This window comes from Aegilops tauschii, chromosome 7 (assembly GCF_002575655.3).
Source record: "Aegilops tauschii subsp. strangulata cultivar AL8/78 chromosome 7, Aet v6.0, whole genome shotgun sequence".
NCBI lineage: Eukaryota > Viridiplantae > Streptophyta > Magnoliopsida > Poales > Poaceae > Aegilops > Aegilops tauschii.
This window is the reverse complement of record NC_053041.3, coordinates 622323839-622394995: the sequence shown is the minus strand read 5'-3', so window position 1 is coordinate 622394995 and position 71157 is coordinate 622323839. Positions and strand designations below refer to the sequence as shown.

Here is a 71157-nt window from a genome sequence, read left to right as displayed (position 1 = left end):
GCCTTCCCCTAGGCCCAAATAATGGTGAAGTGTTATGTAGTCGACGTTCACATAACACCACTAGAGGATAGACAACATACATCTCATCAAAATATCGAACGAATACCAAATTCACATGACTAATAATAGCAAGATTTCTCCCATGTCCTCAGGAACAAACGTAACTACTCACAAAGCATATTCATGTTCATAATCAGAGGGGTATTAATATGCATAAAGGATCTGAAGATATGATCTTCCACCAAATAAACCAACTAGCATCAACTACAAGGAGTAATCAACACTACTAGCAACCTACTAGTACCAATCCCAGACTATGAGACAAGAATTGGATACAAGATATGAACTAGGGTTTTGAGAGGAGATGGTGCTGGTGAAGATGTTGATGGATATTGCCCTCTCCCGATGAGAGGAGCGTTGGTGATGACGATGGCGATGATTTCCCCCTCCCGGAGGGAAGTGTCCCCGGCAGAACAGCTCTACCGAAGCCCTAGATTGGTTCCGCCAAGGTTCCGCCTCGTGGCGGCGGAGTCTCGTCCCGAAAGGATGCTTATGATTTTTCCCTGGACGAAACACTTCATATAGCAGAAGATGGCCACCGGAGAGCCAACAGGGGGCCCACGAGGCAGGGGGCGCGCCCTGGTTAGGGCGCGCCCCCCACCCTCGTGGGCAGGTGGTGGCCCCCTGACGTATTTCTTCCACTCAGTATTTTTTATTATTTCCAAAAATAACTTTCGTGGAGTTTCAGGACTTTTGGAGTTGCGCAGAATAGGTCTCTAATATTTGCTCCTTTTCCAGCCCAGAATTCCAGCTGCCGGCATTCTCCCTCCTTATGTAAACCGTGTAAAATAAGAGAGAATAGGCATAATTATTGTGACATAACGTGTAATAACAGCCCATAATGCAATAAATATCGATATAAAAGCATGATGCAAAATGGACGTATCACACCCTCGTGGGGCCCATGTTGCTCCACCGACGTACTTCTTCCTCCTATATATACCTACGTACCCCCAAACCAACAGAGGCATCCATGAAAACCTAATTACACCGCCGCAACCTTCTGTACCCGTGAGATCCCATCTTGGGGCCTTTTCCGGCGTCCTGCCGGAGGGGGCATTGATCACGGAGAGCTTCTACATCAACACCATAGCCTCTCCGATGATGTGTGAGTAGTTTACCTCAGACCTTTGAGTCCATAGTTATTAGCTAGATGGCTTCTTCTCCCTCTTTGGATCTCAATACAAAGTTCTCCGCGATGCTCGTGGAGATCTATTCGATGTAATCTTCTTTTGCGGTGTGTTTGTTGAGACCGATGAATTGTGGGTTTATGATCAAGTTTATCTATGAACAATATTTGAATCTTCTCTGAATTATTTTATGTATGATTGGATATCTTTGCAAGTCTCTTTGAATTATCAGTTTGGTTTGGCCTACTAGATTGATCTTTCTTGCAATGGGAGAAGTGTTTAGCTTTGGGTTCAATCTTGCGGTGTCCCTTCCCAGTGACAGCAGGGGCAGCAAGGCACGTATTGTATTGTTGCCATCGAGGATGAAAAGATGGGGTTTATATCATATTGCATGAGTTTATCCCTCTACATCATGTCATCTTACTTAAAGCATTACTCTGTTCTTTTGAACTTAATACTCTAGATGCATGATGGATAGTGGTCGATGTGTGGAGTAATAGTAGTAGATGCAGGTAGGAGTCGGTCTACTTGTCTCGGACATGATGCCTATATACATGATCATACCTAGATATTCTCATAACTATGCTCAATTCTATCAATTGCTCAACAGTAATTTGTTCACCCACGGTAATACTTATGCTCTTGAGAGAAGCCACTAGTGAAACCTATGGCCCCCGGGTCTATTTTGCATCATATTAATCTTCCAACACTTAGCCATTTTTATTGCCTTTTATTTTACTTTGCATCTTTATTATAAAAATACCAAAAATATTATCTTATCATATCTATCAGATCTCACTTTCGCAAGTGACCGTGAAGGGATTGACAACCCCTTTATTGCGTTGGTTGCGAGGTTTTTATTTGTTTGTGTAGGTGCGAGCGACTTGAGCGTGGCCTCCTACTGGATTGATACCTTGGTTCTCAAAAACTGAGGGAAATACTTGCGCTGCTTTACTGCATCACCCTTTCCTCTTCAAGGGAAAGCCAACGCAGTGCTCAAGAGATAGCAATGCCCAATATGTAAGCTGCTTCACTGAGGTCTTTCTTTGAAAAACTCCTTTCAAACACTCCTTTATGCTTTCCAGAAAATTCTACATCATTTCCGATCAACAATATGGCATCCACATATAATATCAGAAATGCTACAGAGCTCCCACTCACTTTCTTGTAAATACAGGCATCTCCAAAAGTCTGTATAAACATATGCTTTGATCACACTATCAAAGCATATATTCCAACTCCGAGATGCTTGAACCAGTCCATAGATGGATCACTGGAGCTTGCACACTTTGTTAGCAACTTTAGGATTGACAAAACCTTCTGGTTGCTGCATCATATACAACATTTCTTTAAGAGATCCATTAAGGAATGCAGTTTTGACATCCATTTGCCAGATTTCATAAAATGTGGCAATTGCTAACATGATTCGGACAGACTTTAAGCATCGCTACGAGTGAGAAAATCTCATTGTAGTCAACATCTTGAACTTGTCGAAAACCTTTTTGAAACAAGTCGAGCTTTGTAGATAGTAACACTACCATCAGCGTCTGTCTTCCTGTTGAAGATCCATTTATTCTTAATGGCTTGCCGATCATCGGGCAAGTCCACCAAAGTCCATACTTTGTTCTCATACATGGATCCCATCTCAGAATTCATGGCCTCAAGCCATTTCGCGGAATCTGGGCTTATTATAGCTTCCTCATAGTTCGTAGGTTCGTCATGGTCTAGTAACATGACTTCCAGAATAGGATTACCGAACCACTCTGGTGCGGATTGTACTCTGGTTGACCTACAAGTTTCGGTAGTAACTTGATCTGAAGTTTCATGATCATCATCATTAACTTCCTCACTAATTGGTGTAGGCATCACTGGAACTGATTTCTATGATGAACTACTTTCAAATTCGGGAGAAGGTACAATTACCTCATCAAGTTCTACTTTCCTCCCAGTCACTTCTTTCGAGAGAAACTCCTTCTCTAGAAAGGATCCATTCTTAGCAACGAATATCTTGCCTTCGGATCTGTGATAGAAGGTGTACCCAACAGTCTCCTTTGGGTATCCTATGAAGACCCATTTCTCCGATTTGGGTTCGAGCTTATCAGGTTGAAGCTTTTTCACATAAGCATTGCAGACCCAAACTTTAAGAAACGACAGCTTAGGTTTATTGCCAAACCACAGTTCATACGGTGTTGTCTCAACGGATTTAGATGGTGCCCTATTTAACATGAATGCAGCTATCTCTAATGCATAACCAGGGCTAAGTATGTTGACGCTTTAGAAGCGACAAAGAAGATGTTGAATCATATAGTTCATTCATGAACTTAGTATAGTTCCAAGATGGCTTTTGACAATGGGACACTACTGCAGGTAGTTGCTCCATAACTCAGGCTAAGTATGTTGACGCTTTAGAAGCGACAAAGAAGATGTTGAATCATATAGTTCATTCATGAACTTAGTATAGTTCCAAGATGGCTTTTGACAATGGGACACTACTGCAGGTAGTTGCTCCATAACTCAGTCTGAGGAATCCAGGTTCGACCTGTGATTCACATACATACAAAGCCAAGTCCACACAAAATATGAATTTTGTGAAAACGTGAAAACGCGAGGACATGCAAAGATACACACGGAACTGAAGTCATCAGATCCGTTGGACATTAGGCTATACCACAAGCGAAGCATAGTTACACCGGTGTGCCACAGGTGTGAAGTGCATTAGCATAAGCTAGATTATTGACTCTAGTGCAAGTGGGAGTCTGTAGGAGATATGCCCTAGAGGCAATAATAAATGATATTATTTATCTCCGAGTTCATAATTATGTTTATGTTCCATGCTATAACTGCTATGGTTCTCGAGTCTGCAATAACCACGAGGCTCGGAGGAAGACTCATATGCACGTGTGGAATAATAAACGGTAAAATGTATTCCTAGTCTGGCCTCTAAGACTAGCTCAAGTGTTGCATGATGGTTATGTTTTCCTGATCATGGGCATGTCTATGTCAGCAACCTTGAGGGCATAATGTTAAGAGAACATTTGTGTTGAATCGACCCGGCATGATGTTATGCTATAAGATTCATTCGTCACAAGTTTATTGGTACATAACACAGAGATGGTTAACGTTTGCATGATTCCTTAGACCATGAGAGTATCGAGTTTCTTCATGCTTGCTTCATGAACTTTGGGGTTTGTTAAACGTCATCCGTAAATGGGTGGCTATTACGGCGGCTTACGGGTTCATGGAAAAGTGTGTCAAGTAACTTGATAGCTCAAGATTGGGATTTGCTCCTCCGACGATGGAGAGATATCTCTGGGCCCTCTCGGTGTTACGGTATCCATCATCGTCTGGCCAGACACTTTGTGATTTGATCACGGGGATGCCGGAACACGATAACGAGAAAAGAGAACAATACCGGTAACGAGGTAACTAGCATAGTGGACAAGTTGTTGATCCACGGGAATGCCAACATGTCTCACCTCGGGTATTTGTAACATATCGCGAAGCAACAGGAATAGCACACGACAACTGGAGGTTCACTCGAATATTTATTCGTGTGGGTATAGGGGTCAATATGGGTGTCCACGGCTCCGATGTTGATCATTGATCGGAAGGGGTTCCGGGTCATGTCTATACTTCACCGAACCTATAGGGTCACACGCTTAAGGGTCATCTATCTGCTGAATACTAGACAGGGAGTCTGAGAGAAAATCACCGAAAAAGTTTCGGACACCGAAAAGTTTCGGACAGCGGAATCGTACCGCAGAGAGAGGTCATCGGATAAGTTTCGATGATACCGAAAAGTTGTTTCGGGATACACCATTAAGTCAAATTGGTTTCGGCACATGCCTGATAATTCTTGGAGGATGCCAGAATCATTCTGGAAGCTTTTTGGAATTTTCTGAGATAAAAACCGGAAATGTTCCGGAGCTGCCGGAGCCACTTCAGATGCGTTTCGCAGATGAAAATCACTAAAACCGGAATTGTTTCGGAACGTGTTGAAAATCATTTTAGTGGGTACTGGAAATGTTCTTAGCCCACATAAATATTTTCAGTTCGATCAGACGCTGAAAAATGTCGTCGTGAATAGTGAAAATCAGCTTTATGGTTACTTTATGGAAAGCCACCTTTTGGGGCTTTGCTCCAAAAGATCTTGGGGATGACATGGATGGATAGGAGCCATTTTTTGGGCCCCTCATGGGGGTGTGGCCGGCCACATGGGGTATCCCCCCTTGGGGACCCTCTTGTTCCTTGGTTTCACTCCTAGGTCCTTGTGGAAGGACTTCATTCATGTGCATTTTGGGTTTTTTGTGAAACTACCCTACCCCCTTGGGATTTCCTATAAATAGAGGTGGAGGGGCAGCCCTCCACACTCATCCCTTGCTCTCATACACATGCCATGCATTATATGGCTTCTTCTCTCCCTCCCACGAAAAGAGTTTCGTAGAGCCGTAAGGCTGTCTTGGTTCCGGCAGGAACTAGTTCTGGACGGCGAAGCCCTGCCGGATAGATGACACCGTATGTGTGCAACTCTGTAGAGAGATCGTAGTTTCGGTCTTAGTTCGTGAGTGCCTCCCGAAGGGCTGTCCGTGTGACCGTCCGAGTTTCGAAGGTCCTCCCGAAGGGCTGTCCGAGTGACCGTTCGAGTTTCGAAGGTCCTCCCGAAGGGCTGTCCGCGACACCGTCCGGGGGGGCTGTTCGACCGCCTCCTGGAGGGCTGTCTGAGGAGCAGATGAGGGTATACATCCTCGCGGTTGGGAGGTTGTAAATCCTAGCTGCGGGGATCTGCACCGCCGATCGTCATCGACTCTACTTCCCGCTGCGCTACGAGTCGGTAACGAAAAAGATCAAACCATGTATGCAGTCTCCATAGTGGTCCTGGGCTGGTGCGTAGGTCGGAAATTTTTTGTTTTCTGCTGCGTTACCCTATATGGTGTTCCAGGTGGCGTGAGTTGTGAAACTATTCCACATTGTTCCAAATGAAGACCAAACTCATAACTCAAATATTCACCTCCACGATCAGATCGTAGAAACCTTATTTTCTTGTTACGATGATTTTCCACTTCACTCTGAAATTCTTTGAACTTCTCAAATGTTTCAGACTTGTGTTTCATTAAGTAGATATACCCATATCTGCTCAAATCATCTGTGAAGGTCAGAAAATAACGATACCTGCCGCAAGCCTCAACACTCATCGGGCCGTATACATCAGTATGTATTATTTCCAATAAATCAGTTGCTCGCTCCATTGTTTCGGAGAATGGAGTCTTAGCCATCTTGCCCATGAGGCATGGTTCGCAAGCATCAAGTGATTCCAAAAGTCCATCAACATGGAGTTTCTTCATGCGCTTTACACCAATAAGACCTAAATGGTAGTGCCACATATAAGTTGCACTATCATTATTAACTTTGCATCTTTTGGCTTCAATATTATGAATATGTGTATTACTACGATCGAGATTCAATAAACCATTTATATTGAGTGTATGACCATAGAAGGTTTTATTCATGTAAATAGAGCAACAATTATTCTTTGACTTAAATGAATAACCGTATTGCAATAAACATGATCCAATCATATTCATGCTCAACGCAAACACCAAATAACATTTATTTTAGGTTCAACACTAATCCCGAAGGTAAAGGGAGTGTGCGGTGGTGATCTTATCAACCTTGGAATCACTTCCAAGTTTCAACTCACATCATCACCTCGCCCTTAACTAGTCTCTGTTTATTTTGCAACTCCCGTTTTGAGTTACTACTCTTAGCAACTGAACCAGTATCTAATACTGACGGGTTGCTATAAACACTAGTAAAGTACACATCAATAACATGTATATCAAATATACCTTTGTTCACTTTGCCATCCTTCTTATCCGCCAAGTATCTAGGGCAGTTCCACTTCCGGTGACTATTTCCTTTGCAGTAGAAGCACTCAGTTTCAGGCTTGGGTCTAGCTTTAGGCTTCTTCATGGGAGTGGCAACTTTCTTGTCATTCTTGTGAAGTTTCCCTTTCTTTCCCTTGCCCTTTTACTTGAAACTAGTGGTCTTGTCAACCATCAACACTTGATGCTTTTCTTGATTTCTACCTTTGCCGATTTCAGCATCGCGAAGAGCTTGGGGAATCGTTTTTGTCATCCCTTGCATATTATAGTTCATCACGAAGTTCCAGTAACTTTGGTGATAGTGACTAGAGAACTCTGTCAATCACTATCTTATCTGGAAGATTAACTCCCACTTGATTCAAGCGATTGTAGTACTCAGACATTCTGAGCACACGCTCACTGGTTGAGCTATTCTCCTCCATCTTGTAGGCAAAGTACTTTTCAGAGGTCTCATACCTCTCGACTCGGGCATGAGTCTAAAATACCAATTTCAGCTCCTGGAACATCTCATATGCTCCATGACATTTCAAAACATTTTTTAAGTCCCGGTTCTAAGCCGAAAAGCATGGTGCACTAAACTATCAAGTAGTCATCATACCGAGCTTTGCCAAACGTTCATAACGTATGCATCTTCTCCTGCAATAGGTCCGTCACCTAGCGGTGCATCAAGGACATAATTCTTCTGCGCAGCAATGAGGATAATCCTCAGATCACGAACCTAGTCTGCATCATTGCTACTATCATCTTTCAACTTATTTTTCTCTAGGAACATATCAAAAATAAACGGGGAAGCTATACGCGAGCTTATTGATCTACAACATGGATATGCAAATACTATTAGGACTAAGTTCATGATAAATTAAAGTTCAATTAATCATATTACTTAAGAACTCCCACTTAGATAGACATCCCTCTAATCATCTAAGTGATCACGTGATCCATATCAACTAAACCATGTCCAATCGTCACATGAGATGGAGTAGTTTCCAATGATGAACATCACTATGTTGATCATATCTACTATATGATTCACGCTCGACCTTTCGGTCTCAGTGTTCCGAGGCCATATCTGCATATGCTAGGCTCGTCAAGTTTAACCCGAGTATTCTGTGTGTGCAAAACTGGCTTGCACCCGTTGTATGTGAACGTAGAGCTTATCACACCCGATCATCACATGGTGTCTGGCACGACGAACTGTAGCAACGGTGCATACTCAGGGAGAACACTTGTACCTTGAAATTTAGTGAGAGATCATCTTATAATGCTACCGCCGTACTAAGCAAAATAAAATGCATAAAAAGATAAACATCACATGCAATCAAATAAGTGATATGATATGGCCATCATCATCTTGTGCCTTTGATCTCCATCTCCAAAGCACCGTCATGATCACCATCGTCATCGGCTTGACACCTTGATCTCCATCGAAGCATCGTTGTCGTCTCGCCAACTATTGCTTCTACGACTATCGCTACCTCTTAGTGATAAAGTAAAGCAATTACATGGCGATTGCATTTCATACAATAAAGCGACAACCATATGGCCCCTGCCAGTTGCCGATAACTATTACAAAACATGATCATCTCATACAATAATTTATATATCATCACGTCTTGGCCATATCACATCACAGCAAGCCCTGCAAAAACAAGTTAGACGTCCTCTACTTTGTTGTTGCAAGTTTTACGTGGCTGCTACGGGCTTCTAGCAAGAACCGTTCTTACCTACGCATCAAAACCACAGCGATTTTTCGTCAAGTGTGTTGTTTTAACCTTCAACAAGGACCGGGCGTAGTCAAACTCGATTCAACTGAAGTTGGAGAAACAGACACCCGCTAGCCACCTGTGTGCGAAGCACGTCGGTAGAACCAGTCTCATGAACACGGTCATGTAATGTCGGTCCGGGCCGCTTCATCCAACAATACCGCCGAACCAAAGTAAGACATGCTGGTAAGCAGTATGACTATTATCGCCCACAACTCATTGTGTTCTACTCGTGCATATAACATCTACGCATAGACCTGGCTCGGATGCCACTGTTGGGGAACGTAGTATTTCAAAAAATTTGCCTACGATCACGCAAGATCTATCTAGGAGAAGCATAGCAACGAGTGGGGAGAGTGTGTCCACGTACCCTCGTAGACCGAAAGCGGAATCGTTTAGTAACGCGGTTGATGTAGTCGAACGTCTTCGCGATCCAACCGATCAAGTACCGAACGCACGGCACCTCCGCGATCGGCACACGTTCAGCTCGGTGATGTCCCTCGAACTCTAGATCCAGCTGAGGCCGAGGGAGAGTTCCGTCAGCACAACGGCGTGGTGATGGTGATGATGAAGTTACCGGCGCAGGGCTTCACCTAAGCACTACGACGATATGACCGAGGTGTGAAACTGTGGAGGGGGGCACCGCACACGGCTAAGAGATTGTCTGTTGTGCCTTTGGGTGCCCCATTCCCCACGTATATAAAGGAGGGAGGGAGGAGGAGGCCGGCCAGGAGGAGGCGCGCCCAAGGGGGGAGTCCTACCTCCAAGTAGGATCCCCCCCCTTCCTACTTCCACAAGGACAAGGAGGGAAGGAGAGGGAGAAGAGAAGGAAAGGGGGCCGGGCCCCCTAGCCCTAGTCCAATTCGGTTTGGTCTAGGGGGCGCACGCACACCTTGGCCTGCCTCCTCTCTTCCACCACTAGGCCCATGAGGCCCAATAGCTTCCCAGGGGGTTCCGGTAACCCCCGATACTCCGAAACTTATCTGAAACGACCCGAACCATTCCGGTGTCCGAATGTAACCTTCCAATATATGAATCTTTATGTCTCAACCATTCCGAGACTCCTCGTCACGTCCGTGATCTCATCCGGGACTCCGAACAACCTTCGGTCATCAAATCACATAAACTCATAATACAAATCGTCATCGAGCGTTAAGCGTGCGGACCCTAAGGGTTCGAGAACTCTGTAGACATGACCAAGACACATCTCCGGTCAATAACCAATAGCAGAACCTGGATGCTCATATTGGCTCCTACATATTCTACGAAGATCTTTATTGGTCAAACCGCGTAACAACATACGTTGTTCCCTTTGTCATCGGTATGTTACTTGCCCGAGATTCGATCGTCGATATCATCATACCTAGTTCAATCTCGTTACCGGCAAGTCTATTTACTCGTTCCGTAATGCATCATCCCGCAACTAACTCATTAGTCACATTGCTTGCAAGGCTTATAGTGATGAGCATTACCGAGAGGGCCCAGAGATACCTCTCCGATATACGGAGTGACAAATCCTAATCTTGATCTATGCCAACTCAACAAACACCATTGGAGACACCTGTAGAGCATCTTTATAATCACCCAGTTACGTTGTGACATTTGATAGCACACAAAGTGTTCCTCCGGTATTCGGGAGTTGCATAATCTCATAGTCAGAGAAATATGTATAAGTCATGAAGAAAGCAATAGCAATAAAGCTATACGATCATTATGCTAAGCTAACGGATGGGTCTTGTCCATCACATCATTCTCCTAATGATGTGATCCCGTTCATCAAATGACAACACATGTCTATGGTATGGAAACTTAACCATCTTGGATTAACGAGCTAGTCTAGTAGAGGCATATTAGGGACACTTTGTTTTGTCTATGTATTCACACATGTATTAAGTTTCCGGTTAATACAATTCTAGCATGAATAATAAACATTTATCATGATATAAGGAAACATAAATAACAACTTTATTATTGCCTCTAGGGCATATTTCCTTCACAATATGGGCATATAGGTCCTGCTATTGTTTATTGATCGGAGAGGTTTCTCGGTCATGTCTGCATGTTCCCGAACACGTAGGGTCGCACGCTTAACGTTCGGTAGCACTAGGGTAGTATTGAGATATTAATAGTGGAAAATCCGAAGGTCGCTCGGAGTCCTAGATGGGATCCGGGATGTCACGAGGAGCTCCGGAATGGTCCGGAGGTAAAGATTTATATATGAAAAGTTGTTGTCGGGGTTCCGGGAAAAAGTCTAGTTTTTTCGGTATTCTACCGGGAAGCACTGGAAGGTTCCAGAGGGTTCCGGAGGGGTCCGAAAGTCCTCGGAGGGTTCCACCACGTCCCATACATTAGCATGTAGGGGGCGCCCTGGCCTTAATGGGCCAAGGGCACCAGCCCCTACAAGGCCCATGTGCATGGGGGAGGGGAAACCCTAAGGGGGAGGGCCTCCACTTGGCTTGGAGGGCACTCCTCCCCCCTTGGCCGCCGCCCCCTACCTTGGGAGGGGGGCTAGGGCTGCCATGCCCCTCCCTCACCCCTATATATAGTGGGGAGGCACGGGGGCAGCCAACCCTTCCGTGCTTGCCCCGTCTCCCTCCCGTTACTCCTCCACGTTCCGTGAGCGCTTGGCAAAGCCCTGCCGGAGTTCCGCCGGCACCACCACCACCACGCCGTCGTGTTGGTTCAGATCTCATCTACCTCCTCTACCGCACTTGCTGGATTAAGAAGGAGAGGACGCTGCCGAGCCGTACGTGTGCTAAACTCGGAGGTGTCGAACGTGCGGTACTTGGATCGGATTGGATCGCGACGCGAGTACGACTAGGCCAACCACGATCTCTAGATCGTTAACGCTTTCGGTCTACAAGGTTATGTAGACACCACTCCCCTTTTGTCAAGAAACTGAGAAGACGGAAGAGAGTTGGTGTTGTCAGTGTGGTGAGCCTATGCGGCAACCACAAGGCTGAAGTCTGCTTTGATCGTTGTTCAAGATTTGAGCCTTGGCTCCGGTTTTGATAGCTCTATATCAGTGAGTTTAGTCCAGTAACTATTTTAAGTATCTTTACTGTGCATAGTTGCATACATTTTATTCATGGATTAGTCTTGGTAATATTAACATTTGAAAAGCAATTTTTGTGTGACCATTTTTTCATCTTAGTATCTCCATCTACCAGCAAAAGGCAACGTGCACAAACCTGTATTTAACATGCAACATGAGATAGTGTGCATCGAAACTATGCTTATGTTTGTGACATCGAAAAGGTGTGGTAGCTCCCGGGACTCCCGGCACCCCCTTATCACCTTCGTACAATCCCTCTGAGATTCGTGCTAAGGCCTGACTAAAATAATACCATTTGCAGGACCTGCCAGCTTTATCAGCCCATTTGAATTATCTAATAGCCATGCATGTAGAGGCGTACTGACTAGTAGCTTGTCTTCGACGGCATGATAGGACAGGCACTGTCCTACAGTGTTGTGTGACACGTGAAGGAGGCTTTTTCGCTGGCAATGGTGAGACTGAACACTGCGCTCTCTCTCCTAGAAAATATTTTGAACGATAGCAAGATTCATCATCGCTCTCTCATATTGTTTTTTCTTCCTTCTACATTGTCTCTCAGTCTCTCTCTTCTGACATTTCTGCTCTCTCACAAACAGGCTCACAAAAAAAAGGCTGGCTATCCTTACCTTTCTTCTCACTCGGTGCCTTAAAAGACTCTCTCTCCTCCCGACAGCTTCTCTCATTTGAGGGACAAGCACACTGACCACCACGAAGTGACAGGTGAGTGGAGAATTGTTTATAGCGAAAGGCCATGGTAAAGTTGTAGTGTCACATCTTTTTACTGTTCACCTTGCGTGCTAATGGAAACAGTGCTGCACGACCATACACATATCCCAATGAGGCATGTATTGCCTGAACGGCATGATAGCCGGGTGTCTAGACACCCGGGTGTTGAAAAATCGGTCTCCATCTACCTATTGCCTGCTGATATTTTAAGCCTACATATTGCCGATTTGGTTTGAGGAATGCTTGAAGCATAATTTACTCCCTAATGTGCAAATAGCAGTATCATTTTTTGTCAAGAAACTGAGAAGACGGAAGAGAGTTGGTGTTGTCAGTGTGGTGAGCCTATGCGGCAACCACAAGGCTGAAGTCTGCTTTGATCGTTGCTCAAGATTTGAGCCTTGGCTCCGGTTTTGATAGCTCTATATCAGTGAGTTTAGTCCAGTAACTATTTTAAGTATCTTTACTGTGCATAGTTGCATACATTTTATTCATGGATTAGTCTTGGTAATATTAACATTTGAAAAGCAATTTTTGTGTGACCATTTTTTCATCTTAGTATCTCCATCTACCAGCAAAAGGCAACGTGCACAAACCTGTATTTAACATGCAACATGAGATAGGGTGCATCGAAACTATGCTTATGTTTGTGACATTCATGTGGCATCTCATGCAGATAGATTTTATTATCCATTTCTGTAGCATGCAATGTTTATTTTCTTCTTTTGGTCCATAATCCCTCCTCAAAGAAATATAAGAGTGTTTAGATCACTAAAGAAGTGATCTAAACGCTCTTATATTTCTTTACATAGGGAGTACATGTCATGATTGTTGGATACACATGCAGACTTTCAGCGAGTTTTTGTTCTCGGACTTGGGATCCACAGTCCAAAGTTGATTGGTGGATCAAGTGAACTTGGTGCATCTCCATTCAAGCTGGAGTACAATTACCAGCCTGCTTGTTTAGCGCAGTCTCCACAATCATACAAGCAAATGAGCATCTGTGGTGGCTTTGGGCGCGTGTTTGAGGCTGGTCCGGTATTTAGATCAGAAAAATCAAACACTCACAGGCATCTGTGTGAGTTTATTGGGTTGGATGCAGAAATGGAGATTAAGGAGCACTACTTTGAGGCAAGGAAGATTTGGAGGAAATAATTCTTTAGTTTGTCTATTGAAGCGATGCTGACCAAGTACTGATTTTTGTTTTCAGGTTTGTGATATCATAGATTGCTAATTGTAGCAATATTCAAACACCCAAATGAAAATTGTCGGAAGGAACTCGAGACAATAAATAGGCAGTATCCATTTGAACCTCTGAAGGTAAGACATTACTCCTTACTGTTTTGTGTTGTTATATGTGTGCTTTTGCTTAATTTACTGTCTCAACTTCTTCTAATTTATATATAGTACCTAGAGAAAACGTTGAAGCTAACGTACGAGGAAGGGATTAAAATGCTCAAGGTACTAACATGTACTTTTATGTATGTCTATGATATCATTATTGTGGCGTTGTATACAATATGCTCTTTTTTGTTGTTCTCACAGTATGATCGATACTAGAACTTAATAGCCCAATTATATTGCATGAAAGGCCTTTGTTGGAAATGATAAAACAGCTAGACAGCAAAATGCCGACCAGCCCCATGTCACTCCATCCCCATGGGCAGTGGCGGATTTACCGTACGGGCACCCTGGGCACGTGCCCGGGCTCGATCCCGTCGGTTTTCTCAACTATAGCGATCTTTCCTAGCCATCGCATGCCTAAAAACCGCCCAAAAACATGAGAAAACGATGGAAAATACATAAACTTCTCTAACTGGGCAGTCCGGGCGTTTTCGGCAGTTTGGGCCTTACTCATATAAGCTAAACAATCAGATGGGCCACAACAGCCAATAGGCCTTGTTTGCTCGATCAATCCACGTACTGAAGAAGAATCTGAATCGATCCATCCATCCACAAGTCGCCTGTTCGTCTGCGTGCGCACGAACGCGAGACCTAGTCGCGACCTAACATCTGCTGCGCAGCTGCACCTTCGAGGCGGCGAGGGCGTGAGGTAGAGACTGCCGCCGGCAGCCAGATCAACGTCGGACGACAAGATTAGAAGAGAGATTAGAGAATAGAGATGACGCGCGGCCAGGCCTCGGCCCTGGCTCCGGTGGGCGACGGTCAAGATCGGAAGCGTAAGCGGGGGCGCCAAGGCGGCGAATCGTCCGGTACCACCAGTGGGAATTCAACTCCGACTCGATCGGACGTTGGGTCTTCACCGTCGACACTAGCGACACGAGCAGCGGCAGTGAACACTCAACCTGTTCAAGAGGCATCCAGTAGCAGACTGCCAACAATTAGGGCTAGAGGCAAGCGACAACTAGGTGAGTTATATTTGTAATTTGAGAAGTTATGCATTGGATTTCTTGCCGACTCTAATTATGCTCATTAAAATTTTAGAGTTGAGCAGATTTTTTGTTGACACTAGAAGAAATTCACAAGTGGAACCGCCACAAGACCCACAACCAAGTGATGTTCATGAACATGATGACGACGTGATAGATGAGGTTCAGAACTGGATTGAGCAGGAAATGTTGGATGATGACGATGATGGTGATGATGATGAGGTGAATTTTGAGGACGAGGACGATGATGAGTTTAATCCAGCTGAAATTGTGTGTGATCCCGCTCATAGGCAACAAATTGCTGATTATCATCCGAATATTCAAGATCAGGTGAGAAGAGCATACATATTGAAGGGTCCAACCCGACCAACTGTCAAATTTGATCGCAAAAAAATTGGTAGCAAGAACCGTGCATTTTCTAAAAATTGGTATAAGAATTATGAGTGGTTAGAATATAGTGTGTCCGAGCAAGCTGCATTTTGTTTCTATTGCTTTCTTTTTAAGCAACCAGGAAGTAGTACACATTTTGGTTATGATGTCTTCACCAAAAAAGGATTCAGGGATTGGAAGCATGCATATCAGGCATTGCCTGCTCATGTTGGTGGGGTAAATAGTGCACACAACAAGGCAAGATTGCATTATGATGATTTTCGTAATCAAAGGCAAAGCGTGTCTAGTAACTTTGCTAGGTCATCCAAGGAGTCTGAAGTACTTTACAAAATTCGGTTGCACACTTCTCTGGGTTGTGCAAGATATCTCATTGCTCAAGGCTTGGCTTTTCGTGGCCATGATGAAAGTTCAACTTCACTGAACAAGGGTAACTTCCGTGAGATGGTAGATTGGCATAAAGCTAGAGATGAGAAAGTGAGGCATGCTTTTGACCATGGTAGTAGAAGCTGCAAGATGCTTGCTGCTGAAATTCAAAAAGATCTTGCAAAGTGTTGCGCAGAAGAGGTCACCAAAGCGATCATGAGAGAAATTGGTGATAAGAAATTCTCTGTGCTTATCGATGAGTCACGTGATATATCTGTCAAAGAGCAAATGGCGGTGATGTTGAGGTTAGTAGTGGTTTATTATTCATTTAAATTGTTATTTCATAGTTTTTTTCTACTTTTATTTAACCTTGTTACAAAAATCTTGATGTAGGTATGTCAATGATAAAGGGAAGGCCGTGGAACGATTTCTCTCTCTATACCATGTCAGTGAGACTACATCAGAGGCACTAAAGGTAGCTCTTGTTGACATTCTTGATCATCATAAGTTATCCATTCATAGTCTACGAGGGCAAGGATATGATGGAGCTTCAAATATGAGAGGTGAATTTAATGGTTTGCAAAAGAAAATTCTTGATGAGAACCCTTATGCCTTTTATGTGCATTGCTTTGCACATCGTTTACAATTGGTGGTTGTCTCGGTTGCTAGTTGTTGCTCCTCTATTCATGATTTGTTTGAGTATGTCTCCTTAATTGTGAGCACAACTACTGTATCTTGCAAGAGAAGGGATTCACTGAGGGAGGAACGTCATCAAAATATCTTAGATCAGCTTGAGAGTGGTGAGATATTTAGTGGAAGAGGTTTGAACCAAGAAACAAATTTAGCAAGACCCGGGGATACTAGATGGGGTTCACACCATACAACTTTGCTTCGTTTGAGTCAAATGTGGAAGTCAGTCATATATGTGCTTCGTGAGGTCAATGATGAAGGGCGCGGACCGTCTCAAGCGGCGGGTTTGATAGAGATAATGGAGAGTTTCAAATTTGCTTTCGTATTGCATCTTATGATAAAGTTGCTTGCTATCACAAATGAACTCTCACAAGTCTTGCAGAGAAAAGATATAAACATTGTTAATGCCATTGAACTAGTTGGTGATGTCAAAGCTCGGCTGGCCTCTATGAGAGAAAGTGGTTGGGAAAGCTTGTTCGATGAAGTCCAACACTTTTGTGTCGCCAAAGGTATTCCGGTGCCCGATATGAATGAAAGAATACCGGTCCGAGGTCGTTCAAGGCTTGATGGTGTGACTTACACCAATCTTCATTTCTATCGAGTTGAGATCTTCTATGTCGCCATTGACAAGATATGCACTGAGATGAATCATCGCTTCAATGAAGCATCTTCAAATATAATAGTGGCCTTCTCATGCCTTCATCCAAAAAATTCCTTCTCCAAGTTTGATGTTGACAAGCTTGCTAGCTTAACTGAAGTTTATCATGGAGATTTCTCTAGTGGTGACCGTGCAATCATAAGAGACGAACTTCAGACTTACATTCTTCATGTACGAAGGCATGAGGCCTTTTCTTCTTGTAAAGATATTGAAAGTTTAGCTACAACGATGGTTGAAACTGAGAAACATTTGGTTTTCCCACTGGTGTACAGAATCATAGAGTTGGCTTTGTTATTGCCAGTCTCAACGGCATCGGTCGAAAGAGCTTTCTCGGCAATGAAGATTATCAAATCTAAATTGCGCAGCAAGATGATTGATACATGGTTTAATGACTTGATGATTTGCTACACCGAGCAGGAGATTTTTAAAGGACTTGATGATGATGCTATTATTAAACGGTTTCAAGCCATGAAGTATCGGAAAGGGCAATTGCCCAGGTCCAATTAGCATATTACTGGTACGCTCCATTCTATCTAATGTGTTTAATTTCAATGAAAATTATATAAATTATTAATGTGTTTTATCTTGTAGATTCTCTTGTGTGCACAAGGATGAACGTTGGAGATTGTACTATTGTCGTCGAGGCGTCGAAAGGTTAGGTTGTGTGACTAGTGTTAGGAGAGTTATTTGGTATTGTATTCCTGTTTTTATTTACTTCTATGATCAATAAAACATTAGTGTGTATATTGCACATGACATTTATCCAAATATATGATACTTATTGTGTCTGATAGACAAAAGTAAAGTTTAGCTTACGGCGTGCCCGGGCTTTGGCAATTTGCTGGCTCCGCCACTGCCCATGGGCTACCCTAAGCCCGGCGACCCCCACCCTCCTCCTCCCCTCACCGTCGCCGAGCAGGCGGCGGCGGGGACGGTTCCTTTTCTCCGCGGTTGTGTCCTCCATGAGTTGGGGAGCTCATGGGGCGGGCGGCAAGCGGAGGGTGACGGCCAGCGCAGTGTCGTGCCTCTTGCGTCGGCGGATGTGGTGAGGTGGGTGGCCTAGGAGGCGTGGGCGACTCAGTTGCTGGGGCAGCTGCCCGGGAGCGGGCTCGAAGGCTCAGATCATGGCGGTCCCGATCTGTCCGCTCCGGCCATGGGGCTGGCCGTTGGATACTGTGACATGGGCATGGTTGGGCTGCGTCCGGGCCGTGCTTACTGCGTGAGCTTTGGCTTTCGTGGTGTATCTAAGGCTCGGTTGTGTTGTGTTGTGCGTTGGTGTTGACTCGCCTCCATGTTGGTCGTGCGGATCGATCGAAGGGCTCTCAGAACTAGTGGTCATGGTTTGCTGCTGCCCGTATAGCGTGGTCTTGGCTTGCTTTCGATCGGCGGTGGCTGAGGTCCTTCCTCGGGGCTGGGTTAGGTCGAGGGGCTTAGGGCGAAAGTCTTGGTTTGATGGGCGTTGAAGGATACCAGCGACCATGGCGTTGTAGCTCCCTCCTCTTTGGAGTTGTCATCGATGAGTTCCTCCTCTTCACTAGACCATGGCTTGCTGGTTTTAAGGGTTGCCGTGGGGGTTGTTGGTGTGGGCGGCCATCTCCTGAGGTCTGCCGGCTGTTGTGGGTCACTCTGGGCGAAATCTTAAGTCTTCGAAGGGGGTCGATGACCACGGCTTACTTTGTCCGTGTCAACAAACAATTCGAAATACCTCGACTTTTTCAGAATAGGTCCGAGTCAAATAGCAATGATTCGAAGCACTTCTTTTTCCATTACACTATTTCAGAAACCTAATGACTCGATTGTATGGATATGGAAAATACAGGATTTCTGATCCTAGCGGGAAAAGGAGGGAAACGGCGGCGCCCTTGGGCGTCGTTATCCTTCTTGAAGGCATCTCGGAAGAGTTCATCCACTCATCTCTGGGGTGTGGGCAAGTTGGTGGTATAGTTTCGAGTTGGCTGATGTCGGAATTGTTGTTTCTTTTTTGTTTCTCTTCTTTTTTCGGGGCTTTGCACAATTTTCCCTTTTAAATCACGTGGTTTTCGGCCTTGTTTTCCTCATAAACAGGGCCATTCTGTAATTTTATTTTCCTCTCTTAATGAATTGGGCAAAGCTCCTGCCTTTCTCCTAAAAAAGGCCTTTGTTGGGTAGACAATACATCTACATATAACAACTGTGCAGACTACAAATGTTTTCCCCATTCGGGCAAACGACACTTTGGCATCTTGATCTATTAAGGGAAATATATTTTTTACTTTAGAAAATGTGGGTTCGGGTTGGTCTGTTGAGTTATGGCTGGCTGATCGGAATAATTTTTCTATTTAAAAAATGTAGCAAATAGCATTTCATTAGAGATTGGTCTGTTGAGTTATGGCTGGCTGATCGAAATAATTTTCCTATTTAAAAATGTAGCAAATAGCATTTCATTAGAGATGGCTTTGCAGCAAATTGCAAATCACGCAAACCAAGCCATCGCCGCCTCGTCGCTCTCGCCGGGAGCGACAACAACCGCCGGTTTCTTCTTCGCCTTCTTAGCCGGTATCTCCTCCATCCGGATGCCCTGCGGCACGAGCCACTCCGCCACGGCCTGGGACTCGACCTCCAGGAAGTTTAGGTCCGTCTTCGGCCGTCCGGCACGCCACACCGCCACGTCGTAGGCACGAGCGGCCTCATCGGCGGTGGGATACGTGCCGAGCCACCAACGCTGCCCGGCATCGGAGAACTCCAGCCCGAAGTTCCCGGAGGGCTTCGCCCTCATGCCGAAGAAACCGGACTTTCCCTTCAGCGCCTCGGGGAGCGGGCGGCGGCCGAGCGGGGAGTGGGGCGGCGACGTGCGGCACGGGGCGGAGGTGGACGGAGCGGGGCGGCGGCGTGCTCCGCGGGGCGGAAGCGGACGGAGCGGGGCGGCGGACGGACCGGAGAGGAGGCGGACGGAGCAGGGCCGGAGAGGAGGCGGACGGAGCGGGGCCGGGCGGAGGATGGACCGGAGGCGAAGGCGGCCGGAGAGGAGGCGGGCGGGGTCGGGGCGGCCGAAGTGGAGGCGAACGCGATGGGGCAGCGCAGCGGCAGGCGACGACCTAGGCGGGGTGGAATCAGTGATGGGGGTCTGGATCTCTGGCGGGACGAGACCTTAAAAAGTTAACATGTAACTCTTGCAAATTATTTCAAGAGTCCGTGGCAACGCACGGGTAGTCTACTAGTTCTTGTAAGTTATGTACTTTTATCTAAACCTAGTGTCAAATTTTCATTGATTTTCATGTTTAGGATGGTTGAGATGCCAATTTAGAGTTTGGTTGCACATGTATCCCAGCTATTAGCTAATTAAACATACTATATTTCTGAAAAATTTGTGTGCCCACACCCTCATATTTTTATAGAAATAGAAGCTGAATGATGCAGTGGGTGATAAGAAAAATACATTATTTTACACAGGCTTCCTTACCTTAGTTGCCCTAGCGCTGCCCTTTTAGATAACCAAGTGTACCCATCTTTGAACAAATTAATATGGCAGCCAAAAATTTACCCAATTTACCCAAATGATAAGGCCCACATGTGTGGAATGAAGTAATTTCGTCCACACGTTTTTTATGGCAACTTTAGTTATAAGAGAATGGCAACTTTAATTGTGAAGCATAGCCACTTTCTATTTGGATGGCAAGTTTCATTTTTTTAGATTTGTTTTTTTATGACAACTTTAGTGTAAAAACGTCTGGACGGTGTTACTACATGCTACACGTATGGCAACTATCAGCGTCAAAAATTTATGACATGCCATCTACGCAGGGCACAAAAACAACGAAGCAACAGCCCAAAGAATCATGGCATTTATGATATGCCAACTACGCAGGGCACAAAAACAACGAAGCAACAGCCCAAAGAATCGTTGCCACGGATCAAGCCGCGAAAGAAACCAGGCCCACAGAGTTGGTGCTCAAGATATTCCTGTTTTTATTTTTGGTTACCTTTCCATATTTGATACAACAGCATGTATCAAATATCACCAAATACTACTATAATGAAGTCTCTGTCCAATTTTGTTCAAAACATATCATTCCCAAACACGAGAGGAGAATCTGGCCATTGGATTTCATAATGAACACAGATCAATCGTCAAGCTGAGGGTTCAGACAGATAAATATTCTGTTCATATGATACTATGATGCAGTAGTTGAGGAAACAGAGACATGTTTACGCAAATTTTAAGATTTCAAATACTCCCTCTGTCCCATAATATAAGAGCATTTTTATGCAAATTTTAAGATTTCAAATACTCCCTCCGTCCCATAATATAAGAGTGTTTAGTGTCAAAAACGCTCTTATATTATGAGACGGAGGGAGTAGCTTATATCTACTGGCCAGTAATGTAAAACATGTAAGGAGCATATATACTAAATTTCTTATCTTCCTCCTGGTTTAGTGTTTGGTGGGCTTTGATTCATTCCTTGACGATTTTCCTGTAACCCGGTCTGATGCCCTACGCAGCATAGCAGTAGCTTCGTCCAAACCATGATCATCATTTCCAGTGGAACCAGCTTTATTTGGTTCCATAGTATCGAAACCGTCCTTGATGCTATGTTTAATGCTTGGATTCTTGCCACCAGCAATTTTCCATGTTTCCTGGAGGGGGCACTTATGGCACCCCTGTTTTGCTGTTCCCTGGCAGTCCTGAATGTTGCCACTCTCTTTCTTGGCTTCAAATCATTCTGTATCTGCCCCTGCTTGACCTGGGTGAGCTACTACTGCTTTGCCAGATTGGAACCCGGTCAGCTTCTGCAGTTGTGGCACATAAGGAGAGAGTACAAACCAGAGCTTTAGGGCCTGTTCGGCAACCCTCCACCTCTCAACTCCATTAACTCCAGTGGAGCTGAGCCGAGCGAACTCCATGGAGATCAAATCAAGAAGCTGGCTGTTCTCTTTAGATAAATTCGGGATGGTACAAGGTGTAGACGTGAAGTGGTATTGCTCAAATGCTCACCCTGCCACCAGCTGTAATGAATTCAATTTTCTTTCCCACAATAAGCAGAAATTTGATATATCTAAGAAAGATGAAAGCCTGGCAAATGGTTACAAGAGAGAACATGACAACTGGCGTTCCAGATGGTCCATTACACTTCATCATATCCGGTGACCAATTTTTTCAAAGAAAGACTGGGACAATTTGTTCAGGAATAAGACAACCACAATGGAACTTGAAGATGAACTCACCATCAGATTTACCAAGCTTGCTGCTCCATCGTTTGTGAAACAATCATTCCACACGAAAGCGGGTCACAATCAGCATCGGCTTGACAGCATATTTCACAACCTAATAGTGTCTTGGGTATTCTGCAAGGCTGCATACAACAATTACTCAAAACAATGTCAAGTTAGAATAACCTCCTGGATGCTTTGGTGCAGTGCTTCAGCTCTGTCCCTTGTTAAGCTTGAGGCAATCAGTAATGGATGGGTTCTCGAGTGCAAAGAATACCATGAACTCTGTTACAGCCAAGCAACAGTGCAGCAAAACAAGTGCAGAAGCTGCAGTAGTTTTATCTAAGGAACAGAGCAGCTTTATCTCCATGTTGTGATAACCTCAGTTGTTCACGATAAGATCAGATCGATTCAGGTGCATGGCATTGCTAGTAATAATTTGTTGAATAACTAGTTCGAGGCTAGTAATAAACAATATAATAAATTCATGGTTCCTTCCCCTCTTGTACAATCAAGCCTCTAGCAATCAAGGGCAGGTGTCCAACCCTCCGTCCCAGGACCCATACATTTCCAGGCCCATAACAAAATCGAAGTTCAAGTGCTGCCTTTGATGCAGGCCTCACAAATTTTTGTATGGATAACTGGTAAAGCACCTCATCTGCAATCCAATTACCAACGCCTGATATGGAACTCTGCTCATTGAAAAAAGCAATATGTTAAAGTATGGTACCATAAGAAAATACAGGAAGTTAATTCTGTATATCACAGGAAAAATAATTGTACAGGCAAAATCATCAATCGATTTGAAGGCGGTCACCTGATCGAGTAAAAGAACTTTTATTCCAATCTTCTTCATGCTCAGTGAGTCCACAAAATTGTCAAGAGACATCAGCTCAATGAGAGCAACTGAACCTAGCTCAGAAATTGGAGGTACAGTTTCAGGCTGCCAACAATACTTGAGTCAGAAACTTGTGCACAATTTAAAGGACAAGTATCTCCAGAAAATTTACCGTTTCAGACTGCCAACAATACTTGAGTGAGCAACGTCTACTTTGTGAAAAAATAAATAAATAGATCAATGGATAGTACAAGATATGCACTGAAGATGTAGATAAGAAACCCTGTGTGTGTTGCATAAGCAGTGACATTGCAGGAAAATCAGAGACAGGCACGCTGACTTGGATCATCTTGAATGGAGTTGAAGCAAAGAGAGTCAGCAAGTAATAACTGAAACAGTAGATAATGAACATAAATGTTTGGACCTCTTTGCTAGACAAGAGTTTATCGAGGAAACATAAATATAAAAAGGTCCAGAAAACACAAAATGGCATCTTGTCTAACAGAACAAGTTCAGTAAGAGAGTTGGTTAGGTTAATGCCATTTATAGTATTAGTGGCATTTCTCAAACAAACAGTCACAATATGGTTCAATCTGAGGCTCTGAGGGCATGCATTTTCAACCGAAGAGGGTTAGGTTAGGCTTGGACTTATAACATCGACTTCCAGTAAATCATGGGGTTCATACAAGTCCAAACACTAAATATTTTGACAATGTCAAGCCTTTTTCCAACCAAAGAGGGTTAGTCTTGGACTTATAACATTGACTCTCCAGTAAATCATGGGCATCAAACAAGTCCAAACAATAATTATTTTGATAACGTCAAGCCTTCTTCCATCCTGTAGTTCCTTACACCGAAGCTAAGCTCTTTCAACACAAGTGGCCTACAATTAAAAGAGTGGAAATTGTTTCTTCTTTAGCCTTCCAGAGTTATCAGTTGCTTGCTTATCTTTCTTCATACTCTTACAAAGATCAGAATTGGTGGCGGTCTGTTCCCCTTCACCAAGATTACCTCCTAAGTAACTAAAAAGTGATCACAGTTGGCATCCATTATGGGGAGGACATACGGTTGAGTCCAGATGAAATGAGAAGAGAGCGCTAACTTAAATTTAGCTAGCTAACTCAAAGGAGCTGCCGAGATGATTGTGTCTAACCCATTATCAGAAAGATAGTAATTTCCCTTCAGAGATAATTTTTCAATAATGCCATGCAATTAGGCACCTCTGAATTATACAGTACAGAGTGCATGTGTTACTTTGTTCAAAACAACCATGACTGAACCTGCAAGGAAGTTCTTATGACTGACTTTGCAAAGTGGCACAAGATGCACCTTCTGTTCATTGTATAGGAAGATAACTCTCAGTTTAAGATAATGAGCTATCACAGAGCCCATTTGGTTCATCTAAAGGGGGCTATAAGCATAAAGAGCTGTAAGGTGAAGAACATTTATTGCTGCGCATTTTACTTCCAATGAAAACATGAAGTGTGACATCAAAATGAAACAGCGGAATAGCAACTGGAACCGTAGGCATAACAGAATCACTAGTTTAGAGTAACTGACTGGCATACGTTGAGTGCATTAACTTAAGTAGTTGAATGGCATAGAAACAATTCAATATTTAATTCCGCAACCACCCACTATATCTAGCAACAATGCACTGGCATAACAACACGCAGATGATCAGTTGAAATAACCAAGCAAAGTCTTCAGACCAGGTCATGGAGTTGGTCAGCATGGGAGAAGGATGATCTTGTCGATGCAAAAGAAAGGGTGAGAATCGTGTCGAAGGGCAATTTTGGCTGCCATACATTAACCCCTGCAGCAGAGGCAAATTGAAAAGCTCTGTTAAGCATCACAATAAGCAAATGTCAAGTGGTCACTGGCAAATAAAATGAATGTGCTTAGAGCAGAAAAATAGCAGTACATGCTGAACAGAATCTAACTCGGACTAAATAACTTGTGCCAAACCTGAAGTTCCATGAAATTCAGATGAGACAACTAATTTACGGTAATCTAGAAACTATCTTTTTTGCTAATGAATACAGATGCAAACCAGAATGTTTTCATTGGCAAATAAAATGAAATACATGCTTCACCAAGATCACGTAAGTTAATTATTAAAAAGTTATCACAGTTGACATCCATTATGTGGAGGACATACGGTTGATTCAATTGGTGTATATTTTGCCTTTTTAGTTTGCAGTAAGTTAGGGGCTATGATAGCACAAGCATTTAAACAACCGATGTAATATAACAAAAAATAACTTGATTTGCAACATATGAGCATTTTGCTAGTAGTTAAGCAAAGAGAACTTCCCCTAAGGAAATGAAGAGAATTACTTTCTAAATACAGTTGATAAATAAAATACACTGATCAGTGATCATTGCAGTTTCTAACATATGTATGGCATTTTCTAAATACCGTTGATAAATAAAATACACTGATCAGTGATCACTGCAGTTACTAACATATGTATGGCATTTTCTGTTTCAGTCGTTGCTTTTTCACATTTCTCAGAGTCATTTCAGCCAAATGCTAACAGAGATGGAAGCAGATGCTTCCTATGTACTTCCTCTGTAACTAAATATAAGAGGTAGTAGTATATTGCACAAACTAGTTTCACATAACAAACATGATAACAGGGAGATGGCAAGCAGTTTAAAGAACTACTCCCTCCGTCCGGAATTACTTGTCGTTGAAATGGATGTATGCAGAACTAAAATCCGTCCAGATGCATCCATTTCTCCGACAAGTATTTCCGGACGGAGGGAGTAGTTTGAAAAACATTGTAAGTAAGAAACGAACTAGTCTGAAGAACTTCATAAACGAATATACATTTAAATCAATTTAGGAAAGCAGTGCCAAAGCAGCAAACACTCACAACTGGATTGCACAAGCTGTGATTCTGTGAACACTGTGATGTTAAAGAACACAGGAAATATGAGAAGGGTTCATTGTTTATTGCATGGCAAAAATACTTCCAACTGAGCAGTCAACCAGCAACAGCCAGGAACTACTTGACGGTGACACAGTAACAGCTTCGATATACATTGTATTAGAGATAAAAATGACATCTGAATAAAAATGAGTCATCTTGACCAAACTACCTCGGTCTCATCATTCACACGATTCTTCCCAGTCTTCAACTTCGACGTCAGGCTGCAGCTTGCTCACCGATTGCCCAGCACTTGGTGCTGCGCTGGATCCAGCACCAACGCGGGGAGCAGAACTGCTGGATCCTGTTTCAGTGCGAAGAGGAGGCTTACGTTTGTCGGTTGGCCCAGAGCTGGTTGCAGCATCAGACTCCAGAGCATTCCAGCGGTTTGAAGAACCCATGACCTGAGCAGGAGTATCACCACGTTTCCACACTGACCCTGAAGCATGACTGAGCACTGTCCAGTCTCCAGATGGGTCGGGCTCAGATTGAGAGGCCTTCCATGGATTGGCACTGCTCTTTGCAGCCAACCCTCCATCTCTCTGTGCTCCGACCCACACATTGCTTGACACAGAAGCCTGAGTGATGCTGCTTGGGCAAAACATTGCAGCACCCTGGTAAGCAGACCCATAATCCAGCCGCCTCAGCGCTGTCGCTGCTCTAGCTGGATCGCTGAAGACTGCAGCGGCATTCTTGTCATTCAGCCAAACCAATTCACACTCCCCACCAAACCTTAAAACTAGAGAGCTAACATCAGCATCCCTGGGCAGGTCCAGCATTGCAACGACGAGCCTCGGATCCATGTCCACCATGGGATCAAAGTAAGGATGGGACGCCGAGACAGGGACACCAGGCTTAGAGCCCAGAACACGAGCAGGAACCTTGGACTTGGGTGTGACATGGACGGTAATAAAACGCTTGGGTTCCCACCCAACTGCCTGGACAGAAAGCTTCCACCTATCTGCAATGAGCCTGATAGCATCTCTCTTGTCCTTCATCATGTGACAGAAGACATGGAACTTCATGTTGCTTGAAGAATTCCCCTTTGTCTTCCCAAGGACAAGGAACTTGCACCTCTCCTCTATGGCCAGAACCCACTTTGGCTCACGCCGGAAAAGATCAGAAAGCAAATCCGACGCATTTGAGTTCTCACCAAAATGGAGTGCATCCAGATTGGGCGGGGTAATGTCAAAAGCTTCAGCAAGGACCCTTTTCCTCTCCATTTTTGCACACTCCTCGTCACAACAAAGTTTCCTCTGCCCAAGAGGAACCCTCTTCCCATTTGATTCCACTGGTTGGAGAGGCATTGGCAGCTGCTGCATGACGGAGATATCGAACGCACTATCACCATTGTAGGCTCCACCAGCACTGCAGGGCACAGCTGTAGTGATACGGCCACAAGAACAGGTAATAGTCACACGGTGTTCACATCTCACATCTGGGCAAGGTGACGACGGGTGGCATGGCGCATTGCAAGTGTGCTTGCATTCCCTCCTTGGGACACCACATAACTGTCCACATGAAACTCTGCCCCCAGAGCTTGAACTAGCTTCTCCATTTGCAGGCGGTGGATCACATGGGGCAGGATGGCAAGTCCTGGCACAAGCATGCAGTCCACATTGGCGGTTCTTTCCACAGGGCTGGTTGCATCTGATATCCTTTGAACCACAAGGGATGTTCCTCAACATCACATGCCCCCCAACACATTCTCTTGTGACTGGCACAACGCAAGGTGGGCAGTCCCCGAAATGGCATTGATGCGAAGCTGGATGCCCGCAAGGCTGAGGGACCATGCACTGGTGTGGGCATGATGGAGTTGGTGTGCCGCAAGGCTGTGGTGGCGGAATAGATGTCCTGCCACAGGCACAAGTGAGATCATGGAATATGGTCTCGCGGCAAGGGTCACAGTGACCGCTGTGGCAGAGATGCTGGCAACCATGCTGTCCACAACGGAGCTTCTTTCCACATGGTATCTGGCAGAAATGGGGATCCATGCTGTCACCTTGATGCTGAGCAAATGGCTTCGACAGCGGGCAACAGCACTCACTGCACCTGTGCCTCCCGCAGTTCTTCTTGCGGCCACAAGGCTTGTTGCAACGGAACTCTTCCTTCAATACCTTGTAGCACTCCACCATCTGGCCTGATGAGCCACAGCGGCACCTCTGCTCGACACGCACCAAGCACGGTGGACACTCTCCTTCGTGACACGTGACCTTGCACCTATGCACTCCACAGGGCAATCTCTTGTCGCATACCTTGTCACAGGTGGGGATTGGGTCCAAGCAGCTAGCCCTCTTCTCCTGCAGCCTTGTCTTGCCACAATGGCATGTGGTGACCTTCCCTGGCACAAGCTCGCACTCCCCACACGGCCCTGGGTGGCAAACATCCTGGCAGGCATGATTGCCACATGCCAGATTGTGGCCGCAAACCTCACTGCAAGAGAACACCCCATCCTTGTCCGACAGCTTCCCTTTGAGCACCATCTCGCCGCACAACAATGTCTCTGTTTTCTTGCCACAGAAGCACTGTGCAGGGAAGTTAACCTCGCAGTCACCGCAGGGGCCGGTGTGGCAGACCTTCTCGCAGCGGTGCCTCCGGCAGGGCAGCAGCTTCTCGCACCGCTGCCCACACGTGACAGGCGTACTCCAGTCCGCGCAGCGACGCGTGATAGACTGCTTGCCGCAAGGACAGGGGCGCTCCGGAGCAAACGCCTTGCAGGGCGGGCACGGCCCAGGGTGGCACTGCAGGACGCATACGTGCGGGCACCTGGTGGCGACATCATCTTCGTCACCGCCCTTGGCCGCAGGATCCGCCTTGCCGAGGGGCTTGGAGCAGGGCTCGCCGCAGGAGTGCGGGGTGAGGAAGAGGTCGTTGGGCGGGTCGCGGCGGCGGCGGCAGAAGCAGGTGTAGGCGATGTCGCGGGCGCGGACGTCCTGCACGGACTGGCAGCCGGGGCAGCGCCAGGCGTCGGAGGCCGGCGCGGAGGCGTCAGAGACGGAGGCCGGGGAGCGCGCCCACTTGCGGATGCAGGGGAGGTGGAAGATGGAGAAGCAGCTGCCGCAGGACCAGACGGGGGCGGAGCGGCGCACCATGTCGTAGCAGATCATGCACTCCACCGCCCCCCGCGCCAGCTTGTCCTGGATCTCCTGCACCAGCTGCGGCACCGACCCGCCGCCCCCCGCGGCCGCCACCGCGGGCGTGGGGGCGTTCGCCCTCTCTTGCCGCCGCAGCGCGGAGGTGTTCGCGGACGCGGGAGCCCTCTCTTGCCGCCGCGGCGCGGAGGCGTTAGCGGGCCCGGACGAGGGAGCCCTCTCATGCGGCGGTGGGGCGGGGCCGTTGTTGCGGTTCGGGCGGCGCTGGCGGCGGCGGGGCGCGCGGCTGTCCGAGGCAGGGCCCGGGTTGGGGTTGGGGTTGGGGAGGGGCAGGAGCGGGGCGGCGTTGTCGCGGTGGTGGGCGGGGTTGGGGGCGGGGGCCTCGGCAGCGGATCGGGGGCGCCATACGCCGCGGGAGGAGGGCGCGGCGGGGCCGCGGCGTTGACCGGTGGGGGGCTGCATGCGGTGGCGGGGCGGGAGGGGGAGGCCCGATGCGTCCTCCGTTTGGGGGGTTGGGGTGGGTGGTTGGGTGGAGGAGGTAAAGGGGCGGCGGCGGCGAGGCGGCGGGAAGTGGCGTTGGTGGGGAGCGGAGTGGGAGGGGGAGGGGGAGGGGGAGGGGGGATTTGAGGGGGAGGAGAGCCTTGGGGGCGACGGCAAATGGGGGGAGGCCCGTGGGGACGACGGCACCGGGGTTGGGGTTGGGTTGCGGCTGGCTGGGTCGTCGGTCGGTCCGCCGATCCGGGAGATTTCGAGACGGGAGGGGAGGGGGGTTCGGTGGGGTAGCACGTGTACGGTCGGGTTCCCTTCGGGCTATGAGGTTAGGTCAGGTCGGTTCGCGTCCTGACGTCACCACGTGTGTGTACCGAGAGCGTGCCTCCGTGGGCCTGCCTCAACGCCTTATTTTAAAATCGAGCTTTTGAGTCGAAATTGGCCTTGGACGCTCAACGTGTTCGCTGCTTAGGACAACTCGAACAACGCACGGACGTATTTCATCTCCCCGAGTTCGTTTGAACGGGCTTGGACAAAAAAGACACGGCCATTTCTACCGCCGCCGCGGCTTCCAGCACAGGCTCACCCGCGGCCTGCCCACCGCTTCCCAAGTCCCCGGACATGTCAGCAATCTCGTCGACGTACCGGTACCTTCCCGGACACGATGCAGCCACGTCGTCTAAGGACGGCTCGCCAGAGATGGATCACAATGTGCCGACGTCCGCCGTGGTGCACCCCTTGATCCCAATTCCACTCATGTGGCCGGTCAGTCCATTGGGGCGCACAGGATGCCCCCGCACGTGGTCTCCCCGGTCAGCTTCTCCGATGCCTACAACCTTTTCAATGAAACACCCACACCAACGCCGGGCGATCCGAGGTCTCACTAGGAAGTCTTGGAGGAGATGATCAACAAGAGTGGCCAAGGGCAGGGATATGATGACGACCAGACTCAAGATGGCCAAGACGTCGCCGGCCAAGACACCCAAGACCAAGGCGGTCAGTACAATGGTGGCCAAGACTTTGAAGTCGAGGGTGTCGACATCGACGGAGAGCCATTGGAGTTTGAGATAAGCTAGAGGAGCAAGGCCGGTCACAAAAGAGGAGGAAAAGCATGGGGACGGGAGTATATACGGTGGATGAGGACAAGTTGGTTTGCGAAGCTTGGATGGCAATTGGACAAGATCCAAAAACCGACATCGAGCAAAAAAGAACAACATTTTGGAAGGGATATTACTTTCATGAATGTAGGAAGTTTGAGCCCTACAAATTTGAGAGTGACCAGACCAATATCCTAATTCAAAAGAGATGGGGCTTCATAAATTGGAGTGCAACAAGTTTTGTGGTTCTCATGAGAATATCAAAAGGATGGCTCGTGAGTGGCCTTGGGATCAAGGACATGGTATACATTTCCTTCCCATGTTCATAATAAGAGGATAAATTTCTTCCTCTGCTATGCATATGAATATATGCTATTGTTTTCATCTCTATGTTGGTTCATGTAGACTTTTCAAGCCTTGGACGCCTTCAAGGCTCAAAATGTGGGCAAATCATTCACCGTGATCCATTGTTGGAGGTTGATAAAGGATTTCCAAAAGTTCAAGGACCAATATGCCGCCCAAGAAAGAGGTAGGGGGCCTTCATTGGTCACCGAACCAGGTGAAATTAAGAAGAGGCGATGGGGAAGACCAATTCCAAGCTGGATGCAGAGCTTGATGCTTTGATAGCCGCCTTACAAGAAATATAGAAGGGGTTCATGACCTAAAAAGAAAATAGGAAAGGAAGGAAGCGCCAAGAGAAAGAGGAGCAAATGAAAACCTACTTTGAGATACAAAAGAAGAAGATCGAGATCGATGAGACCAAATGACAAAAGCCAAGGAGGTGGAGCTCATGCTAATCTCGAAGGAGGTGGAGATCATGGCGGCCGACACAAGCAAGAGGACCCCAAAAAAGAAGGGTCCGTTTGACGCCAATCAAAAGTTCATCCAAGGCCAAGATTATGCGTGATCATCTTTTATGTGCTTTATTTTCATGAACTAGGGTCGAGATGCATGAACTATGGCCGTAGTGATTGATACGACTCAAACATATCTATAATGTTTTTATTGTTTCATGCTATTATATTATCACTTTAAATACTTTTTATAGCAATTTATATTATTTTTTTGAACTAACCTATTAATTTAGTCCCAAGTGCCGGTTCATATTTTTTTGTTTATTTTTGATTTCACAGGAAATCCATATCTAGGAAGGTCCAAATACAATGCTAATTTTTGACAACTCTCTTCATCTGCGATGGTTGCTGCTCTGGTGTGCTGGTCCTTTGGGGCCTTAGCACGACGACTCCCCAACTATCTACTACAACAAGATTTGCCCGGCTCCGGTGATGGAAGGGCGATGACGGTGGCGGGCCTTCGGCTCGCTCCAGTGCTTGTAGTCGTTGCTAGGTGGTCCATAGACCTGGTTGTATATTTTATTACCTCTTGTGTTCTCTGTACTGCCATGATTGATGAATAGATTGGAAATTTCTCTCACAAAAAAGGACCCTAGAAGTTTCATAGGAGCAGCAGACGAGCACCATAGGTACCACACGGCGCGCCCTGGGCCTACGGTGCGTCGGCAGGGGGTGTGGGTCCCATGAGAACCACCTTATGTTGATTCCACCGCTATAAATACATGAACCATTCCATGTATTTCTAGAAGAATTTTATCGCCGCCGCAAGTTCCTGTTTCGCACGCATCTAATCTGGAGGCCTGTTCCGGAGCTCTGCCAGAGGGGGAAGCCATTGTCGGAGTATTCTTCGTCAACCTTGCTGCCTCCATGATGATGTGTAAGTAGTTCCTTCAAGACCTTAGTGTCCATAGTGGTGCTACTTGCTTGTTTTCGATTACTAAATTCTTCTGAACAATTGCTATCTTATATTTTACCATGCTACCTCCCATTTTCACCTTTCTCGTTTGGTTGCGCTCCACCGTGGGAACACACCTTGGGCTACCCGTGAAGCGGGAGTGTATCCGGTGCACCCGTACTTGTGATGCTACCGGTGCACCGTATGCCATAGAACATCTCAAAAAATCTGGAAAAAATCTAGCACATTAACACAACATAAATGTACGATGTCACAAAATTTCGTATCAAAATTCGAAACATTTTTTGTGATACAAAAATGATAAATTTGACATCAATGTGATAATGGGCCAAATCTAAAGCCTAAATTATGTTATGTACTATTCAGTGTTGAATTTGTTATTTTTTCCAATTTATATTTCGAGTTTTGACTTGAATTTTTTTGACAACCTACATTCATGTTCGGTGAATGTGCTACATTTTTTCAGGATTTTTTGAATATTTTAGAAGCACAACGTGTGTTCGGTGCACTGGCAACACCACAAGCTCCGGTGCACTAGATACTTTCCCCCCATGAAGCATACCTATGTTGCCTATGGGAGCACACGTTGTGCTTCCTATATACAATATACGAGGAAAAACAAGAAAAATAGAAAAAGAATCATAGAACCAGAAAAAGTCAAGAAATCGAGAAAACCCCAAGGAAACCGAAAAAAACCACACATACGCCCTTCATTCCCGTGAACCTATCGTTTCCTATGGGGTGAGCCCAGTGCATGACACATGATAACGTAGGAGCGCTCCCCATGAGTAACCCCTAGGAAGCCCACCCAGAGGGTACCTTTTAACTAGTTGCCCTCAGAGGAGATTCTCTACGTGCAATTCACAGAGTCAGAGGATAAACTTAGCCACTTAGCCACCACTTCCGTTTCTATGAACCTATCGCTTCCACCCACTCGGAACACGTGGCAGCGTAGGAACGCTCCTCGCTCTTCCCATGAGTTACCCCTAGGAAGCCATCCAGAGGGTGCCCGTTAACTAGGTGCTCCCGGAGGAGATTCTCTAACGTAGTTCACTAAGTTAGAGGATAACCTAGCCACCACTTCCATTCCCATGAACCTGTAGCTTATTGGTCGGGGTGCGCCCAGCCGCGACATTTGGCAGCGCAGGAGCACTCCTCATCAGCGCCCCTTGAGAAGCTCACCCAGAGGGTACCCTCTAACTAGTTTCTCTGGAGGAGATTGTCTTACGTGCAGTTCACTAAGTCAGAGAATAACAAGGCAACAACGTGTAGCGGGTATTTAGGGCGGTTCCTATTTGGCATTTCAGGTGCCCGTATTGTGTATTTTACAAACGGGTGCCTAAAGCACCCCCGTTCTGGGCCGGCCTATGTAGGTTTTTTTTTCCTGGTTTTTAGATCCCCAAGGAATGCACAAGTTGGTTGCAATTTGAACCAACAACCTCCCTCATTGATACACGCTGGTGTAACCACCACACCACCCAGTGGGATCTAACAACTTACAACCTTTTCTTTCTTATATTCTGTCTTTTTTCCTGTTCCCTTTTTTTTCTTTTTCCTCTACCCGGTTCAACGATTGTTTGCAAATACGTGAATTTTTTCTTCAAATTGATGACTTTTTTTGAAATTTGATGAACTTATTAGTATCAAATGGATGAACCTTTTCACTTTTAGTGGTTATTTTTTGAAAATCCATGATCTTTTTTCAATTTGTTTTTCAAAATTGATGTTTTTTTTCAAATTGGATGATTTTTTTAAATTTGATGGTTTTTTTAAATTGATGCACTTTTTCATATCAGATGAACTTTTTTTAAATTGATAAACCTTTTTTTGAAAATCAATGATTTTTTTCAAATTAGATGAACTTTTTTTATTTGATGAATCATTTTCAAAATCGATGAACTTTTTTTCCAAACTCATGGTTTTTATCTTATTTTTGCGCTTTTTTTAAATTCATAAACTATTTTTGAATTTGTGGTTTTTTTTCAGATCTACCTTTTCTAAGCGAAACGGTCAAACAGCAACAGGGAGACCCGCTCAACTTTTATTTTTCGAGAATCTGGGAGACCCGCTCAACTTTCTTTTTGAGGGGTTGGGAGACCCGCTCAACTGTGAACGAGCAAACAAATCGGCTGCGAACCGAGCGAGCGAAGGAATCGGGACCAGAGCGAGCGAGCGTGTTGGGCTGGGCCAACAGCGTGGCTGCGTGGGCGCCAGTAGCGCTAAGTGGCGCAGAGAGCGCCCAATAGGAGCTCCCCGTATTTAGCCCGGCAATTGCAAAATACACAGGGCGGTTCCTATTTCACACACACACACACACACACACACACACACCCACGCACGCGCGCGCGCGCGCGCGCACACACGCGCGCGCATGTATAACACATATGTACAAATTTTCATAACATTTTACTTCCACACGTGGCGTACAAAAAAAATGTATTTCTAATAGGCAGCTTTTTGTTTGTTTTTGGGCCGGAACTTTTTTTGTACAGTGTACAAATTACATTTTCCAAAACAAAATTTCATGGATCCGTAGTGAACACATACAAGTTTCCACATAATTTTTATTAATTTATTTCGAAACTTCTAAATATGTTTTTGGATTTTCACACCCGCATTTAGCCTGATTATTCTCAGCTATCACAGAGCCATTTGGTTAACCACAGCTATAAGCAGAAAGAGCTGTAAGGTGAACATTCACTGCAGGTCATGTTACCCCCGCTGGAAACATGCAGTGCGTAGTCGCAATGAAACAACAGCGCAAAAGTAACTGAAACCATAGGTTTAAAATGACAATCACCTTCAAGTAATTGACCAAAGACATAGGTAGACTGCAGTTAACTTTAATGGTCAAATGGCATAGAAACCACACAAGATATAACCGAGCACCTTAGATATAGCTAGTACAGTACAGTGGCAAAAGAGCACGCCAGATGATCAGTTGAAGCAACCAAGCAATGTCCTGAGACCTTGTCAATGCACACCCTGAATCCACACACCCGAGAATCTCATCGAAGGGCAATTTTGGCTGTCGTGCATTAACCCTGCCGAGGAGACAAATTGTAAAAAAGGTCCCGTCAGAGCATCGCAACCAGCAAATGTGGAGTTATATGTGTAGGAATGTTTGTCAAATAAAACATAATATGCTGAGAGCAGAAAGAAACCCAAAGGCCAATGAAAAATTCAGATGAGACAGCAAACTTCAGGTAATCTAGAAACTGTATTTTTGCCACTGAATAAAACGGAATACATGCTGACATTAGAAAGAAATAGCAAAGTCCGTGCTGAACAGAGTTTAACTGGGACTAATAATTTGTACGAAACCCCAAGGCCAATGAATTCAGGTGGGACAACTTCAGCTAACCAGGAAACTCAAATACAAACACACAATAGTAGGGCAAGATGAATGAAGAAGATTGTGAAATGCAAACGAGCAATTTTAGGTAAGGAAGGCTGAATAAAAATATTGAATTGTTGTTATCATCCAATCCACCAATCAGTTTCTATTTCTATCAAAATATGAGGGTGCGAGCACACAAATTCGGCTGAAATATAGTATGTTAAATTAGCTAATAAACTGGACATGCACAACCAAACTCTATAATTGGCATGCCAACCCCACGTAGTTGACAAATCTTACACAACGATTAACAGTTATATCTTTGTTTTGTGTAGGAGGACGCTAATAATGTATGCCAAACATATACTCACCAGAACTGTGATAAACATCGCATTTCACAGATGAACACGCCTTGAAGATGCTGTATATCTTTGCGCATCCCTCATGACTTGCCGAGGTCTCTTCTGACAGCTGCACACTCATTCTTTTCAACGTCGGTGCACATCCAAGTATCAATTGTAATAAATCAAATTCATGATCCTCTCCTTCGAAGCCATCGAACTCCACTTCCTTCAGAGCAGCCAAGGAGATAGTCTCAAACCTCCAGTTCCGAAACTTACAAGGACAATGTAGCCGGCATCCTCCTTCCATCTAAAACCCAAAATGTATATCTGAATAACCACACAAAGTATTATTGGCGTATATAATCAGAGCAGAGAATTACCGCTGATCTCTTCAAGATGACCTTAAGCCTCCGTGTAGCAGCACGAATTTTATCCATCCCAAGGAGATGAAAGACAAACCCTCCAAAAGCATGCCCATTTGCTCTGAGTTGTAGCTCTAAACAAGAGAAGGCAGCAACCATATGTTTCTCTATCTCCCGCGTAAAGTTGTCCGCCTGAGCGTGTAAAAACGAGTCCTGGAAAAACAATTTGCCAAGACATTCAGAAAATTAATTTAGTCAAGATATTGCAGTAGAGGGGACGCACCGCACGGGCATGAATTTGCAGCGAGGATAGCTGTCCTTGTCTCTCTGCCGTCTGTAGCCACAGCCTCTTGAGGCTCCAAAGACCAAACACAATGTGGTGCCCCAAGAGGCCCAAGTAGCAGCAGTTCCACGAAACCTTCTCCACCATTGGTGCCAAGACGGAGATGCTGATCTCGCCGCCATTGGCAAATGAGAGGGCCAGTTGCTTAAGTGCGGGCGCAATAATGTCCACATGTTGTGTCTCTCTGATCCGGTGGTGCACAACAAGCTCCTGCAGCGATGGGGAGTTGACCCTAATGTCGCACTTGTAGTTAGGAAACAAATCCCTGGTGACGCGGAGCGTGCGCAGGCGCGGGCAGCAGGAGAGCAGGGCGTCGAGCTCGGTAGTGCAGTGCGACAGGGACAGCGCCTCGAGTCCGGGGAACTGGGCGCCGGCTGGCACGCGGAGGGAGAAGGGGGTGGAGAGGCCCAGCGAGATGGAGGTGGCGCGGTGCGAGCAAGGCAGGTCGACGGCGACGAGACTGCTTTCGGAAGGCGGGTCGGTTAAGTGGGAGGGGAGGCGGAAGTCGAGCTTCTCCGGCTCCAGCCGCGCGGCGGCGCGGAGCAGCGAGTTGACGCCGGCGCTGTCTGTCCGCTGCTCCTTGGGGACGGAGATTTAGAGGAGGGAAACCGCGTGCGGGGGAGGCGGGACGCGGCCGAGCGCCGCCTCGAGCGAGCGGAAGGGCACGTCGCGGAAGACGATCTGGCGGAGGAGCGCCCAGAGGCCGCGCCACCGGCGGGAGAGGACGCTGGTGCGCGCGGCGGCGCCGGCGCAGGGGAGGCGGGCGAGGAAGAGGAGGAGCACCTCGTCGGGGAGCGCGCTGATGAGGTCCGCTTCGCCGCCTGGGCTGCCTACCTCCTGGGTGGAACTCCGGCGAGGCCCCGCGCTCCCCTCCATCGACGCCCGGATCCGACGGAGTGACAAAATCAGGGACAGATGGGGATGCCTGGACTAGCGGACTACCAGTCGTACACTTTCAGAGCATCTCCCTTTCCTTTTCTTCAGAACGGTAGGCCTTCGAGCATCTCCCTTTTCTTTTCTTCAGAACGGTAGGCCTTTTAGCATCTCTGGCGGATGTGCGTACATTTCCCGGCCCATTACGAATTCAAAGTTCAAGTGTCGCATTTGGTGTAAATAGAGCACCTCGTCTGCAATCCAATTACCAATGCCTGATATGAGCCATTAGAAAAAGATGTCAAATATTGTAGCGTCATGAGAAAATAATACAATAAGTTAATTCTGCATATCGTACGAAAACATAACTGCAGAGGCAAGAACTCCAGTTGACTCACGCACGTACCTAGAGCTAGGGCTCCGCCGCCGCCTCCTCCTCCTCCTCCAAGAAAGGAAGTTAGGGTTTGTGCCTCTCGCCGGCGCCGGCGCAGGTCCGCCTCGCCTCCGGTGGCCCTAGGGCCATGGAGGCGCGATGGATCCTGACAAGGGCCGGCAGGAGGGCTTCGTTTTTAGTCATTTTTCTCAATCTTGTTAAGGTTTGTGTCCTACTCATGAAGGCGAGACGGCGGCGGCTCCAAAGATGGAATAAAGGTCTCCCCGCCTAGCCCCCGTTCCGGCGTGCGTCTAGCATCGTTGGTGGGCGTGTGGAGGTGTGTCTCCAGCAGATCTATCTTTGATGGATTTGCTCGGATCTTGTCGTTGTTCGTCTACGTTCGTGTGTCTTCGGTTTGGATCCTTCCGATCTACATTATTTTTCATCGGCGGCAGTTGCTGTTCTGGGGTGCTGGTCCTATGGGGTCTTAGCACGACGACTTCCCAACTGTCTACTACAACAAGTTGTGCCCGGCTCCGGTGATGTAGATCATCAAATAACCGAACTCTTGCAAAGCGCTTCTTATCGGTGAAGATAAACTCCAAGCCATCATACCAAGTTGTAAAAACGCATAACTTTTAAAAGGTTAGGTACATCAAAGTTCAGAAACAATTTCAGATGACCCATGGCTCCCAGAAGGATAGACACAACAATGATAACTCCAAGCCATGACCATCCTGCCTAGCCATCTTCAGTAGGGCTATCTCAAGTCCTCGCCAGTGAGCCACAACTTCTATATCCTACTTGCTATCATTCGCCGGAACAAGCCTTTTACTGACAAGCTAGTGATGAGCTTTAAAACCTCTGTCCATTGGTCTGTTAAGTGATTAGTTGTCATCAAAGCTGACATGTGTTTATTACAGGGCCGGCTCTATATTTTGCGGGGCCCTAGGGCGAAGTTGAAAAATAGGCCCCTACACTGATAATATATGTACACATCTATAGATATATAGGCGCAAAATATTAAAGTTTACATCTAACCACACATTCTTATTTAGAGACGTCTATAAGTAACTGATAAGCGCTTAAGTTATGTCATATCATGGCAGAAGGAATAAAAGAGTAGCAAAATATAACAAATACTTTTCGCTGCTAGTTTGATTACCTCAAATAAGAACCAAGTACTTGAGTTCATCGACAATAATACATCAGTTTTTCACAAAAAAACTTCTTCGAGCATTTCGGGATGCAAAATCATTGATGAGAGTATCAAGATCAATTCTGTCCAAGATATCCTTCTCAATACAACAGGTAGCCAAGCCATTCAATCTCTCTTGTAACATAGTTGACCTCAAACAATTTTTTAGTAGTTTCAGTTTAGAGAAACTTCTTTCAGCTGAGGCTACAGTCACCGGTATAGTCAAGAGGATCCGATAAGCAACTGACACATTTGGATAGCAACCTACAGCTGTAACAAATTGAAGAATCTCAGGTGCTGACATCAAATCATCTGGCAAAGTTACCTTCAACACTTTTAACTCAGAGAAAAAATCATCAAGGTCAACATCATGTGACTTTTCATGAGTAAAAGTTTGTGCAAAAATAGTGCAAGATTTTCGTAGATTACTATCGTCATGATGTGTCATCAGTACATTAAAAAGACCCAATCCTGATGTGTCATCAACCTTTAAGAACTCTAGGAAAAACTCCTCCACTCTCGGAATGTTACTTGACATACTGACACAACGCACAATTAGCGTCATTTGCTCTTCATGGCTCACATCCGGGGTACAGTCCAATATAACAGAGAAATACTTGGCATCCTTGATGGTGCGTAAGATAACCTTTTTCACGGCGTCAGCAAGGAGAGAAATCAACTCATTCTGAATAGTGTGGCCAAGATAATGATGATGTATTTCATTACTTTGAATGCGCCTAATATGTTCTTGCATCACATGATCGAATTCAGCAATCATTTCAACCGTGCCCAAAAAATTACCATTATTATGTTCATACAACTTCTCCTTTGTTCCTCGAAATGCCAAATTACGTTTTGCAAGAAACTTCACTACAGAAATTATTCTTAGAAAAACTTGTCTCCACCGCTCCTTTTCCTTTGCAATCTCCCGCTGCATGTCATCATCAATTGTTTGATTTTTGCTTAACCTCAACCTTAGATCATTCCATGTGTTCATGTTGTTAAATGCTCAACACTGCTCTCATGTTCTTGGAGTCTTCCACTGAGACGCTTCCAGTCCCTTAATCCATCCATCAGACGCTAGCAAAGACCTGCTCTGGTTTGATTTGAACAACCTGCAGGCAAAACAAAAAACTTTGTCCAACTCTTTAGAGTAAACCAACCACTTTCTGTCCATAACCTCTTTATTAGCTAATTTTCTGGAATAGTAAGCATATGAAAAACGTCTACCTTCGACATCATCAGGGCGGGCAGGGAACTCCAGGCCCAATTCTCTCACCGGCCCCTTTTCAATTAAAATGTCCCTTTTCCGATTATCAAGATTATCCCATGTCCTAGGATCATATATAGATAAAAGAGAATCATCTTGTTCATCACCATTCCGAGCATCAGGTGAAGGCTGCAGATTTTCCTCTCCCGTATTGTCCTCATTAACATCAGCATCAATATCTGCATTTAAATACAACAATATGTTGTTACTTACTTACTCACTTCTACAAAAATCGACGCTAGTTAGTTACTTACTGTCATCCAAGGAATGTTCATTGACTTCAGGATCATCATTTGAATTATGATCATTATCTTGTCCCGGTTCAGATTCTTGCCTTTGATTATCAACACTAGTTACCACCGGAAAGAACCTATTTAAAGAACCTCTTTGTTTTTCAATGAGTTGATTCTCTTTTTTTTTTGTTTTCTTTTCTCAGCACCGGACTTTTGTCTTGGCGGCATTGTAACACCTAAGAGTTTAAAGAATAATCAGATCAGCTGATCTAAGAGGACTAGGGCACTAGGCAAATACGTATGTACGCAGTGTTCAGAACTTCAGAAGTTCAGATTACCTTGACTCCTTGTCTCCTTGAGCAAAGCAGAGCAGGGCGAATGGGCGATTAGGGAGACGGATTCACGGCCTGGGCGATCTCCACTGCAGGATCTTGGGGGTCAGGGCCGGAGGCGCAACCGCGCAGCGACGCAGGCAGGCGGCCGAGGCGAGGCGTCGAAGTCGAACAGACAAGCGAACCAGGAGGCGAGACGTCCTGCGTGCCTGGTCGATCGATACTGTGCCTTTTCCTCTCCCGATCAGGGGCCTTTTCCGCTGGGCCCTTTAGCACAAACCTTTTTTTCAGCCCGTATAAAAGCAGGAGGTATACATACACATATGCGGTGATGCCCCCCCCCCAAACATGGGCCCTTGGGCGTCGCCCATGTTCGCCTAGGGCCAGAGCCGGCCCTGGTTTATTAAGCCTATTTTGTTGGAAGATATGGGCTGTTGAAAGAGGACAATTCTTGCACAGCTGTTCTACAAAATTAAACAACAAAAGTTCCCAAGAATTGTGAACCGCTACTCTACATCCAGAGTGTCGGTGTACAAAAGTAGGGACCTTTTCTGTACTCCTTTACTTGTGCACCAGCAGTCGTAGCCACGCCTGCGGACGGGCTTGGCAGGGTAGAGGAAGGAAAAGAATAAAACTGCCAAGGCAGCACTCAAGCCAGAAGCATGAAGAGCAAAGGCGCAAGGTGGATTCCCTCGGCAAGACCTTTGCCGGGCTACGCAGCCCCGGCAAGAGCCTTGCCGGGGCAACTTGCCCGACACTAGCAAGGCCGCTACCCTTGAGCCTGAGAGTCCCGACACCATCGACAAACATCAAGACTAAGGCTCAGGGGCGCCTGTGTGGTGGCATGCAGATATTTTTGAAGACCAAAGGCCTGCAAATCTAGATGAGAACTAGAAGACGAAGACCCTCGACAAGATCCTTGCCGGGGACGGCCGAAGACCCCCGGCAAGACCCTTGTCGGGGACGCCTACGAGACCCCGGCAAGGGTCTTGCCGGGGGCATCTGCAGGGCCGCAGCCAGGCCCACACCCACCATGGCTCCGCCGCCCCGCGGCCGTTCCGACACCACAATCAGCCCGCCAACTAGGCGAGAGCCTGCGTGGCAGCGTGCATCTTCCAGACCAACTAAGCAAGCACCTGCGTGGTGGCATGCAGATCTTCATGAAGACTCTGTCACCGCACCAGCACAACAGCCAGCTAGCCAGTGTGGCGCTGCATGCCTCGTCAGCTTGGACACGCGTCGAAGCAAGGCGAGGCCGCGACGGACGGGACAAGCCTTGCTGCCGTCCCCGATAAAGCAAGAGGAAACGTAGGCGACACATTAAATGCGTTTGTCCTATGATGTCAGGAGATAAACTTGTACACTGTAGATATTTTCCACCTCCTGTATGCCACTGTGGCGACCCCTTTAACGTATAAAAGGAGGCCCGAGGGTTACTGAGGAAGGATTCAGACTTTTTGGACAGGGCATGCACTGTAGCTAGTTCAAGAACTCAAGAACACCAAATACACACAAAAGCAGGATTAGGGTATTACGCGTCGTTCGCGGCCCGAACCTGGGTAAAAATCCCCGCGTTGCTCTTCTAGACCCACTCTTTGCGCAGCCCGCGCCCCGCCAACCGTAGTAGGGATTCCCTGTGATCCCATAGGTGTCGTTCCTGAGCCCTGACATCTTTGGCGCGCCAGGTAGGGGGCGCAGGCTGTGAAAATCCGGTTTTGAAGCCAACACATCGACTCCCTCATCGGGATGGCTCGAGAGAAGAAGGCGGCGTCGATCAGCCACACTCTGGTGCCATCCGCAGCCGCAATAACCATCCGCGTGGCGATGGAAAAGCTAAGTAACGCAAAACCTTGAGCAATTTCCTTTTATTATATAAGGTTATTCTCCTCGAAAGATCTTGCTCCTTGTATGGAAAACCTGCGCGCAATGGAACCCTTCCGCTATTGGCAACGCCCTTGTTCTGTTTCGAGTCCGCTCAACAGTTCAAGCGGTCGCGCTGAGAACGGCAAGGTGGCTTGCCCGGCAGCAAGCGCCCCCCGGCAGGTTGCTAAGGATCTGTTCCTCAAAGCGCCATAGCACGGGTTTACGCACTGGCAAGCCTATCCGACTAAGCGTAGGGTGCGTACATACAAGAAAAGATCAAACAGGAAGATAGCACACACTATTTCAGAATACTGCAAAGTTATATTACATCAGTAGTTGCTGCGGTTCTAACTTAAGATAAAATTGTCTTGGTCATGAACTCGCAGCGGCGATGAGAAACGGGGTGCCTAGTCCCGGCACTGGCCCTCCACCCTCTTGACTCCGTCGACGTAGCTGATGATGGGCTCGATACGCTCTTCGAGCGCCGTGAGGTCCGCATCCTCCGGCAAGCTCTCCAGCGCGTTGGCGAAGTCGACGCTGGGGTTCCAGAACACCACCTTGGTGAGCACCCTGGTCAGGGCGCCCCGGCAAAGCCTCCGGGCCTTGTTGGCCAGATAAGCTGCTCGATTGGAGCGGAGCTGCTCCAGGGCGTCGAGGATGCGCTCGAAGAACAAGGTCAGCCTGGCGTTGGGGCTTACATTCGTCTCCTGGGAGAACCTGACATCCGGCATGCCCATGACGGCTAGCTGGGTGGTGAGCTTCCCCGCGACGACGACGAGGCGGCCGATCCAGAGGTTTACGCTTTGCACGTAGTCCTCGTGGGCGGTGGCGTCATCGCTCCACAGCTGCCTCTCGTCCTCCAGGGCCTTGTTCAGGGTCTCCTCACGGGCCCAGGCCTCCGAAAGCATCCCCTCCAAGGCTCCAAGACGTCCAGTTTCAGCTTCAGATCATTGATGGAGTCGTTGGCCTCGGAGAGCAGCTTGGCCTTGGCGGAGATGGTGACCTGTGAATTCGCTAGAGTGCGGTTGGCCGTGTCCCTCTCCTCCGTCAACTCCAAGATCTCCTTTTTCAGCCCATCCCGCTCCAGCTCCAGCTTCTCCACCTTGCCGGCGTGGTCCAGGGCTAGAGCATCAAGTGTGTCCTTGTGCTTCTGCTCCAGCTCCTGGGTCCGCTGCGCGACGATCTTCTCGATTTCCTCGTCCTTGCTGCGGAGCGTGGCGGCAAGCGCCTGCTCGCGAGCAACGAGGTCTTCCTCCTGGGTGTCCAGCAGAGCCTGCTGCTGCAACCGGGCAGCTTCGTCCCTGGCGGCCTGTTCCTTCGCCGCCTCCTGGGCCTTCTCGATATCAGCCTGCTTCAGGATGAGCTCTCGCTTGCGCTCATCCAGCTCACCCTGGGCAGTCCTCAGTTCCTCCCGGGCCTCGCCAAACCAGACCTGCGTCTGAGCGACACGCTCCTCCAAATCCGCCTCCGCCTTGTCCACCGCTGCCATCCTGGATTTCACTTTGTCTTGGCGGGCACGGTGGAGCTCCTGGAGCTTCTGTAAGTTGGCGCTCATGGCTCGGAGAAGCTGCTCCTCTTGGGAACCACCACTTCCGGCGCTCAGTTCGTCAAGAACCTGGAGCCCGGCGGTGGCAAGCGCCTCGTCATCAAACACCTCCCCTTCGGCTGGCGCTCTGGTGCTCGCCGTCCCTAGGAGTCGGACGAACAGGTCGTCGCCCACCCTCAGGTACTTGCCCGGGGCGGGAGCTGCGGGGGAGGAAGGTTGGTCGTTGGCCACCTCCTCCCCGGTGGGCTCCTCGGCGGCCTCCTCGGCAGCGGCCTCGCCGGACTCCTCGGCAGGCCCCTTGCCGGGCTCCCCGGCCCCTCGCCGGCCTCCCTGGTAGCAGCCTCGCCGGTCTCCCCGGCAAGCCCCTTGGTGGCCTCCTCGGTGGCAGACTTGGCGGCTTTCCCAGCCGCGATCTTGGCGGCCTTGGCTTCGGCGTCCTTGGCGACCTCCTCGATGACGATGTTGATATATTCCTGGTCCGTCGAGGGAGGGTCTGGAAACTAGAAAGGAGAATGAAACGAGGCCAAAATCAAGGTTCAGAATAAAGAAAAGAAAAAAAACAGGGGCGGGAAGCAGGCCGCTTACCCGTACCAAGCTCAGAAGAAGTGGTTCCCTCACCGCCAACGTTCGTGGCCGGGACGGAGCCGCCAGCACCCAACCCGCCTCCTCTTCCTCCGTGCGCGTGGGCTCGACGGTGGATGTTCTTGCCGGGGACGCCCCTCCGGGCGGCGTGGTCGATGGGGGCGGCGTGTCGGGGGCGGCCCTCAGTGGCTCCTCCTGTTGCCGCTCTCCTCCTGCAAACCCGGCAAGGTCAGCACCAAGGATTCATGCCCCAACGCCCATCGATGAGGAGTGAGTAATGAACTCACGCTGGGGGCTGGAGCGGGGGCTGCGTCGAGGGCTGTTGTCCGGGCTGATCTCCACTAACACCGGCGTGCGCGGAGTGCTCGCCGGGGGCTTGTCGCCCGTCGAAGCCTTGGCCCTCTTCGCCGCCCTCTGGGCCAGCGTCTCCGTGTCGCTGCAAAGATAAGATCATGTCAGCGAAGATGGCATAGGCTGAGGGATAGAAATGATGAAGGGCGAGGTGCTTACTCGTCCTCCTCCTCCTCGGGCCTCCTCTTCCTTTTCGGGCTGAAGGACCCGAGGTCGAAATCGGCCTCCGGGGTGCCGTCCGAAGGAGGAGGAGAAGGGGATGGGGTCCTGCGCCGCTTGGACAAAGAAGAGGCGGCAGCCGCGACTTTCTTCGCTGCCGCAACCCTCGTCTCGCGCGCGGGCTGTGCCTGGGCCTGCCGCCGCCGCGTGGTCCTGCCGGGCCGGACCGGCTCGCCGAAACTCGCCCGCCGCAGGACGCGTTCCCTCCCCGGGGTCGAGGAGTCATCTTCCTCGGCCTCCTCTTCGGCCGACTCCTCGACCGCTTCCTCAGCAAGGGGAACCTTGGCGCGAGCACCACTGGCTCCCCCGGCAGACCCCGTCCACTCGGCAAACTCTTTCTCTTCTTCAGCCTCGTCCTCCATGGTGCCGAGGTCGCCGGCCTCCTAGGCAAGTGCCGCCTCCTCCGCCCTGGCGGTAATGTACGCCAGCCCCTCCTTGGTGGTGTCGCGGATGAGCAGTGGCTCGTCACGGACATACCTCTCCGACAAGTTGTCGAAGAATGCCTACACCCGCTCTGCTTCTGGCTCGCCCCAGGTTGGATCGAGGCCATGTGCGTTGAATTCCGGCATCATGGCGATGATGGCAGTCTGGCAAGAGTTGTTGCTCAACGGGACCACCCCCGCTGGCAGCCCATACAGAGACTTGCCGGCCGGGACGGCCTTGCCGGTCCTCTCGACGCTGCCGACCTCATCAACCCTGGGCTGAAAAAGCCTATGGCAGAGATGGGCATGCTGCAGCACCGTGAAGTTGTGGTTCAAGCCGGGGCGGAGCCTCATGATATCGGCCACGTTCCTATCCCATGTTGGCCTCCCATTATTGTGCAGCGGAGCGATCCGGTGGCGGATGAAGTCGGCCCCGATCATCTCGAGGGTGAGCCCGGCCGAGGTGAGGCGATGGATCCTGGTGGTGGCAACCGTGAACTTCTTGTCGTCGGCATCGAGGGCGCCCCAGTCCTTGCGGCGGACTGACGGCCTCCGACGGACCCGGTAAAACTCCTGCGGATCTGCCTCCTCGATCCAGCACCACCGGCTCCGCCACTCTTCCCACCTCTCCTTCTGAGCGCCCTCCGGGTACGTGCCCCTGCTCTGGGTCCTCGGGATCCAGGTGATGCAGCCATAAATGGCACCCCCTAGCTGGATTCGAGGGGTGAAGTAATGGTGGAAGAGCGTCGTGTTGGGGAGCACTCCGGTGAAGCCCTCGCAAAGATGGGCGAAGAAGGCCATGCACGCCACGGCGTTCGGCGTAAGGTCCAGGAGGTGGAAGCCATAGGTGTGCATGATGTCGTTGAAGAAATCTGAGAAAGGGGGGCAGAGCCCGCAGGAGAAGTAGTCGACGAAGAAAGGATACCGATTTGGACCGGCCTTGGCGCAGGAGGCGGGGATGACGCGCGTGGCGGGATGCTCCGACGTCTCCCTTCCTCACAGGGGCCTGAACTTCTCCTTGAGGGTGAGCGCGTCGACCATCGAAGTGAAGACGGTGTACTGCGTCCGCAGTTCCGCCAACTTACTCTCCGGCGCCTCCTTCTCCCCGGCGTCCTTGGCCGCTCCCTTGCCCTTGCTTGTCTTGGGTGCCATGGTGGCTGAGAGGGGATGAGGGATCGAGGGCAATGGGGGCGCGGCGGCGGCGAGCAGAGGCGAAAGCTTCGATGCACGCTTGAGGAAGAAGAGGGGAACAATGGTTCCGAGATTGGAAAAGGCACAGAGGGTAAATGAACAGCGCCCCTGTGGTTTTCCCTTTTATAGGGAAGACACGGGCCGCCTCTTTACTATTTACCACGATGTGACGCAAGCGTGCTGCAACCGCCCCACACACGACCCCCACGTCACGCATTCAATGCGGGTCGTGGGGAAGCACAACTAGCAAGAGAGTTACCACAGTTAAAACTCTTCCACGCATGCCCGCGCACCGTTCTGGGCCTGGCCCAACAACGCCTTGCGCTTGTGTGTGGCCCAGGCTCGGGGCCTCCTGTCGGTGTACAAAAATAGGAGCCTTTTCTGTACCCCTTTATTTGTGCACGGGCAGTCGTAGCCACGCCTGTGGCTGGGCTTGGCAGGGCAGAGGAAGGAAAAGAATAAAACTGCCAAGGCAGCACTCAAGCCAGAAGCATGAAGAGCAAAGGGGCAAGGTGGATTCCCCCGGCAAGACCCTTGCCGGGGCGGCCTACGCAGCCCCGTCAAGAGCCTTGCCGGGGCGACTTGCCCGACACCAGCAAGGCCGCCACCCTTGAGCCTGAGAGTCCTGACTCCATCGACAAACATCAAGACCAAGGCTCAGGGGCGCCTGCGTGGTGGCATGCAAATCTTCGTGAAGACTCTGTCACCGCACCAGCACAACAGCCAGCCAGCCAGCGTGGCCTGCATGTGCCTCGTCAGCTTGGACGCGCGTCGAGCAAGGCGAGGCGCGACGGACGAACAAGCCTTGCTGCCGTCCCCGATAAAGCAAGAGGACACGTAGGCGGCGCATTAAATGCGTTTGTCCTATGATGTCAGGAGATAAACTTGTACACTGTAGATACTTTCCACCTCCTGTCTGCCACTGTGGCGACCCCTTTGACGTAGAAAAGGAGGCCCGAGGCGTACGGAGGAAGGATTCGGACTTTTTTGTCTGGGCATGCACTGCAGCTAGTTCAAGAACTCAAGAACACCAAATACACACAAAGCAGGACTAGGGTATTACGCGTCGTTCGCGACCCGAACCTGGGTAAAATTCCCGCGTTGATCTTCTAGACCCGCTCTTTGCACAGCCCCGCGCCCCGCCAACCGTAGTAGGGATTCCCTGTGATTCCATAGATGTCGTTCCTGAGCCCCGACACAGAGTTCATCATTTTTGTACAAACACCGCTGCAAAAGCAATCACATTACCATTGATAATTCTAACAACAGTACTTTGGGATAAGAAAATACACAAATAAAGAACAAGAAGCTGCTTCAAATAGCTGCAACCGAGACGACGAAAGAAAAGGGACGACAAGCGAGGAGAAGAGGCACAAAAGAAAATCAAATGCAACAAACTCCAGAAAGAGGGGCAAAATAGCATTGGCATCAAAGTTAAGAAATGACTTCGCACGATCAGCAGGATCACACATAGAAACAGGCATAGACAAAAATCAATGCAAAATCTACGAAGATCTGCGATTACGACAAAGCAAAAGGACGGTGAGCGACAAGAAAAGACATACCATAGGCAAGAACCAAAACAAATCCAAACCTCTGTTGGTACGAAGAGCTAATGGCATGCTGACCACAGCTGATGAACAAAAGCAGAGGGAGAACCAGCAGTAGTAACACCGAGAAAGCTCAAAGAACCCTGCCTGTAACGCGAAGAGAGCGCAGTGTGTGTGTGCGCGCGCGCGTGCGTGTGGTGGTTTGGGGGGAGGGGGGCGACGAGAGAGAATAGGGGGGACGACGAGAGAGAATAGGAACAACATCCCCATCTTCTAGAAGCAACCCCACACTGCAGCAACTTGTGAACCTCGCACCGAACCACCCCGCGCATCGAAGACGTATCTCAGACAAAATTAACGGATTAGGAACGAAAAAAATCACCGACACGCAGGACTAGAACAAAATCACCAATGTAAAATGAACAAGCAGATGGGGCCCATATAACCACCGACACACCGAACACCATCCTGCACAACAATCCTCTCACGCCCAACCAACACTACACAGGGCGCCTTATAGCGGTGTGGTACATCTGGTGGCAACGCCGGCAGATGGTTAAGGAGTTTCAGTCCAAACAGTGAAGAAAACGGCAGTATCTATTCGAGTTCTAGGTACAAATTTCATAAAGTAAACGACTTCTTAGCTACCGGTTCAGAAGCGTGATCATATGTGGGCAAAACCTAGTCACGGTTTGGTCAAGATAAATGTCGATGCAACTTAAGATACTCTATCAGACGCATGTGGCACTGTTGTCCGTGATGACCATGCATGTTGACTTTGTTGCGGCGTCAAACTGGTTTCTACCACACATTTGCGATGCTGAATCAGCAGAGCTTCAGGCCATCAGGAAAGGATTATATCTCGCAGCAAACATTGGTCGCAATAGTGTTGAAACCGAGTCTGATTGCATGCTCGCGGTGGAAGCGATGCAATCAATGGATGACTATCTTGGAGCTGATGTGGCTGTGGTTCTAGAGCGTAAGCAGATGGCTATGGATTTCACAAAAAATTGCTATAAACATTTTTCCTAGAAGCAAATCAAATTGCTGATAGTTTAGCTAGTTATTTATTCGATAGTGATCATCTGGATTGTGGGAGAATTCTACCCCAAATTTTATTTCTGTTCTTCTTGTAAATAATATGACCATACTATGAGAAATGAAGTCTTTTACCCGTAAAAAACATTGCACGAGACGCACCAGGTCGAATATTGCCGACCAATGACACCCAAGTACCCACCGTTGGCGATTTGTAACTCAGGATAATCCGGGACGCGGCCAATCGTATACAAGGAGAACCCCGAGCATCCGCCTCCAAACAACCCTCTTACCTCTCGGATCAACAACGATCCTCCCACACGCCAACCAAGACCGCACGGGACGACACCGGGTCCAACATTGCCTACCAATGACAAAGCAGCACAACACACACCGGGTACCCACCAGTAGCGATTAGCGACTTGAGAGCAAGCATAATAGAGCTGAGTCAGCGGGCTATAAGGAATAAACTAGTATATTTCTGCTTAGTTGGAGGAAAGAAAAAAGGAGAGAGAAGGTAAGCGGGTTCTTCGTGAAGAGCCAGCTCTATCACGTGCTTCTAGACACTTTGTGAGAATGAAAGGTGTGCCACATAATAAAAAATAATACTCTTTTGATCTACTATTGTACATGTTGGCTATAAGATGGGCTGTAGATGACATGGCACTGGCTTATAGCCATCAGCTGGCTATACTATTAACCATGCTCTGAGGCAAACCGGGATGAGGCCACCCGTATATAACGTGAACCCCGAGAATACACCTCCCAACAACCATCTTAAACCTCCCCCCCAATCGGCGATTCACAGTAGCACTCGGGAAGGGAACCCGAACACCTGGACACGAGGTAGGCCGATCAAATAAACATGGTATGCCCATGTGCACGCTGTTGAGTATGTATTTTGTACTGCACGTATATTGGAGCTGTGGCCCACCTCCTTGTCTTGTATAGTTGAGGTAGAGGCCTTCCCTTGTATTATATATGCGTGCACCAGCATCCCAATCAATTATCGTATTGCAAATCATCTGTCTACATGGTATCATCCTTTTCGGTTTAACCCTAGGGTAGCCGCCGCCGCCGCCGCGCCTCTCCGCGCTGCCACCGCCGCCGCCGCGCCCCACCTCCCCTCGCTTCCGCCTCCCGCACGCCTCGGCTTCGCCGACACGACCGGTGTGCTGGTCCGGCTATCTGCTCATGCGGTCCTGTGCTGGGCTGCTGGCTTGTGCGCGTCGCCACTCACGCGTCCCACAGGCTTGGTGCTGATCCGAAACTCCCGCTGGCCTATCGATGCATCCTGCGTGGCCGCGTTCCATGGATACTGCATGCATGTTGGTCAGTCGTGCAATTCCTCGCTAGCTGGTCCTCTATGTTGTATCCCATGCGGACTAAGATTGCACGTCCGGTCGTCTAGCCAGCCGGCCATGCCCCACGCCTAGCTAGCTGCCTCGCGCTTTCCCATCGCGCGCCACCGCTTCTGCCGAGTCACGCGCGCGCCGCTGCTTCTGCCAGCCGTGTTGATCGATCGCTAGCTAGCTGCCCCGGTCTGCCGTTTTCCATCGCGCGCCGCCGTCGCGCAGCGCCTTCTCGCGCGCGCCACCGCCGCGCCGCGCCTCCCCGCGCGCGCCGCGGCCGCCGCCTCCTTCCTCTTCCCGCCGCTTCTGACGCCTTCCATGGACTCTCGGGGCTACTTCACCATCTGCGGTGGAACCGCTCTACCGGCCGCGCCGATCCAGTCGCGTCCTCCCGCACCCGCCGGGTGTTACCCGTTGTCGCCACCAGCACCTCCCCCGCAGCACCCGCAAGGGGGAGGGGGCCGACGCAACCGGCGTGGCGGCGGTCGCCGCCGCCTGCAGCAGCAGCGGGCCCAGGACGCCGGGGGGGCACCGCACTATCAGCAGGCTCTCCCCCCTGGCCACCAGTCGTTCATCAGCGCGCCCTTCCAGCTGACTGGCGCCGGCTACGGCGCCCTCCTTGCGCCGCCGCCCCTCGATGGTTATGGCCCGCCCGTCCCGGCGCCGCCCTACGGGGGCCTTCCGCCGCCGCCGGTACCTGTGCCATGGGACCCCACCCTCCTCGCTGCCCAGCACTCCGCGCCGTCGCTGAGTAGCTCTGTTGGTGGAGGCGACTGGTACATGGACCCAGGTGCTACTACGCACATGGCAGCTCATCCTGGTAACCTAACCTCCTCCACTCCCTTCACACACCCACTCGTATCACTGTCGGCAACGGCTCCTCCTTACCTATTACTCATATCGGTAGCACTAGCTTTCCCTCCACTTCCACACCCATCACTATGTCCAATATTCTTGTTTCACCCGATTTAGTCACGAACCTAGTTTCCGTTCGTCGTCTTACTCGTGAGAACCCACTTACTGTTGAATTTGATGGTGTTGGCTTTTCTGTGAAAGACGCCCATACCCGGATGGTCCTTCACCGATGTGACAGCCCCGATGAGCTCTACCCCGTGCACGCCGGCGCCTCCACCTCCACACCCGTCGCCCTTGCCGCCGGCGTTGACCTTTGGCACGCTCGCTTGGGTCACCCCAACCACACCGTCTTACGTCAAATTCTTAGGAGTTTCTCTTTCTCATGTGATAAGCTCGACGAGCACTCTTGTGAGGCTTGTCGCTTAGGCAAGCACGTTCGTGTTCCCTTTAGTGCGTCTTCTTCGGTTTCCACTTTTCCGTTTCAATTACTTCATAGTGATGTTCGGACATCTCCCATTGCGAGTAACACAGGTTATCTTTACTACTTGGTGATTTTAGATGATTACTCACACTATGTGTGGACTTTTCCCCTTCGTCGTAAATCCGATGCTTTAGCCACACTCACCGCCTTTTAGTCCTATGTCACCACCCAGTTCGGTCGCCCCATACTCGCACTCCAAACTGATAACGGAAAAGAGTTAGACAACGTCGCTCTTCGCACACTTCTCGCCTCTCATGGCACCACCTTCCGTCTGACTTGCCCCTACACTTCCCAACAGAACGGCCGCGCCGAGCGCATTCTCCGCACTCTTAATGACTGCGTTCACACGTTACTCTTTCACTCTAACGTGCCCGCTCGGTTTTGGCCCGATGCCCTCGCTACCGCCACTCTTTTAGTTAACATTCACCGTGTCGCCCTTGGTGGAACTACGCCCCTCACCACCTTCTCTTCAGCACACCACCGTCCTATGATGGTCTCCGCATCTTCGGGTGTCTCTGTTATCCTAGCACCGCGTCCACCACGCCACACAAGCCCGCACCACGATCCGTCCCCTGCGTCTTCCTTGGCTACCGTCCTAACACCAAAGGTTACCAGTGCTGTCACTCATCATGTGTACACCTCGAGGCATGTGTACTTTGTCGAGACGGTGTTCCCTTTTTTTCAGGTTCCTCCGGCTTCAGCCCCTTCGGCGCCGGCCCCGCGTCCCCTTCATGGAGCGATGCGCGGCGGCCGCCCCCGGCGGCCCCCCGGCACGGCGCCTTCTGCCGCCACCACCAGGCTTCGTGACTCCCTTCCCTGAGGTCGAGTCCGAGCGGGCCCCCGGGTCCCCGTCTCCCTCATACGAGGTTGAGCCCGGCACCCCGCCTGCCACCCCTGCGACGGGCTCGACGTCAACCTCGCCCGTCACCTCTTCCGCCGCCGCCGCTGCCCGCGGCCCCCGCCGCCGCACCGGGTGCCCCCGCTGTCGCGACCCCTGCCGCTGCACTGGGTGCCCCCGCCGCCCCGGCCCCTGCAGCTGCGACACCCGCCCCGGATGCCCGCCCCGCCCCGGCCCCTGCCGCCGCGGTACCCGCCGGCCCTGCTGCCCCGTCACTTGGCGTGACTACCCGTGCCCGAGCAGGAGTGCTTCGGCTCAGCACGCGCTACTCCGCCGACGAGTATCTGTGCGCCGCCTCGACGTCGACGCCATCACCCGCCCCCACCTTCGCTCGTGCTGCCCTTCGGGATCCCCACTGGCTAGCTGCGATGCAGGAGGACTTCGATGCCTTACAGCGCAACCGCACGTGGCAGCTTGTTCCGCGACCCCCTCGTGCCAACATCATCTCTTCCAAGTGGGTGTTTCGCCACAAGACTCGCCCGGACGGTTCTCTCGAGCGCTACAAGGCTTGGTGCGTGGTTCGTGGTTTTCGGCAGCGCGCGAGCGTGGACTTCACCGACACCTTCGCCCCGGTTGTCAAACCGGGCACGATTCGCGTCGTTCTTCAGCTGGCGGTCTCGCGCGCCTGGCCTGTGCACCAGTTGGATGTCTCCAACGCCTTCTTGCATGGCCATCTCGCTGAGCAGGTGTTCTGTGAGCAGCCCACTGGTTTCGTCGACGCCGAGCACCCTGACTTCGTGTGCTTGCTCTCCCGTTCTCTTTACGGGTTGAAGCAGGCGCCTCGGGCTTGGTACCAGCGTATCGCAGCCTTCCCACAGTCTCTCGGATTTTGGTCCACTCGCTCCGATGCTTCACTCTTCGTGTATCATCAGGAAGTTGACACTGCATATTTGCTGCTCTACGTCGACGACATCATCCTCACGGCGTCTGCCCCTGACCTCTTTCAGCGGCTGACTGCTCGTCTTCGTGATGAGTTCGCCCTCAAGGACTTGGGGCCCCTGCACTACTTCCTCGGCATCGAGGTAGTCCGACGGACTTATGGCTTCTTTCTGCATCAGCAGAAGTATGCCCACGAGCTCCTGGAGCGTGCCGGTATGCTTAACTGCAAGCCGGCACCCACCCCCGTCGACACGAAGGCGAAGGTCTCTGCTCTCGACGGGTCTCTTGCGTCCGATGGAGCATTTTATCGCTCTATTGTCGGTGCTTTACAGTACCTGACGCTGACTCGCCCCGACCCGCAGTACGCTGTCCAGCAGGTGTGCCTTCATATGCACGCCCCGTGTGACTCTCACTGGACTCTGGTGAAGCGTATTCTCCGTTACATACGCGACACCATGTCTTTGGGACTCACCCTGACGGCCTCCGCCTCCACCAACCTCGTGGCCTACTCGGATGCCGACTGGGCTGGCTGCCCCGACACGTGACGCTCTACGTCAGGCTACTGCGTCTACCTTGGCCCCTCGTTGATCTCTTGGTCATCGAAGCGGCAGCCCACGGTCTCCCGCTCCAGCGCCGAGGCAGAGTATCACGCCGTGGCTAATGCCGTGGCTGAGTGCTCTTGGATACGTCAGCTGCTCCAGGAGTTGCTTTGTGATGTTCACAAGACCACTCTTGTCTACTGCGATAACCTCAGCGCGGTCTACCTCTCCGCCAACCCGGTGCACCACCGACGGACGAAGCATATTGAACTCGATATTCACTTCGTGCGCGAGCAGGTTGCCCTTGGCCATGTTCGGGTTCTCCATGTGCCGACGACGCAACAGTTTGGTGATGTGATGACTAAGGGACGATTGCCTACTCCCGTCTTCGAGGAGTTTCGGTCTAGTCTCTGTGTCTCCGGCGACGCTTCGACTGCGCACGGGGGGGGGGGGGGGGGGGAGGGGGGGTGTTGAGTATGTATTTGTACTGCACGTATATTGGAGTTGTGGCCCACCTCCTCGTCTTGTATAGTTGAGGTAGAGGTCTTTCCTTGTATTATATATGCGTGCACCAGCACCCCAATCAATTATCGTATTGCAAATCATCTGTCTACACACGCGAAGCAAACAACTGAACAGCAAATGAACGATGCCAACACAAGGGCCCAACACACATCCCGTGACCGCCTGTACGGGGCGTACCCAACAAATGCGGAACAAACAGTCCGCACACAAGTAGAGGGCAAAGGCCTCCAAATGAGCACCCCTTGGGCCATGCATCATGGACCCCATGAGGCCACTGGCTTGATGAGTAACGCCTGGGGCCGATCGAACAGGCGGGGATGGTGCCAAACAGGCAGCGGCACAAAGCGCGCACGGATCGGATAGCGCGGAGGGCGTGAATGCCCTCAGGAGACAAATACTCCAGCATCCTTTAATATATCCAAATACTTTCCTAGAAAAACCTTATGAGAATTATAAATTTTAAGTTGTTAATTTTATAATAGAGAGCCAAATATTACAAATCCATCATGAGCTATAAGAAAAAAAAACCATTGGAAAAATCTCTGAAAAGACAAAACATCCTACCAGTCAGTAGAGAGGTCGTCTTGCCTAAGCTAATGCTAATGAATTACCATATGCCTCTAGAGGAGTGATGATGATGACACAGGTGTGCTGTCATGACGAGGCCCTCTTTATGGCGGTATGTGTGGGGTAATTTTTGTGTACTACTCAATGGTTGTGATGGTTTTTACCCGGTTCTTCATAATTAACCGAGCAATCTAGTTTTCACTCGGTTTTCCCTAATCATCTGAGCAACTTTTTTTTCTTAGTGAACGCAGGAATCCTGCCATTTAAAAAAAATCATGTGCTGAGGCATCACTACTGCAGTTTGTTTTTAGAATAATCCTTAGAGCTTTAATGCCTAACAGAGGATACACAACTGATCTAGAGAAACCAAAAGCCATACATGTCGCCCTTCACAAAGAGAGGTACGCAATTTTTAAAGGGAATCATTTGTGTGGGGCGTGCCGGCCGAACTTTGTGCCAGACGCGTCCACGCCCGCACGCTGCAGCGACTCAGCGACACATGTGGCATGGGGTTCCCACATACATTATCTTTTTTTTATAACCATCCTCTAGGCATTTTATTCAATTATGTGACGGTTTACATCAGATTGCACTAAGGCAATCAGAGAATCAGGGAATACATCAAAAAGAATAACATCCGAGGCACTCTTGAGGCCCTCCTGAGCAAACCAATGAGCAGCCTTGTTGGCCCCTCTTCTCACGTAGCTGATGCATAGCCCCTGAAAGTTTTGGAGATATGATTTGATTTCGCTGATTACTGGGCTCCCCATCGACCGGCACTTCGTCGCCATCCATTCCTCCGTGACAGTTTGGCAATCCGTTTCGACGGCAACCCGCGTCCAGCCCTTCTCCATAGCTAGACGCACAGCTTCTCGCACCCCTAGGAGTTCAGCAACATACAGGTCAGTCACCCCCCTTACCTTACGACTTCTGGCGAGCACGAGTCCGCCCTGATCTCTTGCCACAAGTCCAATGGCTGAAGTTCCCCCATTCACATCAATCGCAGCATCTGTGTTAATCTTTACACAGCCGGGCTCTGGTGGTATCCAGTCCACATTGTTCCTCTGCTGAACTTCAGACGGAGTGGCCGGAATATACAAAGCATGAACGAGTTCTTGCACTAGAACCACCGACCGACCAGGCTGGTACTTAACCTCCTCATGGGTGTACTTGTTCCTGCTCGACCATTATCTCTTTCCCCCAATCTCACACAGGTGTCTCCGAAGGGCGCGAGGTGGAGCTCGCCGCCGTCGGCTTCCATCCCGCGCGCCAGCTCCTCAAAGGCCTCGGCCGACACGGCCGTGAGCGGCTGCCACCGCCGCGTCGCACATCTGCTCGGACTGCGCCGGTGATCCTAGTAGTTGTGGAATGGCCATGGCGGTGCCTTCCATGCCGGTTGCTGCGACGACTGTTGTTGGGGAGTGCACGCGATGCTGCGGTCCTGCCACCAATGGCCGCTGCTGCCAGGGGCGCCATATCCCGGCGAATCTGCAGGCGCCGACGTGCTACATGGAATGCTTCAACCGGGTACGGTGAAGCTGTTAACTGCACTCGACGAAGCTGCAACTAGTGGCGTAAATTGTTACACGGGCCATTTTATTTTTGCAGGGACAAGAGAAAGCAGGTGTTATAACCGGTGCACATCGGAGCTACAATCATCAACACCAAATGCTACGACTGGTGGCATTTTTTTCTTGAAACAGAGAAAGGAAGGGCTTCGATGAACTTGCGTAAGAGCTGCAACCAGTACTGAAAAATGCTATGTCTGGCAACCTAAAAAGCTAGAACTAGTTTTGGAAAAAGCTTCAGCTGGATACAGGGTAGTTGGAGGTCGGCCACTACGCAGCCGCAAAAAGCTGCAACAGGCAGTGAGAAAGGTACAACCGGCTCAAATAAAAGTTTCAAATGGATACGATGTAGCTGGAGATTGGCAACTGCGCAACCACAAAAAGCTGCAACCGGCGTGGAGAAAAACTACAACCCGCTTCTAAAAAAACTTCAAACAGATAACGGCTAGCTAACAATGGCGAGCGGCGAAGACGGAGCTGCACGGCGATGCTGCGACAGACATGTAGCGAGCTATGATGGCGATGTTGGAACCCTCACCCGGTGGTGCTGCAACCAGGGGCAAGAGACACGTCGAGATGCAAAGGTATGCGGCGCTAGGGACAGCTTTCTTTCGACCGTCCCGGCGGAGCTGCATCTGGCGAGCGACCCCTGTGAGTTGCAATGGTGAGGGCTCCGGCGAGCCGCGACGGGGTGGCCAAGGGCGAGCACGAGGCTGACCTGCGGATCCCATCCTCTTTTTGTTCTCGTGCGCATCCAGAAGGAGGAAGACGACCTGGGTCACGGCAATCTCGCCCGTTGATGCATGCAAATCCGGCGCTTGGCAGCCGACAGGCCCAAATATGGGTCGGTGTGCCGGCGCCTATCAGCCCCATATTTTTAAAACGCCTAATAGAGGAATACGGGTCCTCGTTGTATTGATGAAATTCAGTTCGACAGCGTTGCAACCAAAATTCAGATTCTGTCACTGTCTTCATGAATCGCTCAATTGCCCAGTGTTACAACCGCTTTGACAAACTCATCACGCTGTAGTTCCTCACCCAAGCCACGCCCTTGCCATCAGCGTTGTATCAGAAATCAAAGCTTCCAAAAGTTCGAGTCCGGATAATTCTCACTTCCACCTTGCATATCTCGAACTTGGGGCATCGCCGCAATGCTCCTGTTGCATCTACACAAAATGACGCAGATTCTACTAAAACAAAGTGACACAAGATGCATCTTCAATACATCATATAGTTGCAGTAGTTAGAAAAGAGAGGAAACAGATGATAATTCTCAGTTTAAGATACTGAGCTATCTTACAGTTATAGAGCTGTAAAGCATAAAGAGCAGTAAGGGGAACATTTTACTCCCGCTGAAAACTAGCAGTGCATCGTCACAATGAAAGAACCCAAAATAGGAATTGAAACCATAGGCTTAAATCAGCTTCAGGCAATTGACTCACGAAATGAGTAGAGTGCATTAATTCAATAGTCAAACATCATAGAAACCACACAAGATATAACTGAGCTCCTTGTATATAGCTAGTACAATACACGGGCAAATGAACACGAGATGATCAGTTGAAGCAACCAAGCAAAGTCCTGAGACTTTGTCAATGCGCACCACGAATCCCCTGAACTAAGGATGATCCTGCCAATGCACACCACGAATCCACAGACCTAAGGATGAGAATCATGTCGAGGGACAATCTTGGCAAAAGAGCATGCAAGATGATCAATTGAAGCAACCAAGCATTAACCCTGCGGAGGAGACAAATTGAAACAAGTTCCGATCAGTACCGCAACAAGCTGCGGAGGAGTTATATGTATAGGAATGTAGTCAAATACTCCTCTGTAGCAAAATATAAGACATTTTTTGAACTGCAAAAGCGTCTTATATTTTGGTATAGATGCAATATAACACAATATGTTGAGAGCAGAAAGAAACCAAAAGGTCAATGCAAAATTCAGATGAGACAACTAACTTCAGGTGCGCATTCTGATGTCACCAATGCAAAATTATATATATACATATTTTGCGGTTGCAAAACATATAATGTTGTTATTGGCAAAAAATACGGAATAAATGCTGACACAGCAGAAATAAATAGCAAAGTACTTGCTGAAGAGACTTTGTACCAAACCCCAAGGCCAATGAATTCAGACGGGACAACTTCAGCTAACCAAGAAAATCTAATAGAAACACAAAACAGTAGGGCAAGGTCAATGGAGAAGATTGTGAAATGCAAAAGAGCAATTTAGGTAAGGAAGCCTGTGTAAAAATATTGAATTGTCCTTATCAGCCAAACCACCATTCAGTTTCTACAAAAATATTAAAGTTTAATTAGCTAATAAATCGGACATGCACAACAAAACTCTAAAAGTGGCATGTCAACGCCACATTTTCGACGAATCTTACACAATGATTAACAGTTATATCTCTGTTTTATCTAGGAGGATGCTAATAATGCATGCCAAACATATACTTACCAGAGTTGCCATAAACATCACATTCCACGGAAGAACATGCCTCGAAGATGTTGTATATCTTTGTGCATCCATCATTACTTGCCGAGGTCTCCTGTGACAGCTTCACAATCATTCTTTTTAGCATCGGTGCACATCCGAGTATCAGTTTCAGTAAATCAAACTCATGATCCTCTCCTTCGAAGCCATTGAACTCCACTTCTTCGAGAGCAGCCAAGCAGATAATTTGGGGTTTCCAGTTCGGAAACTCACAAGGACAAAGTGGTGAGCATCCTCCTTTCATCTAAAACCAAAAATATTGAATAACCACACAATGCATTATTGGGGTATATAATCAGTTCGGGTATATAATCAGAGGAGAGAAATACCGCTGATTTCCGTAGGATGACCTTAAGACTCTGTGTACCACAACCAACCCGATCCATCCCAAGGAGATGAAACACAAACCCTGCAAAAGCATGCCCCTTTGCTGTGAGATGCAGCTCTAAAACAGAGAAGGCCGCAACCATATGCTTCTCTATCTCCTGCGCGAAGTTGCCCGCCTCGGCGTGCAAAAAAGACGTGTCCTGAGAAAACAATTTGCAACGGTATATATCATCAACAAAATCAATTTACTCAGAGCTTGCAGCAGATTGAGCAGTAGCGGGGACGCACCGCGTAGGCATGAATTTGCAGCGAGGATAGCTGTCCTTGTCTCTCTGCCGTCTGTAGCTGCAGCTTGTTGATGCCCCAAAGACCAAACACAATATACGACCCCGAGTAGCAGCAGTGCCACGAAACCTTTTCCACCAATGGAGCCAAGACAGAGATGCTGATCAGCTTCTTTGTGCTAAATGACAGGGTCAATTCCTTGAGCGCTGGCGCAACGACGTCGACATGCTGTGTCAAGCTGAGCTCGCGGTACACAACAAGCTCCTGCAGCGACGGGGAGTTGACCCTAATGTCGCACTTATGGTTAGGAAACAAAGCCCTGCAGAGGCGGAGCTTGCGCAAGCGCGGGCAGCAGGAGAGCCAGGCGTCTAGGTCGGTAATGCAGTACGTCAGGGACAGCGCCTCCAGTGCGGGGAAATTGGCACCGGCCGGCACGCGTAGGGAGAAGGGGGAGGGAAAGTCCAGCGCGATGGAGGTGGCACCGTCAAAGCGAGGCAGGTCGATGGGGAGGCGGTGACGGCCGATTAAGTAGGAGGGAAGGCGGAAGACGAGCTTCTCCGGCGCGAGCCGCGCGACGGCGCGGAGCAGCGACTTGACGACGGCGCTGCCCGCCCTGTCCTGGTTCTGGTTGGGTTTGGGGAACGCGGATTCTCCCCTGAGCCGCTGCTTCGGGGGAACGCGGATCTCGATGAGGGAAACCGCTGGCGGGGGAGTAGGGATGCGGACGAGCGCCGCCTCCAGCGAGGGAAAGGGCACGTCGCGGAAGACGATCTGGCGGAGGCGGGCCCAGAGGCCGCTCCACCGGCGGGAGAGGACGCCGGTCCGGGCGGCGGCGCCGGCGCAGGGGAGGCGGGCGAGGACGTCGAGGAGCAGGTCGTCGGGGAGGGCGCTGATGCGGTCCGCTCCGTCGCATGGGCCATCCGGCTCCTGGGTGGAACTCTGGCGAGGCACTGAGCTCGCCTCCATCGACGCCCGGATCTCACCTTGCTCCGACGGCAGTGACGCGGAAACCCTAGAATTATGGTAACAGGTGGGGACTGATGCATTGCAAACCGGCAGTACTGACTACTCTGAGCAAGTACTCCATATAGAACTTAAAAAAAGGCAAGTACTGCATCAAGCCCAGCCCAGCGTTGATGTGTGCTGGCATCTAATTATCATTACCTTTCGCTCAAAAACAATTATCATTACCTTGTCTAAAAAAATCTAATTATCATTACCCCTAAAAAATATCTGATTTTAAAAAGAAAGATCATCATGCCTAGGTTTATTAATCACACATAAAAAATATATCATCTATATAACCAGACAATCTGATTTTTCGTAAAGGACGTGTGTCGTCGTCTTCGCTTAGCGCGACATCCGGTGCATGCTAGGAGGCGATGAGGGCTAGGTCGATAGCAGCGACTAGCTACGACGCCGAGATCACACATGTGCTAGATGATTAAGTGTCTTGACAACATTACAAGGTCTTATAGGGGGCACGACTTTGGGGGGAACGGAGGAGGTGATGGGTTAGATGTGTGTGTGTTGTGGGGGGGGGGGGGGGGGGGGGTGAACGTCAAGGAGCCGGGAGGAAGATGAAGAGCCACACGAGTTGCGTCGTAAGGCTAGAGTAGCGTCACACTAACGTGGCACCCTTTTTAAAATTCGGGCCATTTTTCTAAGCCTTTGAATTAACATCGAATGATCGATCATCATCTTAATCTCACTCCACATAAAAAAGGAAGATGGAAACTAGCAAAGGTGGATTTTTTTTGAATTGGACATCTCCTCATTCCATTAACCAAACCACAACGTAGAGTCGCTACCAACCAAAGAGTCCACGAAGGGGCGTCGCGAGTTCATACGGCTTGGGATTCGACCAAATTTTTAAATAAACTTCATTTAAATGTTTGTAGGATCAATCAAAACATTGGCATTGGGAGAAGATAAAACCTACCGCCGCCTTGGTCTTCCTCCTCTCCACATTAAGTGGCCTCGTCAGCAGCAAAAGGAGTGAGGACCCGTCCATTTCATTTTTCTTTTCCTTATCTTGACGACGTCCGACCCAACACCGATGAAGGGTCTGTGAGAGTTTGTCTCCCCAATTATGTAGGCTCTTTTGGGATCTTGGTAGTTGGTGTGTCTATCAAGGAGTGCAATTGGCTGGTTATTGGTCCAACAACTTTGACATTTTCTTCCATATTGTGCTGCGACATGGTCCGGTTTCTCTAACTCTCTTTTTGCAGCGGTGATGGATTATAAGCATTTACTGCGTGAGGTGATGCTCCAACCAATGTTCATTCAGTGACTTCTACATCTCGACTTAGGCGGCGAGTGACTATTATGGTCTTGAAAGCTTGATATGGCGAGGGTGTTTGCATTTGTTGCTTTCCTTTATTGCTGGTTCTGTGCAATTTCAATCTCCGGGAGGTGGCATACATTCGAAGGAAGAACAACGCTCGTTTGATTATCAATGTAAATTTTTACTGGTTGTCCTGCGCCCATTTTTTGTCTTTCAATTGTACTAATTGTTTTCCTTGATCGGGCCTCCCGCAATACATGCCCGGGCCTGCTTCGTCTTGAGCTGCAGCGTACCATTCCAAGCACTAATTGGTTCCTCCGATTGATGACGTCGTTCCATTGTGGCGAGTATGGGGCCGCGAGGTGACGCTGCACCCCTTTCTCATCACAATGCTTGTAGAAGGTGGCCGACGTGAACTCGCCGCCACGGCCAGCGAGCAACACGCACAGCTTGTGGCAGCACTCCACTTCCACTATGGCTTGGTGCTTGACGATTGCTTCGTCCACCTCGTTCTTAGAGGCGAGGAACACCGCCCACATGAACCTGTTGTAGTTGTCGACGAGCATCACGGTGTAGCGACGCCCACCTGGCGTTGCTGGGGTGATTGGTCCATAGAGGTCCGAGTGGTCTAGTTCGAGGGGCTTCTTCGCTTGGTTCCTGGCCTTCTTGGGAAAGGATACATGATGCTTCTTCCCAGCAAGACATGCATCTCACAACTCATTGGCGCTCATTGTGTGGCACTCCACGCATTAGTTGGCCTCGTGCCATCTTCCGTAGCCCGTCGAAGTGGTGTTGCAATTTTCTTTCGTGCAAGCTGTTGTGAATTCAATTTTCTTTCTTGCAGCAACCAAAAAATGGATAAATTCAAGGAGGACTAAAGGCTGACAAATGGTCACGAGACTGGACCCACTAGTAGAAAACGGCCCATTTGTCCTGATTCCAGAGGCCCTTTAGTCTAGGTTCAGGAACCGGGACTAAAGGGTCGGGATTAAAGCCCAAAATCTGGGTGCGCCTGGGGGCCCTGGCGTGCCTAGGTGGGTTGTCCCCACCTGTTGGCCCCCTCTGGTAGTTATTTGCTCCAATAATTCTTAAATATTCCATAAAAATCTTCGTGAAGTTTCAGCTTATTTGGAGATGTGCAGAATAGATAACTCTGACGTAGCTTTTTCAGGTCCAGAATTCCAGCTGCCGGCGTTCTCCCTCTTTGTGTAAACCTTGCATATTATGAGAGAAAAGACATTAGAAATACTCCAAAAAGCATTATTATACATAAAACCACTAAAAAAAAGACACTTCCGTGATGATACATGTTTGTCACATTAGGTCGCGTTTTTTGTCATACATGTACATCCATGACAAATTTATGACAGAATCAAGATAGTCATACCTGTGCTGTCGTAGAAGTGTTCCATGACATTACCAAAATTATAATCACAGAAGTGTCCACTTCCATGACGATAAATCGCGCGTCACAGAAGTGCTTTCGTCAAGGGTGACTGACACGTGGCATCCACCGTAACGGAACGCCGTTAAGTTATCGGGTCGGGTTTTGGATCCGATAATCCGTTAACAGCTCCGACCAATGGGGATTTTCCACGTGTAAAATCATCATTGGCTGGAGGAGACACGTGTCAGGTCCGCGTTGGCACAGGTGTCACTCATCCAATGGGCGAGACGCGCCTATGATATGTTGACACGTGGACCGGCCCATCAAGTTTAAATGGGCCGGCCCAACTGAAGGCCCACAAGATTTTGCGGACCATAATGGGCTGACCCAGCTAAAGGCCCACGAGATTTTGCGGACCATAATGGGCTGGCCCAGCTAAAGGCCCACAAGATTTTGCGGGCCATAATGGGCCGGCCCAGGTTAAGGCCCACAAGATTTTTGTGTGCCATAATGGGCCGGCCCAGGTAAAGACCCACAAGATTCTTGCAAATCATAATGGGTCGGCCCAGCTAAAGGCCCACGAGATTTCGCCGACATTAATGGGCCGGCCCAGCTGTAGGCCCACGAGATTTTGAGGACCCTAGTAGGCCGGCCCATTAACTGGCTGCCATGTTTTGGGCCAAATGCCGGCCCATATTTGATCCGGTCCATTAATGGCCTGCCACGCTCCGGGCCTAATAGTGGCCCATATGAGATCCGGCCCGTTAAAAGCCTACCACGTTCTGGGCCAAATTACGGCCCAGATCAGGTCCGGCCCTTTAAGAGGCTTTGGGCTCAATTATGGCCCATATCAGATTCGGCCAGTCAACTGGACACTATGCTTTTGGGCCCACTTAGTAATTCCGCCTGCTATTAATTTTGGCCTGTTAAGGGCCCGTTTAACATTTCGGCCCTATATTAATTTCGGCCTGTTAAAAGCCCGTCATATAGTTGGGCCTAACTACGGCCCGTTTTGCATCCGGCCTGCTCGCAGCCGATATCTGACTGGGCCAAATAAGGACCGAGACAATTTTGGCCTGTTAAATGCCCATGATTTGATTCGCACAATCATGGGCCGGGGTTCATTTCGGGCTGCTGCCGGCCCGTGAGCTGTTCGGCACGTTTCAGGCCCAACCTACATCGTGATTCCATGACGGCCCGATTATGTATCGTAATTTTACGGTTTGGCCGGTTTACTGCGAAGACAGGATATATATACAGTAAAATAACTGCAGCATCGTGAATAAGAAAAAACCTAGACTATACAATAAAGAAATTACGGCATATTACATCCACTGGGCATCAAAGTTCGCCACTATGATAATAAAGCACAAGCAGACAGCAGATTACATACACTGGGCATCAAAGATCGCCACCAGTGCAAATAAACACGCCGACAAAATAATATACAAAACCGACAACACTTCAATAGAGTTCAAGAAAGGTTAGCCCTGCTGGGGAGCTGCAGCGCAAGCAGCTGAGCAAGATGATGAGACTGCGCTTGTTCAACACTTATATCTTCCTCACTCTGAAAGATGAACAAGCAGACAGATGACATGTTTTGCACATAAAAGTATCAGTGCTGACAATTCATCACATTTCTTACTGACGAATAAAGTGACACAGTTTAAAATTGCATTAACACAATATGGTATTGTTCAGGTCAAGACATGGCAGGAAATGACATTGTGAAGGAGTTGGCAGCTTCACGACACCACTGGATTACAGATCAAGAACTCATAAGTATCAATGGTTAGTGTGCTGTCAATTTATACCATTTCAGATTGGCAAATAAAGAGACGGTTTAAATAATAGTAGAATGATATGACATTGTTCATAGTTAAGACATTGCAGAATATGACATTGTGCTGTAGTGGGTAGGTTCACCACACCACTGGATTACAGATGAAGAACAGAAGCATACATGCAGTGCAAAAGAAGATCACTTGCTTTGTATAGTTTAATTTACATGGTATGAAGAAGGAACTTGGTTGTACAACTAAAAACTTAAATTGAGAAAGGACAAACTTTTGTTTATGAACTACATAATAAACTTTAAACAAGCAATTTGATGCAAACACCAAAAATAAACAGCCGTTGCAGTCATGCCTAACCAAATATATACAACAAAGTTTGAAGGCTTGAGATGGACAAACTTACATTATTGGTGAAGACAGGCTCTATAAAGGCCTTGTCCATGCTGATGGGGGGGGGGGGGGGGGGCAATTCAAGAAGTTTACCACAGAATCTTCTTCAAAAGCATTGCCTTTATTCTACATTTTGTTAAGAGTAAATATAGATGTGATAATATACGAAAAAATGGAGAATATTTAAGATAAGATGAAGAGTGATGCTACATAACCAAGTAGCTATAAATGTAAGTGCAGCGATACAGGCAAAAGGTACAGCCAAGAGCAATGCACAGCTAAACTTCTTCAGTACCAACCTTATGGTAAGAGTAAATATAGATCCGATGTGTAGAAAATGGAGGGCAAATGAAAATAAGCTGCAGAGTGATGGTACATGAACAACTACCTGTCATTATAAGTACACTGATAAAGGACAGCATGTACTTACAAGAACAATGCGGAGCTAAAAAAACATTGGCATTGGATATATTCTACACTAATGTAACCATTCATACAGATCAGATAATTTGGAGCGAACAATTGATAAGCAAGCTATCATGCATACTGCTGTCACATAATGAACCAGGTATGTATGCAAGTACAGTGATACAGGACAACAGGTACTAACAAGAGCAAAGCAGCGGGCAGCATATTTGCGATATCCTGTCGTTCTTGTCAAACCGGAATTCTTCTTCGAGCAGATTTCCTGCAAAAAAGATCCGTAAGGCACATGCGGAAAAGTAGAAGTTCAAATTGTCATGTGATTTCATAGACAGTACCTTATCCTGGGAATGAGACCAGTGCATAACAAGATTTTTTCATTCAATGTCTTCTAAATTTAGCACAGGAGACTTCACCGAAAATTCGTTTATAGACTTGCCATCAAAGTGTGATTTCCTCAGGTAACACCGATACTGCTACAATGCTTCCTTGAAAAGCACAAGCAAGCTTTGCTCGTCATGACTATCCAGATTGACCCTCGCCTAGTTACAACAATGTAATGTAAATCATTGATGTGTTCAATCAGCAGAAAACAAGAAAATAATAACCATGAATAATAGCACTTACACGTAAGTTGGACAGGAAGATGTGAAAATGATGTTTGTCTTCACAATAATCTTCCCATGATGGGAATATATGCACGTAGTCCCTAACAACATTGAAAGCATTGTCTTTTAAACTGGGAATAAATGGAATGGGGTTCCAATCTGCAGGAATTGGCCGTCTCTGCAGTTGGGATAGGTCTTCGGCCGGTGGACTTGCTATACTTTTTGCTGGAGTGGGATTTTTCTGTGGTACAGCTGGTGCTATGGCAAATGAAATCGGTATACCTTTTGCTGGAGTGCAGGTCCTGTGTGGTGGGGCTAGTGGTGTGGCCAGTGAAGTATGGGTACAGTCTGCTGGAGTCGGTCCTACGTTTTGTGTCACTGGTTGTACAACCAATATAAGTGGGGTGCTGTCTGATTTCTCCGGCACCACCACGTTTTTAAGGAATTTGCTGGTGCTCCTTCAGGTTCGGCAATCACCCTCTTCCTTTTTGATGTCTGATGCACAAGAACGACATTTGAGTGGAAAAACATGGTATGATGACAGATGGAATATGTATTGATAATGGATGGGCATGGCATCTCGACATATATGATGAGTAAACTAAGCAGATGGCGGTGCAACAAAGTAGAAGAAATGCAAGACAACATATGCAAGATACCAGCAATCAATAAAACATTGCCAAATTAGAACAGACACCTTGATGGGTGAACAGGACAAGCCATCTGCCTTTGACTCCTCGAGGTTAGAATAGTCATTAGGATCATATTCTGAACAAGAATCAACAGGTGGGGAGCGTATGAGTTTCATTGCATCCAGAATGGCACTCAATGCCTTGGTGCCAATTTTGTAAGTCAGTGCAGTGTTTAGCTTCAAGAGTGGACTGCTGCTAGTGCGACACAAAGCAGCTACACAAATCATAGTGTAGATATAACGGGAAAACCTTAAGCATCAGAGTAAAATCAGCAAAGTGGAACTTGCTGGAATATATGTGCTAGTATTGCCGGTACGGCTAGAAAGGCTTCGGATACCAGCTCTCTTCAAGTGAAGGTGCGGTACTGTTAATATCAGTGTAACTCTCAAAGGCGACACAGCTCCCCGCATTTCCTTGCTATTCTTATAGGATTCAAGTGAGCAGGCCACTACAAATCCTATTCCTATGTTTACAAGATCCTACGAATCAAAGAGGCTCAAAGTGTCCATCACAACCAACCGTATAGACCTCTACACTGCAAATGTCCCTGCTCATCTTCAGTACAAGGAACATACTATACTACTATCATACTCCCTCTGTTCCAAAATATAAGTCTTGGTAGAGATTTCCACTATGGATCACATACAGATGTATCCAGATACATTTTAGAGTGTAGATTCACTCATTTTGCTCCATATGTAGTCCATGGTGGAATCTATACAAAGACTTGTATTTAGGAACGGAGAGAGTACATATTAAAGAAGAACGGAAGAGGAACATGGTAAAGAAGAGCAAGCAGATTTTGGATAATAAAATGTTGGTTGCGCAGTGCCCGCACATGATGAACCAGAGCGCATTAAGAATGCAACTCCCAGCTGTCTCTCGACCATTTCAGGCGGTTGGATGAAGATCCTACGTCTCGTAACCCTTCTTCTTCCTCGTCTCTGATTCTTCCCATACAGAACACCGCACGGGCCGCCGGCCGGACCACCGGCCCCCACCGCCTGTGTTCCTCCGCCACCCCCACCCCCGCCCCAACCCCCACCCGCGTCGAGTTTTCTTCGTTCGGCGAGGCCCCACAACCACCCGAGCCCCTTCGATCGCACCGGCGAACTCCGGCGAGCTTTGAAAAATCGACTGACCCAATTTTGAAATTTAGTCTACTGTGATTTAAGTAGTGTGGAATATAAAAGGGGAAAACCATAAGCATTGGGAGTATAGTGTTGAGCGTGCCATGGCGGATCTGAAGGTGCAAATCGGACAAAGGCAACTTTGCAACCAAGACAAGAAATCAGAGTAAAGCAGTGGCGATCTATTTTCTTGCTGCGATAAATAAGTTGAGCAGATACGAAAGAGTACCGCCTCTGGTGCGGCGCCGTGTACGCATCTGCTGAGAATTTGACGGTGCTGCGGTAGCGATGGCTGTCGCCGGCGTGGAAGCAGATCTAGGAGGGTAGACGGTGGCGGCGGGGCGCGGTGGACGAGACGGTCGTAGGAGCGGCGCCGGCAAGGTGGACGACGGCGGGGATGAAGCGAGAGGACGGGATGCAAGGATCCCGGTTGTAACATCCCAACTTTCCTAAATTAGGATGTTATTAGATCATTCATATTCATATCATATTTTTATTGCATTATTTGCTTTTTCTGAAATATTCGAATCATTATGCAACAAAGGCAATTTATTGGAGTGGAGATAACATGACTTCTCCCCTGTTTTAAAAATGTTCATAATGTCCAGAATATTATTTCCAGTTCATCTGATATGTTCTGGTATTTTTCTTAATCTCCAAAATATTTTATTTTGTTGTTTTATTGCTGTTTGAGTGGCTTATTGCATCAAAATTATTTTACAAAATTGCATTAGTATTGGAACTAGTGTTCCTGTAGTTTATAGCTGTAGGGCTATTTTTACTATGTGTCTAGGTATTTTTATTTAGAATCTATATTGTGTATTTTATTTTATTTATTTAGTTTTCTACTGCTGTGTTTAAAAAAAAGAAAAAAAAACGCAGCACAGCGCGCAGCGCAGAGCACTGCGAGGCCCAGCAGCCAACCCCGCACTGCCCGCGGCCCAGTCTCCCGCGCCGGCCGTGCCCGACCCGCACCCGATCCGCCAGCTCGCCCAGCCGCTGACCAGCGGGTCCCGCGCCCTGTTCGTCCCCTCCACCGAGCCGGATACCGCACGCAAGCACGCCGAGGCCGAGCCGGTTCGCCCCGCGCCCCTGGTCCACCTCGAGCGCGCCCGACCTGCCGTACGCGAGCAAAACCCCTAGGGGAGACCCCGCAGCTCCTATCCCGATCCTCTTTGTTGCCGCACGCGCTGGTTGGGGCGATTGGATCTCGTCCCGGAGCTCTGCCGTCCGCCGCCGTTCGCCGGAGGTTTTCACCGCCGTAAGAGCCAGTGCCGCCGCATCTCTTGTCCCCTCAGATTCGCCGCTCCACGAAGCACGTTTCTGACAAATTTTCGTGGCCAGAGACGCAGCAGAGGGAGAGGAACAAGCCGACCGACCTCACCAGAGCTCGCCGCAGTTCACTTCGTCACCACCGCCGTTCGACGACGCCCCGCCGCCGTTGAGCACCACCACCGCCTTCGCCACTCACCGCCGCATCCTCCCGTCACTTCCCCATCGCCGGAGAGTCGCCGGAGGAGCGCCACCACCAACGCCCGAATTGCCGCCGCTGTTCCCCTGTTCTCTGGTGAGCACACGCGCACAGCACGGCCTAGGCCAATCACGAGACGACACGTGGCCACCGCTACAGTAAACGCATGAGCAGCCAGGAGTTTTCTCTTGGTTTTTGTCCTTTTCAGTCTTGCAACTAAAACTTCCATTAGCTATAACTCCTAATTCG

The 71157-nt window shown here is 48.7% G+C and overlaps 4 protein-coding genes across 5 annotated transcripts; 1 reads left to right on the top strand and 3 right to left on the bottom strand.

Annotated features, from left to right (window-relative positions):
* The first annotated feature begins 15189 nt into the window (after positions 1-15189).
* LOC109735354 (uncharacterized) lies at positions 15190-17611 on the top strand. Its single transcript, XM_073504596.1, has 3 exons — positions 15190-15333; positions 15508-16061; positions 16150-17611. The coding sequence occupies exons 1-3, from the start codon at positions 15190-15192 to the stop codon at positions 17609-17611; spliced, it is 2160 nt and encodes a 719-aa protein (XP_073360697.1).
* A 6940-nt stretch (positions 17612-24551) lies between these two features.
* Positions 24552-29839, bottom strand: LOC120961821 (NF-X1-type zinc finger protein NFXL1). Of its 2 annotated transcripts, none has more exons than XM_040395082.3 (2): positions 26238-29839; positions 24552-24945 (listed from the first exon to the last, which is right to left on the bottom strand). In XM_040395082.3, exon 1 carries the CDS (start codon positions 29617-29619, stop codon positions 26248-26250), a length of 3372 nt encoding a protein of 1123 aa, XP_040251016.1. In that variant the 5' UTR covers positions 29620-29839; the 3' UTR covers positions 24552-24945; positions 26238-26247. The 2 variants fall into 2 exon arrangements, 1 of the variants encoding a protein (XP_040251016.1); XR_005762824.3 differs by having other exon boundaries at positions 24654-24945; positions 26012-29824.
* A 5441-nt stretch (positions 29840-35280) lies between these two features.
* LOC109735366 (uncharacterized) lies at positions 35281-37884 on the bottom strand. Its single transcript, XM_073505445.1, has 4 exons — positions 36843-37884; positions 36578-36772; positions 36225-36504; positions 35281-35557 (listed from the first exon to the last, which is right to left on the bottom strand). Exons 1-4 carry the CDS (start codon positions 36987-36989, stop codon positions 35487-35489), a joined length of 693 nt encoding a protein of 230 aa, XP_073361546.1. The 5' UTR covers positions 36990-37884; the 3' UTR covers positions 35281-35486.
* Positions 37885-59003: 21119 nt separating this feature from the next.
* LOC109735355 (uncharacterized) lies at positions 59004-61752 on the bottom strand. Its single transcript, XM_045231906.2, has 4 exons — positions 60728-61752; positions 60442-60639; positions 60077-60356; positions 59004-59347 (listed from the first exon to the last, which is right to left on the bottom strand). Exons 1-4 carry the CDS (start codon positions 61688-61690, stop codon positions 59322-59324), a joined length of 1467 nt encoding a protein of 488 aa, XP_045087841.1. The 5' UTR covers positions 61691-61752; the 3' UTR covers positions 59004-59321.
* Positions 61753-71157: the final 9405 nt, after the last annotated feature.

Bases quoted from the DNA above. Each gene is read 5' to 3' on its own strand.
- LOC109735355 (XM_045231906.2), bottom strand. From the start codon at position 61,690: ATGGAGGCGAGCTCAGTGCCTCGCCAGAGTTCCACCCAGGAGCCGGAT. The intron at 60,640-60,727 runs GTGCGTCCCCGC...TTGTTTTCTCAG, and splicing joins TGCAAATTCATGCCTACGCG to GACACGTCTTTTTTGCACGC. The intron at 59,348-60,076 runs GTAAGTATATGT...TCTCCTCCGCAG, and splicing joins TGATGTTTATGGCAACTCTG to GGTTAATGCTTGGTTGCTTC.
- LOC109735366 (XM_073505445.1), bottom strand. From the start codon at position 36,989: ATGGTGGAGAAGGTTTCGTGGAACTGCTGCTACTTGGGCCTCTTGGGG. The intron at 36,773-36,842 runs GTGCGTCCCCTC...TTGTTTTTCCAG, and splicing joins TGCAAATTCATGCCCGTGCG to GACTCGTTTTTACACGCTCA. The intron at 35,558-36,224 runs GTGAGTATATGT...TCTCCTCGGCAG, and splicing joins CGATGTTTATCACAGTTCTG to GGTTAATGCACGACAGCCAA.
- LOC109735354 (XM_073504596.1), top strand. From the start codon at position 15,190: ATGTTGGATGATGACGATGATGGTGATGATGATGAGGTGAATTTTGAG. The intron at 15,334-15,507 runs GTGAGAAGAGCA...TTTCTTTTTAAG, and splicing joins ATCCGAATATTCAAGATCAG to CAACCAGGAAGTAGTACACA. The intron at 16,062-16,149 runs GTTAGTAGTGGT...ATCTTGATGTAG, and splicing joins CAAATGGCGGTGATGTTGAG to GTATGTCAATGATAAAGGGA.
- LOC120961821 (XM_040395082.3), bottom strand. From the start codon at position 29,619: ATGCAGCCCCCCACCGGTCAACGCCGCGGCCCCGCCGCGCCCTCCTCC.